Below are 70,459 nucleotides of genomic sequence, written 5' to 3' on the forward strand. Positions count from 1 at the left end.
GGCCACTAGTTCAGATAGCGGCTCGGAGCATTATTTGAAGGGTAACATAAAGGTGACATCTGCTCCAGTCAGACAGTGGGCATAAGCAGCTTGCAACAGAAACAGGGGTAAGGGGTTTGTGCATGTGCCAGATCGGCTGCAGAGGACTCAGGTGAGCAGGTCAGTGGGGCGTGTGGCAGAACACTGTCAGGTACACACAATGCAATGTTTAGTATATTGACAGGCCAGCCAGAAATCCTGCAAGTGAAGTCCAGCATCAATTTTGCACAGGGATTAGATGTGTGATGAAAGTCGGAATTTCGGAGATATTGGTCAGGATTCTCCGTCGGCCGAAATCTAAATCAGGAAAGGCGATTGGATGGAGAATCGGGCTTGACACCGAAATCGTGGGCGGAGCTGGGTTTACAGCAAACCCCAATTCTCCAGTCCTGGACAGTGCTGACAATGTTTTCCTCTCTGTATGTACTGCAATCGCAGTTTGCATATCATTAGCGGGCCTGACCCGGTATTCTCCGGGGACGTTCACGTTGCCCCGCCTCTACTGGGGGGAATTTCCAACAGCGAGACTCACTTGTGTATTTGAAAATTGGGAAATAGGTGCTGTGGCTGATGAGGGAGAATTTATTGGTAGGACACACAGAGGCACGACCGTGGGCTGGCGGTCCTGACATTGGGAAGACTGGCTGGGGGTGGGGGTCCTGCCAGGGGCAGAGGTGCGAGTGTGCAGGTAGCGGTGGGTGACCAGGGGATTGGCTGTGGAGCTGGGGTGACCCCCCCACATATGTTTGAACGTCATTGTAGCGGGTCTCCACAGCGGATCACCCCTGTCGCCAAGGAGCCAACCCATCACCAGGCGGTGTGTGCTGAACAACTGTATTAGGGGATGTACGGTAGGACCTGCGCTACAGGTTCGCCGGTAGTCGCTGCCGGCTAGCTCCGCCCACAAGGAGCCGTGTAAATATGCGTGACCTCCTCCTGATCAGCCATTTTGCCAGCTGCAGCAGGAGGCCACGCATCTGACTGTAATAAAGCCACAGTTGTACCAATCTGTGTCTTTCGGGCAACTGATCGTGCATCACGGTGCCCCACGCAGAGGTCAGGAACCATCGGGTGTGCCAGGATGAAGCCATCGTGCACACTGCCCGATTATCGGTCACACACCAGCTGCAGGTTCATCGAGTGGAAACATTTTTGGTTTGTGAAGAATGGTCCATCATGGGCTGGTGCTGATAGGGCGGCATGCATCTCTTCGATCACCCCTTGCACCTGGGGCATCTTGACAATTACAGTGAACCCCACTGCCTGGGCATCCTGGTGGGCCCGGTCCACATTGAATTTGACGTATTGTGCCGACTGGGCAGATAGGGACTCCGTGACGGCACAGATGCAGCTGTGCACCGAGAACCGTGAGATTCTAGACAGGTCCCCACCCATCGCCTAGGACGACTCCATGGCATAAAGTTCAGGGTGACCATCACCTTGGCCACTAGGAGAGGGTATCCTCTCCCATACCCCTGCGGTTCCAGATGCGCTATAATCCGGCGCATATGCCGTACGGTCTCCCTGCACAGCAGGAATCTTTGACAGCATGACCAAGTCTGAGAACACGCATGAACAGACTCAAAAACAGCTTCTTCCCTGCTGTTAACAGACTCCTAAATGACCCTCTTATGGCCTGACCTCAATAACACTACACCCCTGTATGCATCACCCTGGCCTGTGTTATGTAATAACATTGTATACCTTTTGTTGCTCTATTATGTATTTTCTTTTTATTTCCTTTTCTTTTCATGTACTTAATAATCTGTTTTTTTTTTTTATAAATGTTTTTATTCAGTTTTCATATTTTATATTGAACAAATTGCAAATTGTTAGGAGAGAAAAAAAAAACAAACACGCAAAAATTAACATACATATTTACAGGTAAGCATCTTCGTAGTAGTAACTGCCCCCCCCACCCCCCCCCCCCCCCCCCCCCCCCCCCACCTCAACATGTTTATTTAGTTTGGTTTTGGGCCTCAGCTAGCCATCGAACCCCCGTAACGAACCTGTAGCTCCCCCCCCTCCCGCTACCTTCCCCCGACTATTCTTCCTCTTGTACATTGGCCACAAATAGGTCCCGGAACAGTTGCATGAATGGCTCCCACGTTCTGTGGAAGCCGTCGTCCGACCCTCGGATGGCGAATTTGATTTTCTCCATTTGGAGAGATTCCGAGAGGTCGGACAGCCAGTCTGCAGCTCTGGGCGGTGCTGCTGACCGCCAGCCAAACAGGATTCTACGGCGGGCGATCAGGGAGGCAAAGGCAAGGGCGTCCGCCCTCCTCCCCAGGAATAGATCTGGCTGGTCTGAAACCCCGAAGACCGCCACTATCGGGCATGGCTCCACCCTCACTCCCACCACTTTGGACATAACCTCGAAGAAGGCTGTCCAGTACTCTACGAGTCTGGGGCAAGACCAGAACATGTGGGCGTGGTTGGCCGGGCCTCTTTGGCACCGTTCGCATCTGTCCTCCACCTCCGGGAAGAACCTACTCATACGGTTTCTCGTTAAGTGGGCTCTATGTACCACTTTTAGTTGCGTCAGGCTGAGCCTTGCGCACGTGGAGGTGGAGTTGACCCTATGCAGTGCTTCGCTCCAGAGTCCCCACCCTATCTCCATCCCCAGGTCGTCCTCCCATTTCCTCCTTGTTGCGTCCAGTCCGGTGTCGTCCCTTTCTACCAGTCGGCCATACATGTCGCTACAGTTCCCTTTCTCTAGGATACTTGCGTCCAGTAGGTCTTCCAGTAGTGTCTGTCGTGGCGGTTGTGGGTACGTCCTTGTCTCCTTTCGTAGGAAGTTTTTGAGCTGCAGGTACCGTAGCTCGTTCCCCCCAGCTAGCTGAAATTTCTCTGTCAGTTCGTCCAGTGTTGCGATCCTGTCGTCCGTGTATAGGTCCCTGACTGTCAGTGTCCCCCCGTCCTGCCTCCACCTTTTGAAGGTGGCGTCAGTCAGTGCTGGTGTGAACCTATGGTTGTTGCAGATGGGAGCCCTGTTCGACATTTTGGTCAGGCCAAATTGCTGCCGCAGTTGGTTCCAGGATTGGAGGGTGGCTGTCACCACTGGGCTGCTGGAGTGTTTTTTGGGTGGGGATGGGAGTGCTGCCGTGGCGAGGGCCCGGAGGGAGGTTCCCATGCAGGAGGCCTCCTCCGCACGCACCCACTCAGCTTCTGGCTCCTGGATCCATCCCCTTACTCGCTCGGCTGTTGCTGCCCAGTGGTAGAATTGTAGATTCGGGAGGGCTAACCCTCCCCTGGTTTTTGTTTTTTGTAAGACCTTCTTTGGGATCCTAGCATTTTTACCCCCCCATACGAACGCCATGATGAGTTTGTCCAGCGCTTTGAAAAAGGCCTTGGGGATGTAGATCGGAATGGATCTAAACAGGAAGAGGAACCTGGGCAGTACGTTCATTTTGATCGTCTGAACTCTCCCCGCGAGGGAGAGCGGGAGTGTGTTCCATCTTTGCAGGTCCTTTTTAACTTCCTCCGTCAGGCTGGTGAGGTTCCATTTGTGGATCCCTTTCCAGTCATGGGCTATTTGGATCCCCAGGTAGCGGAATTTATGTCGGGCTTGTTTGAACGGCAGCCCCTTTAGTGCTGCCTCCCCCCCCCCCCCCTTGCGGGTGTACTGGGAAGATCTCACTTTTGCTCATGTTGAGTTTGTAGCCCGAGAAGGCTCCAAACTCTTTCAGGAGCGCGATGATTCCGTCCATGCTGCTTTGTGGGTCCGAGATATAGAGGAGCAGATCATCCGCATAGAGTGAGACTCTGTGCTCTCTACCTCCCCTTCGGATCTCCCTCCAATTTTTTGCTGCCCTGAGCGCGATTGCTAGCGGTTCAATTGCTAGTGCGAACAGCAGCGGGGACAGTGGGCATCCTTGTCTGGTGCCCCTGTGCAGCTGGAAGTATTGGGAGTTGGTATTGTTGGTCTGTACACGCGCGATGGGAGCGTTGTACAGGAGCTTTACCCAAGCGGTGAACCCTGTTCCAAGCCCGAACCGCTCCAGTACCTCTATGAGGTATTTCCACTCGACTCTGTCGAAGGCCTTTTCTGCGTCCAGGGAGACGATCACCTCTTGTGTTCTCTCCCCGGAGGGGGTCATTATCACGTTCAGCAGGCGCCTGATGTTCGCGGTAAGCTGTCTACCTTTGACGAAGCCCGTCTGGTCCTCTGTGACCACCTCAGGTACACAGTCTTCCAGCCTTTTGGCTAGGATTTTGGCCAGTATTTTGGCGTCTGCATTCAGCAGAGATATGGGTCTGTATGACCCACATTCCGTTGGGTCTTTGTCTTTCTTAGGTATCAGCGAGATTGAGGCCTGTGCTAACGTGGGTGGCAACGTGCCCCTAGCTAGCGAGTCTGTGAACATCTCCCGCAGGTGCGGGGCGAGCGCTGTCGCAAATTTTTTGTAGAAGTCCGCCGGGAATCCGTCCGGTCCTGGCGCCTTCCCCGCCTGCATGGAGCTAATGCTCTCCATGATCTCTCCCAGTGCTAGTGGTGCTTCCAGATCCCGTTTTCTGCCCTCTCCCACGACTGGTATGTCCAGTCCGTCAAGAAACCGGTTCATCCCAGCCTTCCCCGTTGGGGGCTCTGAGGTGTACAGCTCTTGGTAGAAGGCCTTGAAGGTTTTGTTAATCCTCTCTGGTTCTGTTTCCAACGTGCCTCTGGTATCTCTGATTTGCGCAATTTCTCTGCTGGCTGCCTGCTTTCTCAGCTGGTGGGCCAACAGGCGGCTGGCTTTGTCTCCGTGTTCGTATAGGGCCCCGCGTGCCTGGCGGAGTTGGTGTACTGCTTTCCTGGTGGAGAGCAGGTCAAAGTTCCTTTGTAATTCTTTTCTCTCCGCCAGGAGTTCTACGGTCGGGGCCTCGGAGTATTTATGGTCTACCTCCAGTATGGAGTCGACCAGCTTCTGCCTAGCCACCCTTTCCTCCCTATCTCTTTGCGCTTTGTAGGCTATGATTTCCCCTCTTAGTACGGCCTTAAGCGCTTCCCAGAACGTGGAGGGTGAGACCTCCCCGTTTTGGTTGATCTCCGTGTACTCCGCTATGGCCTGCGCTATCCTTTCGCTGAAGGCCTTGTCAGCTAGTAAGGCACCGTCCAACCTCCATTTGGGGCGCTGGGCCCTTCCCGTCTCTAGCCGCACATCCATGTAGTGTGGAGCGTGGTCTGATATCACAATTGCGGAGTATTCCACCTTGTCTATCTCTGGAAGCACCGTTTTCCCCACCACAAAGAAGTCAATTCTGGTGTACACGTTGTGTACTGGGGAGAAGAAAGAGAATTCTTTCTCCCTGGGTGGGCGAATCTCCAGGGGTCTACTGCTCCCATCTGCTCCATATAGTGACTGAGTTCCCTTGCCATGTTTGAGGTTTTCCCCGTTCTGGGGTTTGATCTGTCCGTCGTTGGGTCCTGTACACAGTTGAAGTCCCCCCCTCATGATTAGTCGGTGCGTCGCTATGTCCGGGATTTCTGCCATGGTCTTTTGGATGAAGCTCGTGTCGTCCCAGTTGGGCGCGTACACGTTAACTAGAACTACCGGCGCCCCATCCAGGGCCCCGCTGACCATGACATACCGTCCCCCTGGGTCTGTAACCGTCTTTGGCGCCCTAAACATTGTCCTCTTGCCAATCAGGATCGCCACCCCCCTGGCCCTTGCCCCATAACAGGAATGATAGGTTTGTCCCACCCAGCCCTTTCTTACCCGCAGTTGGTCCTGCTCCCTCAAGTGCGTCTCTTGGAGGAAGACTATGTCGGCCCTCATGTTTCTAAGGTGGGTGAGGACTCTAGATCTCTTCACTGGGCCGTTAAGTCCCCTTACGTTCCAGGTGACTATTCTGGTGGGGGGCTTCTGCCCCCTTGCTCCTGTGGGGTTAACCATATTTGTCCGGTGGACGCGCCCCTGCCCTCTGGGGTTTCCCTTTGTTAGGGGGCCGTCCAGGATGTCCACTATCACTGCTCTCCCCATGCGGTCGGGTCCCTGCGCTCCGGGGTTCCCCCTTGTCCCGGGGACACCCGCCATGGCCGTCCACTGTGTGTCCGCCACGCGGGTAGTCCCCTGCACTCCGGGGGGCCCCTTCACCCACAGACCGTACTGGGTGGGTGCTTGCAGCGGTTCCCTGTTTCGAGCCCTTGTCTGTGGCACTTTGTGGCCCTATTCCCTTTCTGGCCTCTTTTGTCCCTTCGTCCCTGCATTTCCCCTCCCTGGTCTCTCTCCCCCCGAGTGCCCCCCCCCCCCCCCCCCCCCCCCCCGCTCTATCCCTTTCGGGGATACCCCTGTATACCCCTCCATTGCCCCTCTCTCCCCCATTCCTGTCCCCATTTGCTCTCCCACCTTTGATGGGTGATCCCCCCCTCCCCTGCCTGGCGCCTTCCCCCCTGTTGGGGGTGCGCTGCGGCCCTGCTCTGTTGCGTGCCCCCTTCGCTAGCTTTCCTGCTAGCACGGTGGCTCCCCTTTCGGAGGTTGCTGTCCCGCTTCTCCTCTCCCCTCTCCAGTACTCCCGTTCCCTCGTGCCGGGGCCTGGCCTCCCACCTGGAGCGGGCCCTTGGACATTGGGTTGTTTTTTGTTCTGGGTGTTCCTGCCAGGGAGGAGGGGGCTGGCTTTGCCTCGCCCCTCCCCACCCCCCCGTCGGCATGACGTATCTCCTTGCCATGGGCCCCTCGTCCCTACTTCCCATGGCGTTTTTCCAGCCTGTGCTCCTCGACGAATATATTCGCCTCGGCAGGGGCTGTAAAGAATATTCCTTGTGTTGGTGTGTGACCCAGAGTTTTGCTGGGTACAGCATACCAAAACGTACTTTGTTCTTATAGAGAGCTGCTTTCGCTCTGTTGAACTCCGCCCGTCTCTTAGCAATGTCCGCTCCAAAATCCTCGTAGATTCGGATGGCGTGCCCGTCCCAATTGCAGGCTCTATTCTCCTTGGCCCAGCGCAGGATTGTCTCCCTATCCCGGTACCGGTGCAGTTTGGCTATAACTGCTCTCGGTTTTTCCCCTTCCTTGGGCTTCGGGCGCAGTGACCGATGAGCTCTGTCCATTTCCGGTGGGGTGGGAAAAGTTTCCCGCCCCACTAAGGAGCCCAGCATCGCAGCCACGAATGTTGTGGGATTTCTACCCTCTATCCCCTCTGGCAGGCCCACTATCTTAATATTTTGCCTTCTCGAGCTGTTCTCCTGATCGTCTACCCTGCCCTTCAGGCTCCCCTGTGTTGCACTCAGTTTCACCATTCCCCTCTCCAGGGATATGACCCGGTCGCTCGCGTCAGTCGCTGCCTTCTCCAGCTCTTTAATGGTTGCCCCCTGGGCTTCCAGTATCTTCCCTTGGGCATCCACTTTCTTCTCCAATCTGGTCAGAACCTGCTGCACCCCTGACATGGCCCTGGTCACTGCTGCCTGTGCTGCGGCCTCTGCGTCTGCTTTTAACTCTGCCTTGATTGCCTGCAGCTGCTCCCTCACCACCTCGGCAAAGGCTTCCTTCCAATTCACGCCCCCCTCTAACCCCAGGGGAGAGGTTGCCCGCCCGTCCAGCTCTTCTGGATGCGGCGAAACATCCTTCCCGCTGCTTCGCGTGTTGACTCGTTCGCCCGAGCTGGCTTGCCCTTTGCCCCGTCTACTTCCGGTGCCCCCTTTCTCTTGGCCCCCTTCTGGCATTTTTTTCTCCCCCTTCCCCTTCATCTTTTCTTCTCTCCTTGTTCTTCTTTTCCCCCTTTTCCGCACCCTATTTTTATTTTATTTATTATTATATATCTATATATATATATATATATATATATTTTTTTTTTTTTTTTAATTTATTTCCCCCCTTCTTTCCTTTACCCCTTTTCTCTTTACCAGTTTTCTTTTGGGTTTTTTTTTAAAAAAAAGAACAGAAATACAAGTCTCTTTTTTCTTTTGCCTTCTCTCCCCACTCAACCAGGAGAGAGAGAGAGAGAGTCCCTTTGTCGCTTTGTCCTTGCCACGTGGTGGTCACTGCAGTTGGGGGGGGGGGAGGGGCGAGTGGGCCGGTGGTCGCTGCTGGTTGGGGGGGGGGGTCCCGCTGCTGGTTGGGAGGGGTCCCGCTGCTGGTTGGGAGGGGGGGGTCCCCACTGCTGGTTGGGGGGGGGGGGGTCCCCGCTGCTGGTTGGGGGGGGGGGGGGTCCCCGCTGCTGGTTGGGGGGGGGGTCCCCGCTGCTGGTTGGGGGGGGGTCCCCGCTGCTGGTTTGGGGGGGTCCCGGCTGCTGGTTTTGGGGGGGGGGGGGAGAGAGAAGAGGGCCCGCCGCCGCACTGCTCCTGGCCCGCGTGGGGGGGGGGGGAAGAGAAGAGGGCCCGCCGCCGCCGCACCGCTCCTGGCCCGCGTGGGGGGGGGGGAAGAGAAGAGGGCCCGCCGCCGCCGCACCGCTCCAGGCCCGCGTGGGGGGAGGAGGGAGAGGGGTTGGACCTGCTGCTGCTGGGCCCCCCTTTCGCTGCCTCTCCTCTGCCGCCGCCGTCACCGCTCCTCTGCCGTCGCTGTCGCTCCTCCGCTGCCGCTCCTCCGCTGCCGCTCCGCTGCCGCTCCTCTGCCGGCGCTCCTCCTCCGCTGCCGGCGCTCCTCCTCCGCCGTCCGGCCTGTCGGGGGGGGGGGGGGGTTGTCCTTGTCTGGCGCTTGCGGGAGCCCCTCTCCCTGCGACCTCACTTAATGATCTGTTCAGCTGCTCGCAGAAAAATTATTTTCACTGCACCTCAGTACACGTGACAATAAACAAAATCCAAATCCAAAACCCTTTCCAGCGGGTCCTCGAATGACAGGCGCTGTCAGTACACATGAGGCCTCATGCGGTTCCTCCTTCCCACCTCCTCCTTGGCCTACTGTACGGTGGGCTCTCTGTCCTCACCGGCTGCCTCCTGTTCCTCGAGGACAAGCTCCACTGCTTCAGGGTCCCCCTCGAGCAGCCACCTCAGCCCATCCCCAGGGCTGCAGAGGCCAGGATAAAGGCCACCATTCCGATAGCCATTGTCTGCAGGGGGTGAAAGGCAGGGGATGTTAAGGATCTCCTGTTAGTGCCATTCCCATGGGCAATGATCACAATTGATAAGTTATGTAAGTGTTGACAGATGAAATAAGATTTAAGCATGAAAGCATTAATAGAACACAGGATGAGGCTCTGACGACAGGGAATGACTAGGGGAGGTTCTTTGCACAGATTTCAGGAAGACATAGGGAGAGAAGAGATTCGGCATTGTGCACAAATATTAAACTTTGTTACTCAATAAATTATCTCGAAACCACAGCATCTAATGATTCCTTGTCCAAATGTTATTGAATGCTATTTACAGTGGCTGTCACAGTAGGTGAACAATCTATTCTCTAAAAGATTACAAGTAGGCCAAGCCGCCTCCACAGGGGAGTGACAGTGGCTTTGTGAAGCACAAACCTGCTGCCCACTCTCAAGGTTACAGCATTTGACATCCTACCACTGTCCCACCACCACTGTTGTGTGTCAGCCAGCCCAGGCTGCTGCTGCCCATGCCGAGGTGCTGCAGTCCAAAGCTGGCTTTCTCAGGCAAAGTTTCTCGGGACACCCTCTAAGGCCATCTGAAGTCTCTCCGATTGAACGTCAGCAGCCTTCCACCAACTGGGGTAGCACTGCACAGAACTAATAACGGCCCCGTGAAGAACGGCATCGCGGGCTCAGCGAACGTCGCTAAGCCCGCCCGCCAAGAGTCACGGCGGCTGACACGCACGATGACGTCAGCCGCGCATGTGCGGATTGGACGGCTCCAACACGCGCATGCGCGGATGGCGTCATCGTGCATATGCGTCAAACCCGCGCATGCGCGGTCCGTCATGCCCCTCAGCCGCCCCGCGGACTGTTCCTGCGGGGCGGCAGAGGGACAAAGAGTGCGCGGTTATCGGATCCGCTGCCTGCGATCAGTGCCCACCGATCGCAGGCCCATGCCACCCTTGGCACGGCCGTGCCAATCGGTGCCATGGTTGTTCGGAACGGCACTTTGCGGCCGTTTTCACGAACGGTGAGAGTAGGTGTGTTTGCGTTCGTGAAAACGGCCGTAAAGGCCTGGGAACTCGGCCCATCGGCCAGGGGAGAATCGCTGTTCGCCGTAAAAAACGGCGAGCAGCGATTTGTGTCATGGGGCGGCCGTGGGTGGGGGAGAATAGCGGGAGGTCGGGAAAAATGTCGGGAAGGCCCTCCCGCTATTCTCCGACCCGTCGTGGGCAGCGGAGAATCGCGCCCATAGTCTTTGCATAGGACTTTGGCTGTATGGGTGGCTGTGGCCCTCCTGGCTGGAGCAGCCTCTACCCATCTGGAGAACTTATCCACTATCACAAGGACGTAAGTGTATTTTTGATGGAAAGGTGATGTAATCGACCTGTATGTTCTGGAATAGTCCTGCAGGGGCAGGAGCTTTTAGCTGAGGCATTGATGTTATAGATCCTAAGCTGTTCTTTTGAACAGGTTACACAGCGGTCTGATACCAATTGTGCATGCTTTTTGTATCCTTTGCCACACCAACTTCTCTGGAACCAATCCATCATTTGTTGAGGGATAAATTTCCCCATGAATGGATTTGTTGGGCTAGAAAAGGCATCAGTGCTTATGGTGCTCCTGGTTTATCGGTCTGTTTTTGTCTCCAAATATCATTAGCATACAACTGGATACCTGATTCTAACCATGACCATTTTTCGTCTTTTGGACAGTCGTGTTGCATTTCACGTAGATCTTGTAATAAATTGGTTTCTCCTAATTTGTAGATGTGACTGGGTTCTGCTGAACAATACCATTGAGAGGCAGCTTTCTTTGCTACTTTGTCTGCAAGAGCATTTCCTTGTGTTTCCATAGTGCTTTCTTGAGTCTGGGCCTTACTCTTTAAAATAGATACTTCCTTTGGTAAAGCCATGGCTTCCAGGAGGTCTTGTACTTCCTTCCCATTTCGGATCGGTGTCCCTGCTGTAGTAAGGAATCCTCTTTTGCTCCACAAGTGGCCAAAATCATGTGCTACTCCAAAACCGTGTCTGGAGTCTGTATAGTTGTTGACTGTTTTATCTTTTGCCACACGACATGCTTCTGCTATTGCTCTCAATACGGCCTGTTGAGCTGATGTTGCTGGGGGCAAACTTCCTTCAGCCATTACTTTGTACAGGCTTGTGACTGGCCATCCAGCCTTTCTGATACCATTGTCAATAAAGGGGGAACCGTCTGTAAACAGAACTAGATCTGGATTTTGCAGAGGTTGTTCTTCTACCACGCGTGCCTCTTCCATTTCCTCTGTTATTTTCACACAGTTTTGTTCTTCTACTTCTCCCCCATTTTGCTCCTCGGGAAGCGGGAGCAAAGATGATGGATTTATGGGACTTGCTCGGTCGATGTAAAGATTTGGTGCTTCCAAAACTGCTGTCCATCTGGTCCACCTGGCTGATGGAACTTGTGATACTCTGATCATGGAGAGTAGAGAATGTACTGCATGTGGGCATTTAATGGTTAAATGTTGATCTAGGACAAGACCTGCTGTTGCCATTACGGCTCGACACGTGGCTTCCACGGCTCTTAAACAGCTGCCATATACTAGTGCTACGTTGTCAAGTTTAGTGGAGTAGTATCCTACTGGTCTCAACTTGTTCCCATTTTCTTGGGCTAGTACTGCTGTCATGTAACCCTCTTTTTCATGAATAAACATAGTAAAAGGTTTTCCATTGTTTGGAATACCCAGAGCAGGTGCTGAGCATAGAGTCTGTTTCAGATTTAAAATTGATTGTTTCTGTTCTGTCGTGAGGTCAACCGTGTCTTTTGATTTTCGGTGTCCTTTTAGGAGATCATTTAATGGTTGAGCCATCTGAGTGAAAGAATCAATCCAATTTCTGTTAAAGTTGCACAGTCCCAAAACGGATCTCACCTCCGGGACAGTTGCAGGCTCTCTGGCGGCTCTGACGGCAGACGTTCTGTCCTGAGTAAGTTCCCTTTTGCCTTTGGATATATTCTGACGTAAGTAGACAACTTCATCTTGGGTAATTTGTGCTTTGGCAAGGCTGGCTTTATATCCATTATTACTAAGGTGATCCAGAAATAAACGTGGTAATACTAGGCGGGGCCTATGTTCCCTGCATGTATCTTGGTGATACGTGTCTCTGGGTGGATCCCTATTGGATGAGTCATGGGCGGACCTCGGGACGAATACGTGTAATTGAGTCACAAGGTGGATCTCTGGGAGTGTCTCTGTAGTATGCGTCATTTCTTTGTTCATCTTTTTTTTTATAAATTTAGATTACCCAATTATTTTTTCCAATTAAGGGGCAATTTAGCGTGGCCAATCCACCTACTCTGCACATTTTTGGGTTGTGGGGGCGAAACCCACGCAGACACGGGGAGAATGACTTAGGATGTGTAGGTTGGAGAAGTAGGCTGCAAGGGTTGGGCACACTGGATATGTGGAGCTTGTTCAAGGAACAGCTATTGCATGTTCTTGATAAGTACGTACCAGTCAGGCAGGGAGGAAGGGGTCGAGCGAGGGAACCGTGGTTTACCAAAGAAGTGGAATCTCTTGTTAAGAGGAAGAAGGAGGCCTATGTGAAGATGAGGCGTGACGTTTCAGTTGGGGCGCTTGATAGCTACAAGGAAGCGAGGAAGGATCTAAAGAGAGAGCTGAGACGAGCAAGGAGGGGACATGAGAAGTCTTTGGCAGGTAGGATCAAGGAAAACCCAAAAGCTTTCTATAGGTATGTCAGGAATAAAAGAATGACTAGGGTAAGATTAGGGCCAGTCAAGGACAGTGGTGGGAAGTTGTGTGTGGAGGCTGAGAAGATAAGCGAGATACTAAATGAATACTTTTCGTCAGTATTCACTCAGGAAAAAGATAATATTGTGGAGGAGAATGCTGAGACCCAGGCTATTAGAATAGATGGCATTGAGGTGCGTAGGGAAGAAGTGTTGGCAATTCTGGACAAGATGAAAATAGATAAGTCCCCGGGGCCTGATGGGATTTATCCTAGGATTCTCTGGGAAGCCAGGGAAGAGATTGCTGAGCCTTTGGCTTTGATTTTTAGGTCATCATTGGCTACAGGAATAGTGCCAGAGGACTGGAGGATAGCAAATGTGGTCCCTTTGTTCAAGAAGGGGAGTAGAGATAACCCCGGTAACTATAGGCCGGTGAGCCTAACGTCTGTGGTGGGTAAAGTCTTGGAGAGATTATAAAAGATACGATTTATAATCATCTAGATAGGAATAATATGATTAGGGATAGTCAGCATGGTTTTGTGAAGGGTAGGTCATGCCTCACAAACCTTATCGAGTTCTTTGAGAAGGTGACTGAACAGGTAGACGAGGGTAGAGCAGTTGATGTGGTGTATATGGATTTCAGTAAAGCGTTTGATAAGGTTCCCCACGGTCGGCTATTGCAGAAAATATGGAGGCTGGGGATTGAGGGTGATTTAGAGATGTGGATCAGAAATTGGCTAGTTGAAAGAAGACAGAGAGTGGTGGTTGATGACAAATGTTCAGAATGGAGTTCAGTTACGAGTGGCTGAGAGGTGGCAAATGGAGTTTAATGTGGAGAAGTGTGAGGTGATTCACTTTGGAAAGAATAACAGGAATGCGGAATATTTGGCTAATGGTAAAATTCTTGGTAGTGTGGATGAGCAGAGGGATCTCGGCGTCCATGTACATAGATCCCTGAAAGTTGCCACCCAGGTTGATAGGATTGTGAAGAAGGCCTATGGTGTGTTGGCCTTTATTGGTAGAGGGATTGAGTTCCGGAGCCATGAGGTCATGTTGCAGTTGTACAAAACTCTAGAACAGGCCGCATTTGGAGTATTGTGTACAGTTCTGGTCGCCTCATTATAGGAAGGACGTGGAAGCTTTGGAACGGGTGCAGAGGAGATTTACCAGGATGTTGCCTGGTATGGAGGGAAAATCGTATGAGGAAAGGCTGATGGACTTGAGGTTGTTTTCGTTAGAGAGAAGAAGGTTAAGAGGTGACTTAATAGAGGCATACAAAATTATCAGAGGGTTAGATAGGGTGGACAGCGAGAGCCTTCTCTCCGCGGATGGAGGTGGCTAGCACGAGGGGACATAGCCTTAAATTGAGGGGTAATAGATATAGGACAGAGGTCAGAGGTGGGTTTTTTACGCAAAGAGTGGTGAGGCCGTGGAATGCCCTACCTGCAACAGTAGTGAAATCGCCAACATTGAGGGCATTTAAAAGTTTATTGGATAAGCATATGGATGATAAGGGCATAGTGTAGGTTAGATGGCCTTTAGTTTTTTTTCCATGTCGGTGCAACATTGAGGGCCGAAGGGCCTGTACTGCGCTGTATCGTTCTATGTTCTATGTTCTAATGTGCAAACTCCACACGGACAGTGACCCAGAGCCGGGATCGAACCTGGGACCTCAGCGCCGTGAGGCGGTTGTGCTAACCACTAGGCCACCGTGCTGCCCTTTCTTTGTTCATCTTGATGTCTTAAACAACATGCTCTTGCCCAATATCCATGTTTACCACAAGAATGACATTTTCCAACTTTCTTGGACTCTTTTATTGAAGCCAGAACAGGGTTCTGAGTTTGCGTTTCCGGAAAAGGAGACGCTACATTAACTGCTAGGATCTTTGCGCCATTTGTAGCGACTTGTCCTGGAGCAGCTGCTGCTTGAGGCTGGGTCTGAGGATTGTTATGGTTTTGAGCATTCATGCCACGATCAAATTCAATGCATCGTTCAACTAAGGCTCTGTAGGTGGTACTGGCCTTCACCAAGTGGGATAGAACCAGGTTTATAGCATTCAACAGCTCGGGTTTTAGACCAGCGACAAAGGCGGTTCTGAATGGTCCTCAGGTACGCACATCCCAACTATCCTCACCCGGTTGGAGTTCCATTCCTGAGAGTTCCAACCAAACTGTTCTAAACCTCTCCTCAAAATCTTGCAAATCCTGTGTTCTTTTGGCATACGGATGTAATTTTACCCCAATCAGATTTTGGTGGATTGAATCTTAATAGCCAATTTTTGATTGACACCCACCAAGCTTCTAAATTTTGTAAATCTTCCCCAAGAGAAAGTTGAACTTCAGCCATTCGACTGTCGCATGAACCCACCATCACAGATAGAATCTGTACACCATCTAGTGGATGAAGACGGTAAATATTTTGCAGGCGCTGTAATTGCTCCCACATTATCAGTCCACTCTTTTTCGGGTATGATAGCTCTTTGGACCGTCTATCTATTTTAACTGTTTGAGCGGGACCCTGAACCCAATGTCGGCCATATTGGGGTGTACTGGTTGTTACCTCATTCTCTTTTGTTTGGCTTGTTCCGATTTTAACTCATTTCGTACGTAATGGGGCTAGTTTTATCACTCGTGTAATGTTACCAGGTTCGCCTATCTCATCACTGTCTTTGTCAGAGTCAATTAGTTTGTTTTGTTTAATAATTTTTGGCTTTGACTTTTGAGTTTGAGTTGGAATTGGAATTGGGTTTGATGGGGTGTCTTGGCTGGAGCTGACTATAGTCGAATTGAACTTAACTGATTATTTGTAAAAAGGATTTGGTTGACTACATTCAAATTGGGACTTGTCTGTTCTGAATGATCATTTATGAAAGGGTTTTTCGATTTCTGAGCCGTTAAGGTGTCTGTCAGCACTTTGCAATGTCCTTTCATGTTGCTCATTTCATTCTCCCAAGTACATTTTTCCTCAAGTAATTTGTTGAAATTTGATTTTAACTCATCATTTTGTGATGTTAACTGTTGAACAGTGGATTCCGATTCATTATTTTTTATAGCAATTTGCCATTTTGGAATGATAACTGTTGAACTTTGAAATTTGGGTCTGCCAGTAACGTTTTAGTTTGTTCAGATTTTTGAAGCTTAGATTTTGCATTTTGCAATTTGTCAATGACTGCCACGAGTTTATCTTTGGTAGATTTAAGTTCAGAATCATGTTTTGTGTTTGTCATTGTTTCTTGTTGCTTACGCAGCTCTCCCATTCCTGCCAAAGACCATTTCTTACGCCTTTCATTGATCAATCATGTAGTTTTTCCCAGACTCTTTTTATGTCGTTAATGGATAATTGGCACTTAGGGATGTCATATTTTGATTCAATTTTAGTTGTTATTTTAGACAATCCAAAATGTCGATAAATAGAAGAACTAAGATCTTCCAAAATATCATCTTGAGATACTTCTAGTACAGCTCCGCCTTGTTTTGAGGTTGTAGGAAGCTTTGATGCATCCTTAGAAGAGGTAGGGGCTTTTTTTGGACTTTCGTCCGCCATAACTCTTCTGAAAAACTTCGTATTTTGGCCGCAAACAGGTGGTCGTAACCAGAACTCTGATATTGATGACTCACGCAACCAAATTCAATGCTGATACCATCGTACCCTATTCCAAATCACACCGAGCAACACGTCTGTTGGTTATATGTTGTGCGCCGGTGCACCCGAATTAATAATCCTCTTTTCAAATTATTTTAGGAGGGGGAAGTTTCACGAGCCATTGTAGCTTTAAGACTTTTAATGTGGTAAAAAAGTGGTTTCTTACTGATGAGACCATCAATTCACTAGACACGTGCTTTGAGATATGAACAGTGGTTTTAATCTACTTACTACAGAGCCAGCCTGTACACGTTGAACTCTCGATGAACTGGTCGGCTTGCTCTGGGCATCGATATTTATACAGCAGTCCAGGGGTGGAGCCGTGGGCGGAGCCAAGGGTGGAGCCCTGTACAAACTCCTAAGCATTCCCAGAGCTACTCCCCCTAGTGGTCGGGCAACGCAACTGCGCTTACAATCGTACGGTCTCATATATATATATATATCACAGTGTGAATTACAAGAATCAAGTCCGGCAGGGGTGGTGGTTCATAAAGTGAGTCTGTCTGGTGGTCGAGTCGTCTGCTGCGATCCGCGGAGCATCGGGGTTGCAGCCTCTTGTGGTGGCTGGATGGGTGTTGTGGGTTGCGGTATGATGGTGGACTCCGGGGGTGATTCCGTCTGAGCTCCATACCCATCTGGTTCGACTGGGGACTGGCGACGCAAGGGGTTAGCCGGTGCGGGTGCGCAAAACAAATGTAGCGAGCTACTAGGCTCAGGAGCGCGAGCGGGCGGCTGGGTGGGGTGTAGAGTGAGGGGTACCTCTGCAGTGATAGTGGGGATGCTGGATCCAGCGGGTGCTAGGTCACGGAGGGATACGGTGTCCTGACAGCCGTCAGGGAACTCTACGAAGGCGTACTGGGGGTTTGAGTGAAGCAGGCGCACCTTCTCTACAAGGGGGTCAGTTTTTTGCGTCCTGACGTGCTTCCTCAGGAGTACAGGCCCGGTGTCTTCAGCCATGCCGGGAGTGAGACCCCCATGGTAGTGCCCCTGGAAAGGATAAAGAGCCTCTCGTGAGGGGTCTGGTTGGTCGAGGTGCATAAGAGTGACCTAATAGCGTGGAGCGTGTCTGGGAGGACATTCTGCCAATGGGAGACTGGGAGATTCCTGGACCGGAGGGTCAGTAGGACAGTCTTGCAGACCGTCGCATTCTCCCTCTCCACCTGTCCATTCCCCCTGGAGTTGTAGCTGGTAGTCCTGCTCAAGGCGATGCCCTTGTCGAGCAGGTACTGACGCAGTTCGTCGCTCATGAAGGACGAACCCCGGTCGCTGTGTATGTAGCTGGGGAAACCAAACAGGGTGAAGATACCATGCAGGGCCCTAATGACTGTGTGGGAGGTCATATCGGGGCACGGGATAGCAAAGGGGAAGCGGGTGAACTCATCTATGACGTTTAGGAAGTAAACGTTCCTGTTGGTTGAGGGGAGCGGCCCTTTGAAATCGATCGCGAGGCGTTCAAAGGACCTAGAAGCCTTGACCAGGTGGGCCCTGTCTGGTCTATAGAAGTGTGGTTTACACGCCGCGCAGATCGGGCAGTCTCTGGTGACAGCTTTTGCCTCCTCAGTGGAGAAAGGCAGATTTCGGGCTTTGATGTAGTGGGCGAGCCGGGTGACCCCCGGGTGACAGAGGTCATTGTGGATGACTTTCAGGCAGTCGTTCTGCGTGCTGGCGCATGTCCCGCGGGATAGGGCATCTGGGGGCTCGTTAAGCTTCCCCGTTCGATTCTTAATATCGTAGCTATAGGTGGTGAGTTCGATCCTCCACCGCAGAATTGTATCGTTTTTAATTTTGCCCCTTTGCGAGTTGTCAGACATGAAGGCAACCGATCTTTGGTCGGTGATGAGGGTGAACCTCCTACCTGCGAGGTAGTGCCTCCAATGATGAATAGCCTCCACAATGGCTTGTGCTTCTTTTTCGACTGCCGAATGTCGGAGTTCCGAAGCGGAGAGGGTACGGGAGAAGAATGCGACTGGTTTCCCTGCCTGATTTAAAGTGGCTGCAAGAGCTACCTCTGAGGCGTCGCTCTCAACCTGAAAGGGGGTGGATTCATCCACCGCCCGCATGGCCGCTTTGGCGATGTTCTCCTTGATGCGGTTGAAGGCCTGGCGCGCCTCAGCCGACAGGGGAAATAGTGTGGCCTTAAAGAGTGGGCGGGCTTTGTCCGCATATTGAGGGACCCACTGGGCGTAATACGAAAAGAATCCCAAGCACCGTTTGAGGGCCTTGGGACAATGAGGGAGAGGGAGTTCTACGGTCCGGGTCGGGACCCAGGACTCCGTTTTCCACGGCATAGCCGAGGATGGCTAGTCTGGTAGTGCGGAAAACGCATTTCTCCTTGTTATAGGTGAGGTTTCGTTTCTGAGCCGTCTGGAGAAAACGGTAGAGGTTGGTGCCGTGGTCCTGCTGGTCATAGCCACAGATGGTAAAGAGAGGAAGGGGGAGATTCACAGCGTGGCTAGGCTGCAGATAGTGAGTGAGGGTAGGGGCCCGCCGAAACTGAGGGTGAGACTCTTGAGGTTACACTGAAAGTATAGGACAAATAAGAGTGGGGCGCAGAGTTCGGGCAGGACGTAGAGCTGGAATTTGGCATAGCTAGCGCCTTGGATTGTGAGCGTCGCGGCGGTGCGCCCTTGGATCTGGACAGAGTGGGAGCCCGAAGCGAGGGAGATAGTTTGCTGCGTGGGGAAAACGGGGAGCGAACAGCGTCTTACCAGATCTGGGTGTCTGCAGCTCTCAGTGCTCCCGGAGTCGAAAAGGCACGGTGTGCTGTACCCGTTAATTTGGACCATCACCATCGAGTTTCGCAGATGCTTCGGGCGTGATTGGTCCAGAGAGACTGCGCTGAGTTGCGGGTAGTCGGCGGCTCGATCAGCTGTGCTGGAGTGGCCCCCAGATGACTGCCCTCTGAGTTCGTAGTCGTCGAGGTGAGTTTCAGAGTTTGAAGGGGATGGATCCCATCGACCCATGACGGGGTCGCGGGGTCCGCGGGGAATGAGGTGAGGCTGCGGAAGGAGACCTCCATAGTGGTAGCAAGTTCAACAGTCGCTTCACGATTTAGGGCCCCCTTTTCCAGCAGTCGCTGGCGCACGTAATTTGACCTAAGGCCTGCAACAAAGGCATCGCGTACAGCAAGTTCTCTATGTTCTGCCGCGGTAACCGCCTGGTAATTACAGTCACTAGATAAAGTTTTAAGCTCTCTCAGGAATTCTGCGAGCGATTCCGTAGGCCTCTGGCGGCGAGTAGTGAACACGTATCGTGCATAGACTTCATTAACAGGCCTTACATACATTTTGTCGAGTAGCGCTAGGGCTTCAGTATATGAACCGGCACAGTTTAGTTGAGTAGAGATTCTGTGGCTCACCCTCGCGTGCAGTAGGCTCAGTTTCTGCTCCTCCGTTGTTTCGGCTGTGCTTGCTTCTGCCAGGTAGGCTTTAAAACATCGGAGCCAATGAGAAAAAAATGATTTTGCCTCTGCATCCTGTGGGTCGAGTTCCAGTCGCTCAGGCTTGAGGGCTGATTCCATGATTGATCCTGACTGTTTCTTAAGTACATTAAATTGATGAGACCATCAATTCACTAGACACGTGCTTTGAGATATGAACAGTGGTTTTAATCTACTTACTATTGAGCCAGCCTGTTACACGTTGAACTCTCGATGAACTGGTCGGCTGGCTCTGGGCATCGATATTTATACAGCAGTCTAGGGGGAGGAGCCGTGGGTGGAGCCAAGGGTGGAGCCCTGTACAAACTCCTAAGCATTCCCAGAGTTACTCCCCCTAGTGGTCGGGCAACGCAACTGCGCTTACAATCGTACGGTCTCATATATATATATATATCACAGTGTGAATTACAGAGTTACATTCACCACACTTACCCCAGTCTAGCCTATGTTCGGTCTTCTGATTTCTTCCTCTGTTCTTCTCTGTTCTTCTCTGATCGTCTCCGACTCTGCTTCTCCGGTCGCCTCCGATCGCCCCCGATCATCTCCGATCGTCTCCGATAGTCTCCGACTCTGCTTCTCCGGTCATCACCGATCGTCTCCAATCGTCTCCAATCATCTCCGATCGTCTCCGATCGTCTCCGACTCTGCTTTCTCCTCCCCTGCAACCTGCATCTCCTGTATAAGCCTCCATCTGGTGGTCAAAGGGGAGAATTACACCAACCTGCATCTTCTGTAAAATCACTTCCCCAGCGGATTGCAGTTGAGGAAGACCGGCACCCACATAGACCACAACCTCAGCAGGAACTGTTCATCCCAAACTTTTTCCTTCAGTTCCCGTTATTCAAATCCTTTACCTACCACTGTATATTTGTCTTCTGTGGATTTGGGTGAAGCGTGGATGGGGTTTTGGGAATTGCTTCTCGGAGACCGCTGTTCCGCTATTTCCATTAAATGTTCATCCTTTACTCTTGTTATAAATAAACAGTTTGTTAATGTTGTACTTATAAATCTGATGCTGTTAACTCATTGCAGCAGTCAAGGGTTAAAGATATCAGGGAAACATACACAGTATTGCTTAATTCACATATGTTGGCTGTGGAGCTGGCCGTGTGCATGCCGAGGGTGTCATAACAACACCGCGGTGTGAGTATCTGGACTGGTGGAGGATGCAGACGACATGGTGATGTCAGAGAATTCCCCCTCTGAGCTGCTCGGGTCAGAGGTCACAGAAAATGGCCTGGCTGCTCGATTGATTCCCCTGCAGGGGAAGGGAGGTGTCATTAGTACAACATGGGGGATAAATGATGCAAGATGTTTGCTCACATGAGGTGTGAGGAGTGGCTGTGTGTCCTGCGGGTTCCCAAATTCGCTCACTGCCCCCACTTTGCCCTCAGCACTGATGCTGTCTTGCTCCTCCCCAGCCAGCTCAATGGCTCATTCATCATATGGGGTGAGGGTGCGGACCTCGCACATCACTCCGGGTGGCCCTCTCACATCTGCTGTACCTGATTGCGTCATGCCGAGAGACAGAGGGGAGAGTGTACGAGGAAATCCTGCCCGTCCAGATGGTTAAGCAGAGCCTCAGTTATACAGGGCCTTGGTGAGACCACATCAGGAGTATTGTGTACAGCATTGATCTCCTTGATTGAAACATATAAGATCCTGTGGGTACTTGACAGGGAGGAATGTGGAAAGGTTGTTTCCTCTTGCGGGAGAATCAAGATCTGGGAATCACTGTTTAAAAATAAGAGGTCGGCAATTTAATACAAAAGATGAGGAAATTATATTTTCTCTCAGATGGTTTGAGTCTTTGGAACTTTCTTCCTGAAAAGGCAGTGGAAACAGAGGCTTTGAATATCTTTAAGGCAGAAGTAGATCGATTCTTGGTAAGCAAGGTGGCGGGGGGGGGGGGGGGGGGGGGGGGGCGTGAAAGGTTATTGGGTGGAGGCGGGAATGGGGAGTTCAGGTTGAGATTAGATTTTTTTTAAAGTATTTTTTTGGAGTTGTAACAAAATATCAAACTTAACACAAGACATAACAAGCAGAGAAAAGAAAAAAAACAATTGAAATAGCACATTATTCATTTCGTGTCACAATGTCTGTGACCCTCGTTCCTGCCATCGCGTATCCTTATTTACAATGGAATTTATAAAGAAATGTTGTATTTACATTTATAGATACAGGGAGAGTTATGTTGCACCCTTCCTTTTCCAGAGTGGGTCGGATGTACCGCTTCCCCAGTTTCTTACATGTGAGGGGGGTCTGTGTCTCTCCCGGAGTGGGGGCTTCCTCCCCGTTTCCCCCATGTGTTGAGTACGTATTCCCCTATTTCTCAATTGCTCTCCCCCTCCCCATGGCCCCCCTTCCCTCCCCTCCTGTCTGCCCCATCCCCTCCCATTTAGTTGCTGGCTACAAACAGATCCTCGAAGATGTTGTCAAGCTTTCTGCACATGTCCTGGAATCTCTCCTCGGAGCCCCAATTGAGAATTTTACCTTTTTAAGTTTTCGGAATTCAGCCAGGTCTGAGAGCCACTCTGAGGCTCTGGGAGGTGCTGCCGACTTCCACCGCAACAGGAGTTTCCACCGGGCGACCAAAAAGGCAAAGGCGACGGCATCTATCCTCTTCCCTGTGAAGAGCTTTGGATGCTCTGACATCCAGAAGACCATCACAAATGGGCATGGCTCCATCATGGCCTCGAAGAAGGCAGTCAAAATGTTGGTCGTTCTGGGTGAGTGTGCTTAACACTCAATTTTGCTCTGTTTCTTTACTTAGCTCTGGAGTCGCCAGGTATCGTTAAGATACCGCCACAAGTTCAAGGTGAAGTTCAAAGCAATAAAACCATACACCAATTAGTAAGTTCAAACAACTGAGTTTATTATAATACAATTATAATAACTACCCATGCACACACTAAAAGGATTAAGCTATTCCTACCGCTAAATAAACTAATACTTACCTTGAAGGAACTGCCGGGCCAGGGAACAAGGCCTCTTGCTCTGCTCTGGTCTGCAGACTTCAGGTTGGTATAAGTTAAAAGGAGTCAGGAGTGTCTATCTCTGATAGCGATCGTTGTGAGACACTTACTTGCTGGCGGCTGCCGACCGAACCTCTCTCTCTCTCTCCTTCAGGGTCTTCTTGGCAAAAGCTGGTCGAGGTGCTGGTCCACAGAGGAGTGCTGGTCAAAGAGAGAGGACGGCTGGACAAGAAGACTGAAACATGTGTGGGACCTGTCTTTTATACGTCCCAGGGATCCGCGCCCCTTTGGGCGGACTCCCTTACCTGGTTGGAATCGATTGGGTCTTTTCCCAATCGATATGTTTGAATCCCCCCAATACTGAGGCTGTTCCTTAGCTACTGGGCGGGCTCTCAGGCTCTTTGTTTTCGAACCCTGTTGGTGCCTGAGTGTCTGGTATCCTTTACAATGTTGCAGTTGCTTCCCCATTTGTGTCCATTGTATCTGGAATCGTTCCAGTAACATGCTAATTATCCCAGTGATTGCCTCATTAGTATGCGGAATGTTCGTTTCGGTGCTGTCTGCTTTCTTAGCAGACAGAATCCACACCTGCTAGGTGCAGCCTGCTGGCGCTGCAAACATTGTCCATATAATCCTATATGCTTTGCGTTCCTCCATTTTGTATTCAGGGAAATGGCCAACTTCGGTTGCTACACTCCCTCCTTGTGAACCTCATGAGAAATCATGAAGGATCACCTAACTACGGTGTCTTTGGGTCCCCTGACCTCAGCGAGTTCCATGGCTTTATTCTTTCCTCAACTATGGGAAAAAAAATGTTAACTAACAGTTTCTGATTGGCGCTATGTCAAAGGGGACACACATTACCAATTCGAATCGGGAACCTTTAACTATCTTAATAAACTATTCTCATCTCACATTTAAAACATCCTATAACATTCTAAACCCTTACTCATTCATACAACAGCATCTTTACATTTCGTTTTCTGACTCGGCAGTCGAGTGCAGAACATTATAATACATCTGCAATAATCTTTATTTACAGATCGTATCAAAATTAAATCCTTTTATTATACATCAAGGGGTTGGGGGGATTGGTGGAATCCAAAAATGGGGGATTGTACTCTGTACACTGTTGACGCCCGCGAGTGGTGGGCTCTCCTTCTCCATTTCCTCATCCTGAGGGTCTGGACTATGATACATAGGACTGCAATCACCAAAAGTGATTCTATTACATATGACAAGGAGTACCATGTCAGAAATCTGGTACACCAGGTCGGGGTACTGTTACCATTGACTGGGCTGGGGGTGGTCTGGGTTTGGGAGAAGTTAGCAAACGTTGTACTGTGGGAAAGGGGGCCCGCGTCCACGCGCAACCACACAGATGCCACAATAGCTAAAACCATAGCAATTCGAGTGCTCTTCTTCTTCTCTTCTCTTCCCTTCTCGTCTCTTCTCTTTTCTTCTGGGATCTTGCTGTGTTGTTGCCTCGGTTCCTTTTCTGAACGTCCGAAAGCTAATGGGATCAAGCAAATTATCTGTTTGTGTTCAGCTTAATATCTTGACTTTAAGTATATCTGTCCTCTTGTTCCAATTTTCCCTTTATGATGGTCATCTCCATGTGACTCCCTCATTTTGTTTTTCAAAAACGGATTTAGGACCAGACATATACTTATCTTAAACCAGTGCGAGCCGTCTCGCAGAGTGTTGAAATTTACCATCCCAAATGTTCTTGGATGTAAATAGCATATGGAGTGGCGGCCGAAGGACTACCTTAAACAAAAATGAAACCAAGGTTTGGAAATAAAAGGTCTAATGAGTTGCGTATGGGCCGCAACGGGTAAGAGTTGTATGGGATCCCCGGGTAGGGCGTGCTGTGCTGTACCCGAGCTCAGCTTACCAAAGGGGGGTCCTCAGACAGGGCAGGTCCTCAATGCCATCTCTCCACTGCCTGAGCAACCTGAAATGAACGGGCAAGAATGTAGTCGTAGTGGAATTGCAGCCTCTATTCCCAGAATAGAGGGGCACCTAAAAAAAAGGGAGGAGCCAAGATGCTCCAACATCTGTAAACAGAAGACAAGTCGTGAACATTGTCGGTTCTGCAGAGGACATTTCAATTGAGTGAAGTTCTCAGAAATATCTGCGGACAAACTAACGTGCATGTGAGGTGGTCACAAGCTTTTCAGCTGAAAAGTAAGTGGCCAATCTCCAAATCAAACATTTAACAGACAAACAAACAAACATGCGTGCAGGTTCCATCAGAAAGGACAGCGCTTCTCTCAAGTGGTTCCTCTTTTTACATCATCTGGACACCTCATTTCTCTTCATTCTCTGTGAACAGGGTCGCAAAGGGGTTGCCGTGTCAGGAGTCAGACATGAAGTCACCCTCTTCTCCCGGATCCCATACCCTTGTATGGATCAGTCACGCAATCGTTGCATTGTGTGACCGGGGGTCACTCTCGTAATTGCGGACAAGTCGCCAAGAATTGTCCCTGTGCCAAATCGTGGGGTCTAAAATTGAAGGAGCGTTGTCGGGGTCATCAGTGTTGGGTGGTGGGTGTGGGTGTGGGTCTGGATTTTTAATGTAGGTGATCTCCATGGGGTCACTGGAGTCAGTGGGCGGAGTCGCTGAAGTGGGGGCTGTAGGGTGGAGTGCTGTGGCTGTCCTCAGTCTCACAGTCACTGTCACTGTCTCTGCTGTGGCAGCTTGTGGGCGTTTCGGTGCGTGGTCTGGAGTCAGTGGGCGGAGTCGAGGTCGAGTCCGATGAGGAACTGGTCTGTGAGGGGGAGGGTGGAAATGTGTCTCTTGTGGGCGGAGCGAGGTGTTCTGCTGCATCCAGCAGGACATGGTGCGAGTGGTTTGACTGTGTTCCATAAGCCTTTAGCTGGTTAATATGAAACAACGCAGTCTTACCGTTTGGGTATTTTATTCTGTATACTGAGGGGCTGATTTTGTCCGAAATTGAGTACGGGCCGGAAAATTTAGGAGCCAGAAACGTGCTGGGGTTATAAACAGATAGCATAACCTGTTGCCCAACCTGAAATTCTGTGGGGTGTACATTCTTGTTGAAACAGGCCCTGCTCTGTTTCCGTCTTTTTCCCAATTTTGCTGCGGCTGCTAACTGTGCAGACCTCACAGTCTCAACTAATTCTTTGACTGCTTTCTCGTGTGTGAGGGCCGTCACTTCTGAATTCTGTTTCTTTCATAGGGCGTCCGGTCATGAGTGTGTGTGGGGTGAAACCTGTAGATGATGAAACCGTATTCCTAATGAACATTAGAGCGAATGGGAGCACTGAATCCCAAGTCGAATTGTTCTCCTGTACCATCTTCCTAAGGGTCGATTCTAGGGTCCGATTCATGCGTTCTACTCTCCCGCTTGACTGGGGGTGATACGCAATGTGAAAATTCTGTTTTATTCCGAATATGGTCAGGACGTTCTTCATGACCCGTCCTGTAAAGTGAGGTCCCTGATCTGACTCTATACTTCTGAGGAGACCCCATCTCGTAAAGATGTGGTGGGTCAGGATCTTTGCAGCTGTCTTTGCTGTGTTGGTGCGTGACGGGAATGCCTCTAACCATTTGGTAAAGGTATCTATGACCACCAGAACATATTTATAGCCATTCCTGCAAGGGGACAATGGTCCTATAAATTCGATCTGGAGGTTTGTCCAGGGGCCATTAACGGGGCGAGCGTGGCTGAGTTGTGCCTTCTTAGAATACCTCTCCGGGTTATTCTGCGCACAAATCAAACAATTCTCTGTAGAACATAGAACAGTACAGCACAGAACAGGCCCTTCAGCCCTCGATGTTGTGCCGAGCAATGATCACCCTACTCAAACCCACGTATCCACCCTATACCCGTAACCCAACAACTCCCCCCCCCCCCCCACTTTAACCCTACTTTTTTTTTAGGACACTACGGGCAATTTAGCATGGCCAATCCACCTAACCCGCACATCTTTGGACTGTGGGAGGAAACCGGAGCACCCGGAGGAAACCCACGCACACACGGGGAGGACGTGCAGACTCCGCACAGACAGTGACCCAGCCGGGAACCGAACCTGGGACCCTGGAGCTGTGAAGCATTTATGCTAACCACCATGCTACCGTGCTGCCCCACATCTTGTCTTAAGTTGGGCCACCAACAGAGTTGTCTAAGGTGTGTTGTGGTAGGGTCGATCCCTTGGTGTCCATGACTATCATGGAATAAGGCAATCATTTGATTCCTGTCCTGTTCAGGAACCACATACAATTTATCTTTTGTGATCACACCCTCATGTGTGGTCAAAGCGTGTTTGAATCTATCGTACTGAGCCACAAAGTTTCCTTTAAAAATCTCCCGGAGATTTTCGTCCTGCTTCTGTGCCTGTACTAATTCTTTGATTTCTGTCTGTGAGACCTGAACTGCACTCACAGGGGCGCTAGCTGGTGCGCTAGCTGGGGGTGTTCAAAAATGACCTCGCCTGGAACCTGCTTTGGCCAGTGCGTCGGCTTTACATTTCCAGGGAGGGATGACCTATGGTGACTTCTAACTTTGATGATGCTATACATCCTATCCTTTGCCTTCTCTAGGATATGGCGGAGTAATGGGGCTGATGGAAGGGGCTTCCCGTCTGTGGAGACAAAACCTCTTGTCCTCCACAGGGGTAGAAAGTCTGTTCAACTGTTACAGACATATAAACTGTCCGAATATATGTCTACTGGGCTGGGGAACGAATCTGGGTGGTCCACTATATAAGCAATGGCCGCGAGCTCTGCTGCCTGCGCGCCTAAGTGACCTGGTAATTTTAATGCAATCTCTTCTAGTGCGCGACCCTGCGCATCCTCAACATAGATCCCGCATCCAGTGATGCGTTCTCCATCTAAAACTGTGGATGAACCAGCCACATATATTTTCAATGGGGCACACGTGTCTGTGTGCTGGGGGCTCTGGCTTGAATTCCCTATCTTCCTAGGGGGATGTTTTGGCAATGAATGGTCCTGTGTTGTGTAGGGGTGCTACTATTTCACATTCATGGGGTTGTCCTGGATATTGTAGATTGTCCGCTAAAAATGTGTGTGTTTTGGTCCGTTTAACTGTTATGTCCCGTCCTTGTAACAGTAGTGTCCACCTAGCTGCTCTTATCTGGCTCACTGAACCGTCCTTCAGTCGACCGTCTGTGTGGGGGTGTGCTCGGTCAAAATGGTAATGGGATTGAGTCCGGTAATGTATGAGAAGTACTGAACTGCCCAAAATACTGCTAGTAGGTGCCTCTCTCAGGCTGAAAATCCTTGTACTATGGGGCCTAAAAGTCGTGAGGCATAAGCCACTGGTCGTAGCTGCTCGTGCCGTTCTTGAAGGAGCACGGCCGAGAGGGTCAGATCGGTGCTAGCTACCTCTATTGTATAGGGGGAGAGCTGGTCTGAAACTTGTAGCGCGGGTGTTGCGCTAAGGGCTTTCTTTAACTCTTCCACAGCCTCTGTATGCTGCGGAAGCCATTCCCAATGGGGCTCCTTTCTTAAGGAGGTCTGAAAGTGGGGCTGCCTTTGTCGAAAACCATCGATATGGTTCCGACAGTACCCAACCAGTCCTAAAAATGACCGGAGGGCTGAAACATTCTGGGGAAAGGGGAATTTGACAATCGATTCAATTCTTTTGAGCTCGATCTCGCGTTTGCCGTGCGTGATGACTGTACCCAAATACATCACTTGATTCTCCAATATTTGGGCCTTTCTGGGGTTTACTTTACATCCGATTGTTTTCAGAAGTTCCAGGAGTTCAGACAGAAGCGTGATGTGCTCTACCTTGGTGTCTGTCTGCAGTAATAGGTCGTCCACATACTGTACCAGACATTCGGGTCGGGAAAATTTTGCTAATCCATTTGCCAGCTGCCGGTGGAAAATGGAGGGGGAATTGTGGAATCCTTGTGGGAGGCATGTCCACGTATACTGCTGTCCTTTAAATGAGAAGGCAAATTTGTACTGGCACGCTTTTGCCAATGGGATTGACCAGAAGCCATTGCTAATGTCCAATACCGTGAAATATTTGGAGTGGAGTCCCTGCTTGAGCATGGTCTCGGGACTTGTTGCTACCGTGGGGACTACTGCTGGGGTTACTTTGTTGAGTTCCCGATAATCAATGGTCAGACGCCATGATCCATCGGGCTTCCTCACTGGCCAAATAGGTGCATTATTAGTTGAGGCTACTGTCCTAAGTAAACCCTGCTCTAATAAGCTCTCTATAACCTTTCCAATTTCTCCCTCTGCTTCTAGGGGAAATCGGTACTGTCTCTGTGGTCTCGGGTCAGGTCCAGTAACTTGAACTTGTCCAGTCATTCTGCCGCAGTCGTGCCAGTGACTGGCAAATGCTGTCCTGTGTTTATTCAAAACTGCCCTAACCTGTTTGTCCATGCTAAGCGTGGTCGGGTCAAAACAATAGTCGCATACTGCGCTAATCCTGTTTGCCTACTCTCCTACTGTGAGAGTTGCGGGTGCTCTGTCCGATTTTGCCATTCTCCAGACACACTGATTGACTGGATCGAACGACAGGCTGTGGGCATTCATGAAATCAATACCGAGTATGTGTTCTGCTGTGCGGGGCAGATTAACTAAAACAATGGGGTGTCTGGTGGAGATGTTCCCTAGCTGAATTGATACCGGGGCTGTAATGTGTCCCTGTTGTGAGTGACCTGTAAATCCGCTGAGTGTAATTGTGGATGTGGTGGGCCACGTGTCTGCCTGTGCCGTGGTGGTGGAATTAATGGTTGTGCGGGACCCTCCTGTGTCCCAAAGTAATTCTATGGGCTTCCCTCTAATCTTTGCTGTGACCACCGGCCTTCCGGATCGGTCCCAGAGGGTGTCACAGACCCAAGTGGGGGAGCCCGAACACCGTCAGTCCGTTCCGTCCACATTGGTCTGTCCTGACTGCGTCGCTGTACTGTGTATTGGTTTTGCTTTGTTCCTGTTCAGAGTGCCTGTCTGCTGGCCTCTCTGAGATCTCTGTGGGCCGTTGCATTCCCTTGCAAAATGCCCTAGCTGTCCGTAGTTGTAACATTCCTGCGACTTCTGTGGGGGGTTGTTCTTTCCTTCATTTACCCATGCGGGGTTTTGGTGCGCTCTTACTGCCTGTATATCTGCTGCAGCCTGAGCTTCTTCTGGGGTCTTCACTTTAACCTTGCCTTGGACAGATTGCTCCCAAGCGCGGGACAATCTTTTCAAAACCCATTTTTCATTACGGGCCTCTTCTGAAGGGTCATAACTGCTGCAGACATTCTGTCCTGCATCTGTGGTGTGGGAGATTATGGTGCGGGTCCATTTAACCATATTGTCGCGGGTTAAGTGTGCTCGGTCTAAATCGCCAAAAACGGCAGTGAAATGAATCCACAGCCTTCCTGCGAATGCTGTGGGATGCTCTGTCCTCTTCTGCCTACACTTATTTAGGCCTTCGACTGGGTCTCCTCTGTTGTACCCTATCGCGTCTAAAATAGATGTATGCATTTCCTCTAGTGTGCCTCCTCCAACGTTCTGTGGGTCGGGGAGGGCTGCTACAACCGATGAGTCTAAACTCAACACTGTGAGCTTTCCCTTGCTCTCGCTCATCCAGGCCGTACATGGTAGCCTGTTGCTTAACTTTCGGGAAAAATTGGTGGGGGTCTGCGGTGGGGAGGAACGGGGTGATTTTCTCACACGCGTCCCTGAGTTGTGTTACGGTTAAGGGGGTGGTGTAGGTGATGTCGGGTGTGCCTTCTGTGGTTGCCTTTCTTTGGGTGGTGACTGGGTTCATAGGTGCGGGTGCGATCTGATCTGTGGGGTGTTGGGGCGCTTTCCTTTTCTGTTGCGCTGCTGGTGCACATGTTCCCTGAACATAGCGCTGCGCTGTCTCGCTCAATTCCTGCCAATCTGGGGCATTTTCCTCATCTAACTGGGTTCCAAATGTCTCTTGGAACTCATTCTGTACGGAAAGCAGAGATTGCAGCTGCGCAATCTGCTTCGTACACTTCGCGTGATCCACTGTGCTTTGCCTTTGCTCAGTGGTGGCAGCATGGAGTGCTCTTCAAGCTGCCTTTAGGTCAGAGCATTGCCTTTGCAGTGCCTCTACCTGCTTCTCTGAATTTTCCCTTATCAGAACTGCTCGCTGCACATCCTGATAGACATTCTCATACTGGGTTTGGGAACTGCTCAGATGGACTAGACAAGACTGATGTGCCGTCTTGGCATCATCCACCTCTCTATCCTTCTCTGCCAGTCTTTGTCTCAAACCTAGGTTTTCCTTTTCGATGTCCCTGACATCCACTTTACTCATCCTATTTCTCTCTTCTAATTCTGCTCGGAGCGTCCGAACGTCCTCCTCTGTGCCTCGCAATTGTGCCAAGCAGGACACAATTGCCATCGGCTTGTGTGCTTTACTTAAACTTTTCTTATGAACTTGACAAAGGTTCTCCCACCAAGTATGTCCTATACTCCCGGGACCTATCTCCTCATTCAAACAAAACTCACTCCAAAGGGGCCATCCTTTCCCTTTGAGGTATTTCCTGAGTTCCAGCTCCCATACGGGACACTGGCCTACTCTGCTACTGCTGGTCGCTTTGACCACGAACTGCTCTGGGTTCATGAGGCGTTCCATTGCCTGCATGGCCATTTCCTCTTTCTCTCTTTAATTTGGAACAAGGGATGATAAGGTAATGCTTTTAAGTGCGGGTACGGCTTTCGCTACATTCCGATTATAAAACTCCCGACAGTTTGACGCAACAAAAGTCTCTCGGTTTAACCTTACAACCCTGTTCGTTACGCATGCAAAAACACACTTCCGAATTATGATTATTGATTTGAACTCCTTGAATACTTGTGGTTTTCCTTTTCCCAATTGGATTTCCAATTCAAATTTCTGGGTTCTCTCGGAGTGGCGGGGGGAGAGTGGGGGGGGGGGCACTTCTAATCGAGTCCCGGCAGAGTCTACCACTAAATGTTGGTCATTCTGGGTGAGTGTGCTTATCACTCAATTTGGCTCTGTTTCTTTACATAGCTCAGGAGTCGCCAGGTATCGTTAAGATACCGCCACAAGTTCAAGGTGAAGTTCAAAGCAATAAAACCATACACCAATTAGTAAGTTCAAACAACTGAGTTTATTATAATACAATTATAATAACTACCCATGCACACGCTAAAAGGATTAAGCTATTCCTACAGCTAAATAAACTAATACTGAAGTTGAAGGATCTTAGGATTGCGAAGTTTATTCAATTCAGGGTTACCGGTTGTTCTTGTACATTGCTGAAACTCAGTAGAAATTCAAGTTAATACTTGTCAGGTGCAAATAAGAATTGTTTTATTTGGAGTTCATTGGTTACAACTTGAATATCATTTAAAAGGTAGTTTCTAGACAATTTGATTTTCTTCAAAGAATCACAGGAATTATCTTCTGAGACAATAGCCCGAACACAACTTTAAAAGTCAAAGTCTGAAGTCAAAGTCTGAAAATGAAATATGAATACAGAACTCTTTTCTAATTCTCTTCCTTTACTTTCTGTCTCTCTTTCTTTCTCTCTCTGTCTTTCTCTCCTGCTTTTCCTTTCTCTCCCGCTTTTCCTTTCTCTCCTGCTTTTCCTTTCTCTCCAAAATGGTGGCCAAATCGTCCATGGATATACTATTTCATATCTGTCTTAAGAGATCCGATCACACCCCAATATAATCCTAATTGGTTTGGGTTAGACTCAAACACATTTGATTTGATAGCAAGCTGTCCATCTTCACTATGTAAAGAATGTGATATTGTGTTTTATCAAAACCAGCAAAAACTGGTCTAATGCTGACCTACCTATTGCCACAATGGAGACCTCATGCTGACCTCACAGCTGCAACAATGGAGACCTTATGTTATCTCATCATACCATGCTAGGCATAATTCCAAAAATATAATTCAAACTGTCTTTTATAAGATTGTTTCAATGAGAATGTTGGAATCAAATATATATTTGATTCGATGTTTTAACTGTTCATTTATTAAAAACAAGGCAACACAGTCTAAAATGTTTCAGCTAGTATAATCGTGGGATGTAATTCACCCTAATCTCAAACGGCGTGAGAATCATGCAATTGTTCATTCTTATTCCTCGTTGCCATGGATTCAACCCTTGTCCTTGGAAAAATGTAATGTTCTTATCAGGCTTCTGTGTTTTGCAAACTCATGACTGAGTTTGGAAATTATATAGTTTCTTTCATTTTAAATCTGGGAATTAATATTTATGCTTTAAGCAGCTTTTTACCTATATTAAGTGTATTTAAAATACCTGGCTTCTACAAATACTTATCTCGAAGGAACTGCCGGGTCAGGGAACAAGGCCTCTTGCTCTGCTCTGGTCTGCAGACTTCAGGTTGGTATAAGTTAAAAGGGGTCAGGAGTGTCTATCTCTGGTAGCGATCGTTGTGAGACACTTACTTGCTGGTGGCTGCTGTCCCAAAACCTCTCTCTCTCTCGTTCAGGGTCTTCTTGGCAAAAGCTGGTCGAGGTGCTGGTCCACGGAGGAGTGCTGGTCAAGGAGAGAGTAGGGCTGGACGAGAAGACTGAACCATGTGTGGGACCTGTCTTTCATAGGTCCCAGGGATCCACGCCCTTTGGGCAGACTCCCTTACCTGGTTGGAATCGATTGGGTCTCTTCCCAATCGATATGTTTGAATCCCCCCAATACTGAGGCTGTTCCTTAGCTACTGGGCAGGCTCTCAGGCTCTTTGTTTTCGAACCCTGCTGGTGCCTTGTTGTCTGGTATCCTTCACAATGTTGCAGTTACTTCCCCATGTGTATCCATTGTCTCTGGAATCGTTCCATTAACATGCTAATTATCCTGGAGATTGCCTCATTAGTATGCGGAATGTTCGTTTCGGTGCTGTCTGCTTTCTTAGCAGACAGAATCCACACCTGCTAGGTGCAGTCTGCTGGTGCTGCAAACATTGTCCATTTTATCCTATATGCTTTGCGTTCCTCCATTTTGTATTTAAGGAATGGCCAACTTCGGTGGCTACAGGTTGACATGGTGATGTCCGGGAATTCTCCTTTCAAGATGTTCAGGTCAGTGCTATCCAGGGGATGCAAAGATTGTCTGGGCTGCTCCTTGAATGCCCCGCAAGGGAAGTGAGATGGCATTTTTAGGGGAATAAATGATGCAGGATGTTTACTCATATGAGGCGTGAGGAACGACTGTATATCTTGAGGGTTCCCACATTTGCTTACTGCCCCTAATTTGCCCTCTGTACAGACACAGTCTTGGCCCTCCCCGGCCAGCTGAATGGCCCTTTCATCATATGGTGTGAGAGTGTGGACCTCACGCATCACGATGGGTATTGTGGAGATCTAATTTGCGGCTCAAGTGCAGTCTCGCATACACTTTAAAACTCGGTAGAAATTTGAGTTACACTTCTCCGATGCAAAGTAAGAATCTTTTATTGCCTCTACTGATTACAACTGAGATAAACTTAAATCTATTCTCAATAAAGCCTTGCCAGCAGAAGACTTCAAAAGAAGTAATTTTCAAAACAATTTTAACTTTCAAAAATAATACAGAAATGGTTTTTTGCTTCAGGCACATGCAGCTTGTGCAGACTTCAAGAGTTTCAGAAGGGAAAATATGAAAATAAGGATAGCGAATATTCAAGTAAAAGAATAGATTGATCTGGATTGAAAATGGCTGTCCGAACTCTCATGTTTAAGGAAAATGTTATCAGTCTGAGGCCATCTGTCCCTACCTCTATATCGTCCTGATTGGTTTGGGTGAGTTTCAAATACATTTGATTGAATAGTTAATTGTCATTCCTAAATGTGCAACATGAGTTTTAAGTGTTTCATGTTTGAATTTTTGTGTGTACTCTGGAATGTGATTTTGCGCTATAATCTAGTCAAGTTCTTACTGGTTTTCTGCTGACTCACATTTTATCCATATTCTGAACAATGGTGGATTCATTTTGTTCATTCCGACCTTGATCTGATTACTGGTTCAGCTCATTTTTAATATGAAACCAATTTTGAATTCTGTTCATTCGAACAATAGTCAGTTCATATTGTCAATAAAAATGTTGCATTTATCTCCAGCTAGTTTGTGGATGTGTCAAATTCTGTACCTCTGTTCATGTTATGTGTTTTGTCATGATCTAAGGTTATGAATACTGAAATCCTTTTTAAAATGGGTTCGAAAGTCTGGGCTTTAATATTTACATTAAAATGGCCTTTTACCTATCAGAAATAGCTGATTTCCTTCAGGTAGCAATGCCCTCTCAAGTCTGTTTGCTCCATTTCCCCTCTGCGGAAAGACAGAGGGGAAAGTGTAGACGGAGGTCCTGCCAGTTTGGGCGGTTGAGGAGAGCCACAGTTGTACAGGGTCTTGGTGAGACCACATCTGGAGTATTGTGATGTGGAGATGCTGGCGTTGGACTGGGGTGAGCAGAGTAAGAAGTCTTACAACACCAGGTTAAAGTCCAACAGGTTTGTTTCAAACACAAGCTTTCGGAATTGAGGAAGGAGCTGCGTTTTGAAAGCTCGTGTTTGAAACAAACCTGTTGGACTTTAACCTGGTGTTGTAAGACTTCTTACTGGAGTATTGTGTACAGTATTGGTCTCCTTGTGTAAGGGAAGATACACGCATTGGAAACAGTTCAGAGAATGTTTACCAGGCTAACACTTGGAATTGGCAGGCTGTCTGATGAGGAAAGGTTTGACAGGCTGGACGTATATCCACTGGAGTTCAGAAGAGTAAGAGGCACCTTGATTGAAACATATAAGATCCTGTGGGTCCTTGACAGGGGATGTGGAAAGGTTGTTTCCTCTTGTGGGAGAATCTAGTTCTGAGAATCATTGCTTAACAAACAAGAGGTCGGTAATTTAATACAAAGGTATGGAAACTATTTTTCTCTCAGGGGTTTATGCGACTTTGGAACTTTCTTCCTGAAAAGGCAATGGAACCGGAGTCTTTGAATATCTTTAAGGCGCAAGGGGGGTGAAAGGTTAGCGGTTGTAGGCGGCAATGTGGAATTGAGGTTACAATTGGGTTAACCATGAGCTTATTGAATAGCGGAGCTGGCTGCTGGAACCAAGAGATCCACTCCTGCTCCTAAATCGTATCTTCATGTGTTTTGATTCCCTTTAACTCGAGATCACTCTCTTTGGTCTGATATAATGCGTAAGAGCCTGCGTGGGACCTGGAGGGAGGGAGCTGGTCACACCAGGAGTTCGGATGGTCGCTGACATCAGACAGAATTCCTTTAGGAGTATCTGAGCTTAGAAACCTTCTGTACCAAGATAAATGAAGACCAAGTATTGAAACTTCTTACTATAAAAATACATACTGAATGAATCAGAAGTGGAGTTACTGTGGCTGGACGGGTAACCTTTGTTGTTGTGTCTGCTAAAGAAAGAGAAATTTAACTCTCTACCTGTGAATATTGTGAAAAACTATTATAAATTTCGAAAGGAGAGAAGATTGGACTGATCAAAAACAGCAGCTGAAACCTAATTCCAATGTCCCAAAGTGAATTCTAGATTGATTTGATTTTTTGTTTAATTTAGAGGACCCAATTATTTTTTCAGTTAAGGTGCAATTTTAGCATGGCCAATCCACCTACCTGCACAACATCGGTTGTGGGGTGAAACCCACGCAGACACTGGGAGAAAGTGTAAACTCCACACAGACAGTAACCCAAGGCCGGGATTGGAGCCGGGTCCTCAGCACTGTAAGCAGCAGTGCTAACCACTGCGCTACCATGCAACACGCGTTTTGGCTTAATTTTTAAACAACCCTTCAATCAGTATCCAGGGATATTTCAACACCTTCTTCAACTCTTCCCTGAATATCCTCTGGGTGGCTGCATAAATAAATGTGTTTATGCAGGAATTCAAAAGTTTTATCATAGCTCCAGTTTCAGTGGCGATATACGCAGGAGCTGTGTGGTCGCCGTGATATTTATTTGTGTTTGTCAGTCTTGTCATTACCAAACTCACACTGTCTGTCAGCCAGAACAGTATAAAACTGCCCGAGATGGTGAAGAGTAAAATGATGGAATTCCTTCGGTTCTCCATCTCTGAATCACTCTGATTCTCACTGCTGTGACCCCGGAGTCTCCTACGGGCTCTGCTGGCCATTAAAACACGTCTGATTGTCAAAGAATTAAACAGGAGAATTAAAGTAAATGGGAGCCAGACACGCCAGGTGCTGTAAAACCAGATGTACATCGCACCAAAAGGTGAGGAAAAAAATGCCAGACTTGCTCGGCAGCCCCACCACAATTTGTTAATCACCTGTTGAGGTTCATAGGCAGAAAATATGGGGATGTTCTTTATAAAGATCAGGATCGAGACCATTGTTATAACCAGAGCCGCAGTCCTCTCGGTGCAGTATTTTCTTTTAAATATCTGGCAGCAGATAATTATAAAACGGTCAAATGTGAAGGTAACAGTGAACCAAACAGCCAAATCGAGGCTGACTGCAGTCAGGTATAGAATGAACTTACACACGGGAGTGTGAGACAGGAATGAATGTGGAAAATGATAACTGAAAATACGATACACCATGATATTGATGATAATAACTAGGAGATCTCCTGTTGCCATGGCCACCATGTAGATGGAGATACATTTGGAAAGGCCGCAGTTTCCTCGGGAGAGTGTCACAATCGTCATTAAGTTTGCTGTGAGAGAGAGAAGAAAAGTTGAGTGCCACTCCAAGAAATTGTTACGCCACCCTGGGAAAGTGCACAGTCAATTCCAGCTCCACGTGCCCCGGAGTCACAACACAAGCGAGTTAACCAATAACTCTCATAGAAATTTCAATCGTGAAACTAAAATGGAACATTGCGGCCCTGAAAAACAATCCAGAGGGATAATAGCCAATCACCACCTGTTACCTGCACAGCCTTCACGGCCAAATCAATGGCCACCAGATACATCAATCAACCGAGTCATCGCTGAGGCCATCCAATCTCCAATAACCAGTCTGCGTAGCACAGCCTTCTGGATCCTGCAGTTTGAATTAAAGGAACAGGCCCTCCCTTGCTTCTGCTTGAATTAAAATGGAACGCTGCCTTCAAGACAAATGTCCAGAAATCACCCATGTATCAAAAGTGTAAAAGCAAAAACAAAAGTAAAGGAAACAGAAGTGACTCGGCAGAGAATGAAGAATAAAGTCTGGAAGGACCCTTACCAAATAATCACTGGGAAACATTGAAAACAAACAACTCAAAATGTTCACAAAATATACATTCCAGGGACTTCCGGTGACATTATGTCAAGATGTATGAAAAGTGCCTCGCGGCAGGAACTTTATTCCTGATCCCTTTAAGCCGTTTCTTCGCGTGGGAGGGTGAGGGAGCGCGGTTTGATGCTCAAACACCCTCAGTGGGTTTAGGGAATTGTTTCCCCGTGGGCGCAGGTTAAAATCATCACTGAAAGAGCTCAGTTCGTGAGTAGCTCATCAAAAGAAGTTGAAGAAGGGAAAATGGACCAGGCGCCCATTAAACTAGACCATTGACAGTGGCATTGCTGCAGGAACTGGAGAGATTTGATGAACAGATGGATCGGCAGTTTAAGCGGCAGGGAAGGAGATACCGCAATCCTTTAAAACCACTGTTGAGGAGACCTTATGGGGAAAGAGAGGGAGGAAGACAAGGAAAGGCACACATAACAGAAAGGGGCAGAGGGAGGGAGTGCAGGGAAGGGAACAAAGGGAAACACAAAATTAAGCACGGGGACAAGGGAAGGAGGGGACACAGCCAACCCCCCTCCCCCGCCAACAAGAAAAACTAAAAGCCCCAACAGAACGAAGCGAGCTCAGTACATGGTACCCAGGGCAGATGGCAACACAAAGAGGGGGACTAAACTACCAAAGAGGGAGGGGGGGGGGGGGTGGGTGGAAAACCTCATGTAAAAACCATTGCAAATGAGAAACCAACTTTTTTGTAACTACCAGATACACTTGAGCCGATACTCTGTAAAAACTGGAAAATACCAATAAAAATATTTTTCGAAAAAGACGGGGCTTTGGGCCCGATTCATGTTGAACAGTTGAGGACCTCGAATGTGGTAAAAGCTCAGGGTGAGACGTTAACAGGAATGGAAGAAGCCTTGAATTGCAGATGTGCGTGGAAAGTTTTTTTCGCAGAGGGTGGTGGGTGCCTGGAACGCTTTACCAGCGGTGGTGGTAGAGGCGGGCACGATAGCATCATTTAAGAGGCATCTAGACAGGTATATGAATGGGCGGGAACAGAGGGAAGTAGACCTTGGAAAATAGGAGACAGGTCTAGATAAAGGATCTGGATCGGCGCAGGCTGGGAACGCCGAAGGGCCTGTTCCTGTGCTGTAATTTTCTTTGTTCTTTGTTCTTTGTCACAGCACGAGAATCGGCTTCCCTCATTGGAGCAGAGTGGCTGATGGAGGGTGGTGGAGGGCAACAAATTCCTCAGGTTGAAAGTGGAGGATCTGGAGAACAGGTCAAGGCATTTAGACCCCAGGGTAGTGGGGCTGCCGAAGGATATGGAGGGCTAGAAACTGAAGCAGTATTTTCCAGAGACATTTTATCGGCTGGTCGGAGGAGAGGAGGTGTTTGCACCTCTGGAGTTAGAGAGAGTTCATCAGGCGCTCAGGTAAAGGCCAAGGCCAAATGAGCCACCGCGGGCGGTGATTCTCCACTTCCAAAATTATCAACAGAAGAAGCGGGTCTTGGAGTGGGCGAAGAGGATCCAGATTATTGACTGGGATGGGATCATGGTGCAGATATACCAGGACATTGGGGCTGAGCTGGCGAAGAGATGAACGCCCATTCAACAGGGCGAAGGCGGTGTTTTACAGTAAGGGCGTGCAGCTTGGAGAGGTGTACCCAGCAAGGCTGCAGCTCTTCAAGGACTCAATAGATTATTATTTTGACAGGCCTGAGCAGGCAGAGGCATTTGTCAGAGATAGGAAGTTGGGGCCAGTGTGAAGAGGACAGTTTGGGGCCATATGAAGGGGGGGGGGGGGGGGGGGCGGTGGGGGCGGTGCGGTGTTGTGCAATCTACTTATGCCTTTGTGTGTTATTTATCTTTGGCTCTGTTGGGGGATAATAATAATAATAATCGCTTGTTGTCACAAGTAGGCTTCAGTAATGTTACTGCGAAAAGCCCCTCGTCGCCACATTCCACAGCCTGTTCGGGGAGGCCGGTACGGGATGGGGGAACTGAAAATAAAAATAAGGGGATTGTTGTGTTTCGCGTAGAGTGGAAAGAGACCTATTAATGTAGTGGGGCTTGGGGCATGTTGGAGGGGAGTGTCAGCCAGGAGAGATGGGATAGTAGTTGTTCTTGAGGTGTTATTTGCTGGGGGGGGGGCTTCTGGGGCCATCGCTGGCGACAAGGAATGGGGTGGGGAGTGAATGGGAGTGGAGTGGGGGGAGAGGCTGTTCCCTATTGGGCTGGCTGGGGTGGAGTGCAATGGGCCTAGTATTTGGGGGTAGGCCCCAAGGGGTGAGCTGTTTTGGGGCGGCTGCCGTTTCGCCTCGCTGGGAATGGTTTCCACCACCTGAAGGTCCAGGTGGCACGGGAATGGGCACAGCTTCACTAATTGAATTTCACTAGCCTGGCCAGTAGTGTCCGGGTGGATTTACAGAGGTTGGACAGCCTCCCATTGTCACTGGCGGGCCGGGTACAAGCTTTAAGGATGGATATCTTGACAAGATTTGTGTTTTTGTTTCAATGCCTCCCAGTCTTTCTGCCTGAAACATTTTTTGAGAGTTGGAGCGACTCATAATGGGATTAATATCATGCAAGGGGCGCTGATGACAGCATCTCTGCCGTTTGCCCCAGCAAAATATTCTTTGAATCCAATGGTCACCTCCACATTAAAGTTATGTCAACAACTCCGCCAGTATTTTAACCTGCTGGCAATATCAAGGTGGGCTCCTATCTGTTGGCACCAACTGTTCATGCCGGAAAAATTGGCTGCCACATTTGGAGGCGGAAAGGCAAGGGGATGGAGAGGGTGAGGGACTTGGAGGGTTCCCAGGCCCAAAACACTCATTCCAGGTTAAGCAGCGTTTCACTTGCACCTCTTCCAATTTGGTCTATTGCATTCGCTACTCCCAATGTGGTCTCGTCTTTATCGGAGAGACCAAACGCAGACTGTGTGATCACTTTGCTGAGCACCTTCCGTCTGCTCATTCAGGATCCTGACCTTCCCTTGTTTGCCATTTCAATACAAGACCCTGCTCCCATGCCCAGTGAAGTTCCAGTGAAGGTCACGCAAACTGGAGGAACAACACCTCATCTTCCGGTTAGGCACGCTACAGCCTTCCGGTCTCAACATCAAATTCAACAACTTCAGATGATTAGCTCGACCCCACCTCGACCCCTTTGTTTTCATCCCATTTTATTTTAACTATCTTTTACCATTTCTTTCTTTCTTGTCTTTCTTTATATATATTTAACCCCCTCCCCCTTCTTTTCCTGCTTCCCTTCCCTTTCCTCCCCTTTGCTTCCCCCTTCATGTTTCCCAACATCCACATCTGTCACAAATTACCCTTTAATGTTAGTTTCTCTGCTGTTTGGACTTTCACAACGTTTGTTCTCTCTGGGGACTGCCATTAGCACTCTTTCCCTGTGGTTTCTGTGGCTATTCACACCCTGTTCCCGTGGTTTCTGTGGCTATCACTCATCTTTCATTCTCTCAGTCCACAGCATAAATATTTCCCACTTTCTCACTCTTTTAGCTTTGACAAAGGGTCATCTGGACTCGAAACATCAGGGGCAGGATTCTCCCGTACCCAGTGGAGTGGCGGGTCCCGGCGGGATGTCGTGGCGTGAACCACTCCGGCGTCGGGCCGCCCCAAACACCACACTTCATCAAACAGGCAGGAAGGACAAGGAGTGCATTAATACAGATTAACATCAAACAGATTACAATAACTCACCGGGAACACCAACAGCTGCGAGAATCGGGTAGTAAATCTCCTTTATCAGCAGAATAGTCGGCTGTCCCATTTTCTGTGACAGTGGATGAATTCTGTCCAAGCTGAAAGTCTTTGACTCGTACACGGCAGAGGCACAGGAAGGGAGCTTTATATTTACCACACATCAATCATCCGGGGAGTCAGTCACATTACATCATTAGTAGCATTAGTGACAGTCACTGAACAAATCGAATCAATTAAATTGTTTTTCTGATTTCTGATACTTCAAAACAAAAGATAGTTGAGCTTGTTATTGTGCAGTTTGATAAAAACACCTGAAACAATTCAATAGAATCATACAGTAGAGAAGAGGCCAGTGAAGACAGCACCAATGAAAAACTACTCTAAATCTGCACTAACCCCACTTCCCAGTACTTGACCCATATCCTTGAATGTTATGACATTTCAAGTGCACATTTTAGAGTTTATGAGGTTTATTGCCTCAGCTACCCTCCCAGGCAGAGCACTCCAGATTTCTGCCACCCTCTGGGTGAAAAGATTTTTCTTCAAATCCCCTCTAAACCTCCTGCCTTTCACCTTAGACTCTGCTTCAGCTGCTGTATTTCCCGACTGGAACCCTCCAGCACCGCTCTGCCTCCTCCTCAAAGTATCTGGTGCTCTGGCTCCCCTGCACAGCTCCACTTCCGTTAATTATACCTCCTGTCGTTTCTAACATTTCTAACGGTCGAGCGGCGATTCTCCTGCCCAATCCGTCCAGGTCACGCCGGCGCGAACCACACCTGGTTGCTGCCAGCATGAACAGCGCACGAACGCTGCGTGTGCGGCCTGTGGGGGGGGGGGGTCGCGAGTGAGGATCGAGCACCAGTGGGGCGCTCAGGAGGGGTCTAGCCTGCGATCGGTACCCACCGATCGGTGGGCCGGCGTCTCTAAAGGACGCACTCTTTTTCCTCCGCCGCCCCGCAAGATCAATCCTCCGTGTCTTGCGGGGCGCCCGCGGGTAGGACGGCAACCGCGCATGCTCAGGTGACGTCATTTAAGCGCTGCCAGCCACGTTGTTTATGCGGCGCCGCTTTGACTTGGGCGCCAAGGCCCGGCGCGCAAAATTGACGTAGCGCCACACCTAGCCCCCTGGGGGTGGGAAAGTAGGGGCCGAGGAGCGGCCTCCAACGCCAGAGTGAAACACTCCGGTTTTCACTCTGGCATCGGCACTTAGTCTCCCGTTGGGAGAATTGCACCCTGGGTTTCAGCTGAGCAAGATGATGTAACTAATGGGAGGAGCATGATTACCAGATATTTTGCGGAAAATCAGTTTCATTTTAGATTGGGATGTGAACCGATGTAAAGGGCGGAATTCTCCGCTCCCCACGCGGCCTGGGAGAATTGTGGGAGGGCCCACCGACATTTTTTACGCCCCCTTGGCGCCCCCCGCGATTCTCCCCCACCCCGCCCCGCTCTGCGGAATCGCCGCTCGCCGTTTTTTATGGCGAACGGCGATTCTCTGATCCCGATGGGACAAGCGGCCGGCGATTCATGACCATTTCATGACAGCGGCAAACACACCTGGTCGCTGCCATCATGAAACGGGCGGCAGATGCCTGTTTGTGGCTTCTAGACGGCTGATCTGGGCAAGAGCATCACGACTGGGCTCAGGAGGGGACAGGCCCGCGATCGGTGCCCACCGATCGTCGGGCAAGCGTCCAAATCGGACGCACTATTTCACCTCCGCCGCCCCGCAAGATCAAGCCGCCACGTCTTGCCGGGCGACTGAAGGGAAAGATGGCCACCGCGCATGCTGGACATGTGCCGTCTGCACGATGACGTCATCCGCGCATGCGCGGGTTGGAGCCGGCCAACCTGTGCATACGTGGCTGACGTCATATAGGCACCGGCCGTGCGTCATTCTTGGCACGCCGCCTAGTACTCCGGAGCCCCGCTCCTAGCCCCGCCAGTGGGGGTGAATCCGGTGCCGGGAGCGGGCTCCGAGGCCGTCGTGAAAGACGGCCGCTTTCACGACGGCTTTGCGATTCTCCACTCCCGCGGAGAATCGCGCCAAAGTGTCTGCTCTCAATACAGTTCAGTTGAAGATCTGTCTGTAGACAGATGAGCAGTTTCTTTACAACACTTCAGTGAGTTGGTTGTTTTAGACCTGGAAGTCAAAATATGAAAGCTGTTTCTGATGATTTTAGCTGAAGTACCTACATTGTTCTGACAGGACCAGATCTCTTTCTTTAAAGCAGTGAAAAGATCTCTCTTTCTCAAAGTGGAGTATCCAGACATCTCTGCACAGCAAATATCTGTGCTTGCTAACTGTATTTAAAAGTGGATTGAGATCTGAGATGGTTATGTTGTTTGAGTGGAAGTAAAGATAGCAGTTAAGGGTTATTGTATCACTGTATTGATTAGCATTGTTTAGGGCTAATTATATGCAATTTTCATGTGTGATGTTAAAGATAATTTAACACTGTGTTAGTAATCATGTTTGCTTTAATAACGATATCCTTATTTTGTGTCGCATTTACACCTGTATCGAGGTGTCCTTTCCTCACAGTCTCACTAAAGTACAATAAAATATTGGAGTTTCTGTCCAGTATCATAGCCATTGATGGGGTCCAGGATCGTAATAGGCACCATAAGTCAGAAATTATGCAGGAAAAAAATACTAATGATGTCCTGTTTATCATAGAATAACGCCATTCGGCCCATCAAGTCTGTACCAGCCATTGGAACAAGCACCGTACTTAAGGCCGCGCCTCCACCCCATCCCCATACTCCAATAACCCGACTTAACCTTTTGGACACTAAGGGGCAATTTAGCATGGCCAATCCACCTAACCTGCATATCTTTGGACTGTGGGAGGAAATCAGAGCACCCGGAGGAAACCCTGCAGACACGGGGAGAAAGTGCAAACTCCACACAGACAGTGTCCCGAGGGCAATATTCAACCTGGGACCTTAACCACTCTGCCAACTGTAACGTTCCTTGTATTGTTCCAAGATAGCCAAAGTCGTAATGTTTACAAAGAACATTGAGCTATATATTTAAACCAAAGCTAGTTTATTTTACACTCCTTGAAATGGTTTGCACACTCTAAGTAACCGTTAACAAAATAATAGGATTGAATCGATGTTACAGTAATTAATTATCACTCTCTGATATAACCAACTCTCTAACTCAACCTCAAACTATCCTTCTCCATCAGCTTCTCCCAGAATGCTCAGAGACGTAGCATTTTATAAGACTGCTCAGTGTTGATATACATGAACATCATCTTGTTAACCCTTTAGTCTCCTTACATTATACATGTCATTTCACCACCGTGCCACCCAAGATTTCTGTAACCGACAGGTTTCCACTCTCCATTCAGCCAAGCAAATGCCAGGCAAATTGCTGTTCCTTCAGCTCCATTTCCCATGGCTCAAGGCATGGTCATTATTAGATTTTTAATTCCAGATTTTGTTTGCATTCAATTTCCACCACTTGCCATGGTGGGATTCTCTGACTCACAGTGAAAACCAGAACAGTCACTCAAGGAGAAGCATCCAGTTAAAATGAGAAGACTTGGATGTGAGGAAGGGAAATGTTCAGGCAGGATTTTTGAATTGGATAAATTCTGGTTCCATGGGGATAGTCAACCAGTGGGAACCTCAGGGACCTTGGGAATAAGGACGGGATATAAACATTGGGGAAAGTTCTGGTTCCATGGGGATAGTCAACCAGTGGGAACCTCAGGGACCTTGGGAATAAGGACGGGATATAAACATTGGGGAAAGTTCTGGTTCCACGGGGATAGTCAACCAGTGGGAACCTCAGGGACCTTGGGAATAAGGATGGGATATAAACATTGGGGAAAATTTGAAGCAAGCCCAAGAACTTTGGGATTCTGAGACACAAGCCTCTCTGGTGGGTCTGACATTTTGGTCTATCCTTCCAATCCTATCTTTCACCTGTCACTTGTACCAGTTCAAATTTACGAACGATGTGATTTGGTGTTTGAGGGGCTGTGGGAGTCTGAGGGGCCTTGGGTGATGCAGAAGATTCAGGGAGGGCTGTGGTGATCCACCACTGTCATATATGTGTGTGCCTGTATTAGGGGATGTACAGCAGTACCTGTATTACAGGTTTGTCGGTAAGCCCCTGCCGGCCCACAGGGAGCAGTATAAATATTCATGAGTTCTCCTGAGCAGCCATTCTACCAGCTGTAGTCGAAGGATAACATCTCACGGTAATAAAGCCTCTCTTGTACCGGTTCGAGTCTTTGTGTGCAATTGTTAGCACATCAAGGGCCAATCTGCTAATATCCAAAATGTGGCAGGAAAAATAGTTTGTGCCGGGGGAGAGATGGTGGAACAGAAATTATGTTATTTAGTTGGGACCCACGACCCCAACTCCAGAAAAGAGCGAGGTGACTGCTCACTTCAGCCCTGTCTTCAACAAGGCTGCAGAACCTATTGGCTGCTTCTGTGGTACACTGGTTATCACGTCCACTGCACATTGTGGAAGTTACCCAGTTTGATCCCACATGATTCACAGGTGTTGCAGTGCTTCCATCCTCTGTGTCCAAGGCTGGGGGTATGTCACTCAGAAGGAGGTGGGTGTCAGATGACCTGGCCACTCCCAGGGTCCTTGGGTGCAGCGGCCCCAGGCTGCACTCCTGCCGATCCTCTTCCCATCGGGTGCCCGGGGGCCCTGGGCCCCTCTGTGGGATAGACAACAACTGGAGTGAGATCCAGGAGCCGCACCATCCTCTGGCGCTGACCCTTCTGGATCCCCACAAGTGCCTGCACAGTGCAGTTTGAAGTCCTGCACCATGGAACTCATGGCATCAGCCATGGAGATCATGAGTTGAGCCATGGAGTGGACTTTCCCACCATTAATGCAGATCCTGCATCAAGGTCTCCACTGTGGACGCCATCCTTGCTGTGTTGGCGTTGTTGCGTTGATGTAAAGGCACCATCTCCTCCGACAAACAGACGATGGGCCTCCTCCAGTCAGACTTGCAGTCCAAGGAGACTATAATAATAATAATAATCTTTATTGTCACAAGTAGGCTTACATTAACAATGAAGTTACTGTGAAAATCCCCCAGTCGTCACTTCCGGCCCCTGTTCGGGTACACGGAGGGAGAATTCAGAATGTCCAAATTATCTAACAAGCCCGTCTTTCGGGATTTGTGCGAGGAAACCGGAGCACCCGGAGGAAACCCACCTAGACATGGGGAGAATGTGGCGAAGATGGCGGCACCCACGGAGCACACATGGCGGGCGGCGTTAAAGATGGCAGCGCCCAAAGGCCGCACGTGGTCTGCAGAGAAGAAGATGGCGGCACCCACGGGGCGCACTTGGTCTGCGGGGATGAAAATGGTGGCGCCCACAGGTTTCACATGGAGGGTGTAGGAACGCTGGGCCTAGAAACAGCAGCGATCGACCGGGCCTGGCACACAGCAGCAAAATGTCCCTTCTTTCCGCAGGTCTTGCAGGTTGCGCTCCGCGCCGGTCAGCGCTGCCGGGGGTGTTTGGGCTGCCCGCAGAAGTAGCAATTGGGCCCCCCCGGGGTTGTCCGGCTGCCGCGCGGCTCAGGCTTGGGGTGGGCTGGGGGTGGTAGCTGGTGGGGCCCATCATGTCCATGAGGGTGCCGTGCGGTCGGGGGCGTACGGCTGTACTTTACGGGAGACAACTTGCGAACTACCTGGTTGCTGCGAGGTCAAGTGTACCCGATTCCAATCGGCGCTGGCCGATGTACGCCAAACCCATGCCTGTAACATGATTAAATGTTCTGTATGCACGACTGCCGAAACTTCCTGGCAGTCACAGTTCCTCACCAGGGTGTGCAGGGCACGGCAGAAATCGTCTAAGAACTCACAGGGGAGTTGCTGTCTCTTGGACAGGAGGTGCCTGGTGTAGAGTTTGTTAACCGGCCGAACGTAATGTCCTTTCAGGAGCTCCATTGCTTCAGTGTAAGTGGGCACATCCCGGTTAAGGTGAAAACTATTAGAGCTCACCCGTGAATAAAGGACCTGGAGCTTCTGTGCATCCAAGGGTGGTTCAGCCGATGATCTGAGGTAACTTTCGAAGCAGGCGAGCCAGTGGTCGAAGGCCGACGTGGTGTTGGCTGCTTGAGAGTGCAGCTGTCGGCGATCAGGCTTGATACGAAGTTCCATCGTTGTAAAATCTCTGCTCATTAAATTGATGCACTATCATTTACTACAAGACGAGAGTAGAGAATAATCGAGGCTTTATTAAGCAGAGATGTGTGGATCCAGCAGCTCCGGTGTGCACACACATTTATACACCGCCTAGAGGGTGGAGCCAGCAGTCAGGGATTTACCCCCGTACCTCTAGTACAGGAGCCTTACCGTACTACATCTAATATACAATTAGTGGTGACGACCACAGGTTTCCTCCGGGTGCTCCAGTTTCCTCCCACAAGTCCCGAAAGACGTGCTATTAGGTGAATTGGACATTCTGAATTCTCCCCTTGTGTATCCGAACGGCCGCCGGAGTGTGGCAAGGAGGGTATTTTCACAGTAACTTTATTGCAGTGCTAATGTAAGCCTACTTGTGACACTAATAAAGATTATGTGTGTTATGGAGCCTCATTCAATTGTGAACCATCTGTATTCCCTGAACTTGATCTGGGTTATCTTAAACGGTAACTCCTCCAGCTTCTCTCCTCTGTCTCGAAGGTTCACCAGGGAGAATGCTCTCTTCCCCAGGTTGAGTTTGTAACCTGAGAAGGCACCAAACCCTTCAGGAGTTCCGTTATCTTTCCCATGCTGGCCAGGGTTGCAACACATAAAGGAGCAGGTCATCTGCGGAGTGACACTCTGTGCTCCCTGCCCCCTCTCCTTCCACCACTTTGCCAATCTAAGAGCTGTGGCTCATTTGCCGGTGGGAACAGGAGCAGGGACAACAGGCAACTCTGCCTCGTTCCCCTATGCACCCGTAGATGGTGCCTCCGTCTGTATGCTCAGCATGGGTACGCTGTACAGGGGATTCACCCACGTAGTGAACCCTGATCCAAGCCCATAGCTTTCCAGCACCTGGTGCCTGCATCCTACTCGATCAAAGGATTTCTCAGTATCCAGGAAGACGAGCACATCAGGTGTCTCCTCCCAGGTGGAGTCATTATTACATTCAGCAGGTGTCGGATGTTCACTATTAGCTGTCTGCCCTGACAAACCCAGTCTGACCTTCTGCGATGACTTCTGGCAGGCAACTCTCCAGGCGCATCGCCAGTGCTTTTGCTGGGACTTTTGCATCAGTATTTGAGACCAGAGTATGGTCCACACTCTGTCAGGTCTTTGTCCCTTTTGGGGATCAGTGAGATAGAGGCCTGTGCCAGTCTGGGCAGGAGGGCCCCCTTCCATGGTGAATTGTTGAACATTATCCGCAAATGCTGGGCCAATGCTGTTGTGCAAATTATTTGTAAAATTATTACGGGGAATCCACTGATCCCGGCGCCCTCCCTGACTGCGTGAAACTAATGCATTCCATGATCTTCTGCAGCCCCAACAGTGCTTCCAGCCCTTGTCTCTTTTCCTCCCCCATCACCAGAATTTACTTTCTGTTGAGGAACTGTTTCATCTCTGAGTCCCCCTCCGGGGGCTGGTAGGTGTACAGACCCCGGTACAGATTTCCAAAGGCCTTGTTAACATTATTCGGGGCTTCCACCACCCTCCCATTCCTGCCCCGAACTTGCACTATGTTGTTTGCAGCAGCTGCTTTCTTAGCTAAAGTGCCAGCACACAGCTGGCATGGTCTCCATGTTTGTAGAAGACCCCCCGTGACTGGTGGAGCTGGTGGATTACTTTCCCCATGGAGAGCAGATCAAATTCCATCTGCAGCTTTTTCCTCTCCAGCAGCAATTCCACAGTTGGGGCCGAGGAATATCGACGATCCAGCTCCAATATGTAGTTGATTAGCTCCTGCCTGGTTACTCTATCTGTCCCTCAGGGCCCTGTCAGCTGTTATTTCCCCACTGATCACCACCTTGAGTGCCTCGCAGATCATGGCGGGTGAGACCTCCCCGTTCTGTTGCGAGTTACGTAACTGTTGTTGGCTTGGGATATTTTGTACAGAATTCCCTATAGACGCGACATTTTCCAACATTGCATGCATATAATGAGCCATGTGATCGAAGGTTGCGATCGCGATGTATTCAGTCCTCATTACCATTGATAGCACCGTTTGTCCGACAATGAAAATGTCTATACATGTGTAGGCCTTTTGCACATGGGAGAAGAAGGAGAACACTTTTTCCCTTGGGAGGTTGAATCTCCATGGATCTACTCACATCATCTGCTCCATAAAGGAGTTTATCTCTCGAGCCATTCCTGTTCTGGCTCTCTCCCTTGGGTGGGATCTGTCCATTTTAGGTTACAATTAGATGCACCATGAGCTTATTGAATGGCGGAGCTGGCTGCTGGAACCAAGTGGTCCAGCCCTGGTCCTAATTCAGGTCTTCATGTGTTTTGATTCCCTTTAACTTGAGATCACTCTCTTTGGTCTGGAGTAATGCGAAAGAGCCTGCGGGGGACCTGGAGGGAGGGAGCTGGTCACACCAGGACTTGGGATGCTCGCTGACATCAGACACAATTCTTGGAGGAGTGTCTGAGCTTCAGAACCTTCTGTATCAAGATAATGAAGACCAAATATTGAAACTTCTTACTATAAAAATACATACTGCATGAGTCATAAGTGGAGTTGTGGCTGGATGAGCAACCTTTGTTGTGGTGTCCCCTAAAGAAAGAGAAATTTAACTCTATACCTGTGAATATTTTGAAAAACCATCATAAATTTCCAAATGAGAGATCAGTCTGATCAAAAACGAACTGAAACCTAATTTGCATGTTCCAAAGTGAATTCTAGATTGGTTTGGCTTCATTTTTAAACAATCCCTCAATCAGTGTCCAGGGATATTTCAAAACCTTCTTCAACTCTTCCCTGAATTTCCTTTGCGTGGCTGCATAAATAAACGTGTTTATGCAGGAATTCAAATACTTCATCATAGCTCCAGTTTCAGTGGCGATATACGCAGGCGCTGTGCGGTCACCTCGATAGTAAGTTGTGTTTGTCAGTCTTGTCGTTACAAAACTCACACTGTCTGTCAGCCACAACAGTATAAAACTGCCCGAGATAGTGAAGAGTAAAATGATGGATTTCCTTCGGCTCTCCATCTCTGAATCACTCTGATTCTCACTGCTGTGACCCCGGAGTCTCCTACGGGCTCTGCTGGCCTTCAAAATATGTCTGACTGTCAAAGAATTAAACAGGACTAATAAAGTAAACGGGAGCCAGACACGCCAGATGCTGTGAAACCAGACGGACACCGCGCCAAAAGGTGAAAAAAAATTTTTTGGCTTTGTCCGGCAGCCCCACCACAATTTGTTAATGATCTGTTCAGGTTCATATGCGAACAACACAGTGATGTTCTTGATAAAGATCAGGATAGAGACCATTGTTATAACCAGAGCCGCAGTCCTCTCGGTGCAGTATTTTGTTTTAAATGTCTGGCAGCAGATAATTATAAAACGGTCAAATGTGAAGCAAACAATGAACCAAACAGCCAAATCGAGGCTGACAGTAGCCAGGTATAGAATGAACTTACACACGGGAGTGTGAGACAGGAATGAATGTGGAAAATGGTAACTGAAAATATAATACATCATGATATTGATGATCATAACTAGTAGATCTCCTGTTGCCATGGCCACCATGTAGATGGAGATACATTTGGAGAGGCCGCAGTTTCCTCGGGAGAGTGTCACAATCGTCACTAAGTTTGCTGTGAGAGAGAGAAGATAATTTGAGTGCCACTATCTAAAAGCTGCGGAAAAGAAATTATCAGTGGGAAACATTTATAGAAACAACTCAAAATGTTCACCAGAAATGCATTCTATTGAAAGAGAAGAATTCAGCAAGAAATAGCCATCTGTGACTTACTCACAAATACTATGAATAGTATAGAGATAGAGCTGGCAAGGCTGGTTGCGACACAGGGGAATCTAAAAGGGAAAATCGACAGCAAGATACCCGGTCGAGGCAGCAAAACGTACAGATCATGGGCCTTTCAGAGGGGATCAAAGGTAGGAATCCACGGACTATGTGGCCCAAATGCTGGGCAACCTGGTAAGAAGAGATCGCTTCCCCAACCCACCAGAAAATGATGCAGCACATCGGTCAATTCCCCACCCGCCCAGAGCCAGGGAACAGCTGAGGGCGATAATCGCTAAAATGCACCAGTACCAAGCCTGGTAACGAATCCTGCGCTGGCAAACTAAGAACTGTAACTGGGAAGATCACCGGGTTCGGATCTACCAGGACATTGGGGTTGACTATATCATAGAATTTACAGTGCAGAGGGAGGCCGTTCGGTCCATTGAGTCTGCACCGGCCTTGGAAAGAGCACATCACTGAAGCCCACACCTCTACCCCATCCCTGGACCCCCACCCAACCGTTTTGGACACGAAGGGCAATTTAGCATGGCCAATCCACCTAACCTGCACATCTTTGGACTGTGGGAGGAGACTGCAGCATTCGGAGGAAACTCATAACACCAAGCAAAAAGCTTCTTCCTGAGGCTCCCTCCATCGCTCCCGTTGATGCGTCTTTAATGATGTAATGTCACCAATATTGTGACTAAATTTGAAACTAATCTTCCTTCATAACCGACTCTGCCGAGGAAGGATTCGAACTCACTTACATTCTTGGGTGCTGGACAGCCCTGACCTTCTCCTTGAGTGGGTGTAAACCTGTTGCATCCACACAAAACCCTATATAATTAGCTTCTGAAACCTGCAATGTATATTTTTCACGTTTGAGACAGACCCCCGTTTCCTGAAACCTTCTTAACACCTCTTCCAGGCCAGACATGTGCTCCACAGGGATGGTGCTGGTTACATGTCGTCGAGGTAGACCATCGCCATGGGAATTTCTTGGACGAGGTTTTTCATTTTACGAAGGAAAATAGTGTAGGCTGACGCGATATCAAATGGCAATCTTGGGTTCTGATAAAGGTCATTGTACGTTTTTATGGTGGCAAACATCTGGGATTCTTCATCCATTCCAGTTGTAGGTATGTATGGCTGTGATCAAATATAGAGTAGATGACCTGGCCAAGCGCCAGACAGAATTCAATAGTGTTATGGGCCAGGGTTTAGAGAACTCCAAAGTGTATCATGGAGTTCACCTGACCCACAACTTTTACTAGATTGTGGTATGGGGAGCACACGGTCCACTCTACAGGTGTGGTGCAGCAGATATGGAAACGTATTTTTTTAAAGCAAAACAATATTTATTCTATGAACTCAAGTCAACCTTTTTAAAACATACAGTGAACACCTTAGCAACTATCAATTCAAATACAACCCCCAAGGAATACAACACTAAGTAATCCTTTAAGCTTTCCTTTTAACATCCATAAGACTCAAAACACCTTTTACCAGAAGCACATCAGGTTAAAGTCACTACTGTTATTAGTTTTAAATCACCAGGATCGATTTACAGTCTTTAGATTACAGAGAGAGATGCATACTCCTTCTGGATGTGACTGCAGCTATCCAGCTCTGAAAACAAAACTAAAACACACCCTGCAGCAAACAGCCTAAAACAAAAGTAAAAAGCTGACAGACAGCCCAGCTCCACCCACACTATGACATCACTGACAAACACCCATTTCTTAAAGGTACATTTCTTCAACGCCTATTTGTTAAAGGTACACTCACATGACAATAGGGCGAAGGCTGCACTGTACATTTTTCACAAAAGCGGGGTAAAGTTTGGGATGTTGTACCCAGCCAAGCTCTGGGTCACATTCCAGGGCAGGGAGCACTTTTTCACAGGCCCTGCAGATGCGGACAGGTTTGCCTCAGAGAACGGACTAGGGGAAAGGCAGCAGGGACAGTGATGAAGAGCTCATAGAAAGAGACTTTTACTTTCTGAATTACTAACTGTGAACCACCATGGTGAACACTTTGCAAGGGATTGCACTGCCTCATTCTGGGGACAAGGGAGGCAGGAGCGAGGTCAGCAAAGTTCAGGAGAAGGTGAGGGGAATGGCAAATAAAAAGCTCAGGGAACGGGCAACAGGAGGATGCACATATAGCCCCCGGGAGGGGGGAGGGGCACCACACTAGCGGGGAAGTTAGCACCGGGAAGCCTACAGGAGAAAGAGGCCACGGTGCATCTCCCATAAGGGAGAAAGCACCTGGCGAGGGGGGGGGGGGGGAAGCAGGCATCAGTAACAGGGTGGTGACGGAGAACGAATCAGAGGGAAGGGGGTGAACAGTTACAGGGAGGAGGGCTGGAAGGAAGACAGGGCAGGGTCAGAAAACTCCACAAGGGCAACACTGGGAAAGAGGGAGTGGGGGCATTAGGCTGGCTACATTAGGCCGCATATGGCGACTTGGAACAAAATGGCACAGCAAGCAGCCACAGGGAGGGTCGCTGAACAAAGGGAAACCCCTGAGTGCAGGGGCGCATCCACATGGCGGACTCACAGTCGGTGGCCATTTTGGGTTGTTTCTGGACAAAGGGAAACCCCGGAGCGGAGAGACCCAGCCTCATGGGGAGAACGGTGACCGCAGCCATCCTGGACGTCTCCTGAACAAAGGAAAACTCCGAAGAGCAGGGGCGCATCCACCAGGTAAGTAAGGGTGATCCGCAGGTGCAGAGGGACAAAAACCCCCCATCATGATAGTAACCTGAAACGTCAGGGGACTTAACGGTCCAGTGAAAAGATCTAGAGTCTTGGCTCACCTGTAAAGTATGAAAGCTGACACACTCTTCCTCCAAGAGATGCGCCTGAGGGAGAAGGACTGACTGTGGGTAAGAAAGGGCTGGGTGCGACAGGCTTATCATTTCTGCTGCAGGACAAGAGTCAGGGGGGCAGCCAGACTGCTAAATATGTTGGTGGTGATTACGGCGGCAAAGGTGGTTACGGACCCAGGAGACGGTACGTTATGGATGGGGCACCGGTAGTTCTGGTGAACGTGTACACTCCCAACTGGGATGACACAGATTTTATAAAGAAGATCATGGCAAAGATCCAACTAACCATGGGGGGTACAGGACCCACGGACAAACAGGTCAGATCCCAAAACAGGAAAGACCTCCAAGATGGCAAAAGAACTCGGCACATTCACGGAGCAGATGGGGGTAGTGGGCCCATGGCAATTCACCCAACCAGAGAAGAATGAGTTCTCCTTCTCCCAAGTACACAATGTATATTCACAGATCGTCTTCTTTGTCGTGGGGAAATCAGTGCTTCCGGAACAAGTAAGAGCAGAATTTTCTGGGATTGTAATCTCCGACCAGGCTCCACATTATCTGGATATGAGATTGGAGACGGGCTGTGCCCAATGCCCCCAAAGGAGGTTGGACACTGCCCTCCTGGTCGATAATGCCTTCTGCGAGAAAATATCACAGACCATAGGCGAGTGTATTACTAATAACCAGAATGGGGAGGTGTCACCCTCCGCTGAAGACTGTGATCAGGGGTAAAATTATTGCTTATGAAGCATGGAGAGATTAGGAAGTGAGGGTGGCTCGGCAACAGCTAGTCGACTCCATACTGGAATTAGACCTGAGATACTCCGAGGCCCAGCCCATAGAGCTACTGGCGGAGAGGAAAACGCTACAAATGGGCTTTGACCTGCTCTCCATGAGGAAAGCAGTGCACCAACTCCGACAGTAATGTGGGATCCTGTACAACACAGAGACAAAGCCAGCTGCCTGCTGGCACACCAGCGGAGAAACAAGGCAGCCACGAGGGAAATAGCTCAGTTTACAGACAAAAGAGGCAAACTAGAAGCGGAGCCGGAAAAGGTTAACAAAGCATTCAAGACCTTCCATCGGGGCTGTACCCCTCTGAGCCCCCAGCAGGGAACTTGAGGATGAATCATGTCGATGGACTGGACATGGCAGCAATGGGGGAGGATAGGAGACGGGGCCTGGAAGCACCACTAGAACTGGGAAACGTCATGGAGAGTATTAGTCTATGCAGGCAGGGAAAGCACTGGGACTGGATGGTTTCCCGGCAGACTTCGACAAAAGTTTTGCAACGGCACTTGCCCCGCACCAGCGGGAGATATTCATAGATTCAATGGCGCCCACATTAGCACAAGCCTCAATCTCAATGATACCCAAGAAAGACAAAGACCCAACAGAATTCAGGTCCAAAAGACCCAACTCACTGCTAAACGCAGGCGTGAAAATACTGGCCAAGATCCTAGCCAAGAGGCTGGAGGACTGCGCATCAGAGATGCTGGCAGAAACCGGGCTTTGTCAAGGGTAGACAGCTAACATGAAACATCAGGCGCCTCCTCAATGTGATCATGACCCCATCCGGGGAGAGAATATCTGAGGTGATCGTCTCCTTGGACGCAGAAAAGGCCTTCGACCGAGCTGAATGGAAGTACCTCATAGAGGCACTGGAGAGATTCAGGCTTGAAATAGGGTTCACCGCCTGGGTGAAACTCCTGTACAATGCTGCCACAGTGAGGATATGGATAAGTACCATCAGCTCTTAGTACTTCAAGCTGCTCAGTGGCACAAGGCAGGGATGCTCTTTAACTCCGCTGCTATTTGCCCGAGCAATCAAACCACTGGCGATCTCACTTAGGGTGGCAAGGAACTGGAAGGGGATCTGGAGAGGAGAAAGAGAGCTCACAGACCTACACCTCTACATCTTGGACCAGCAAAGCAGCATGGAAGGAATCATGGCACCCTTGAAAGTGTTTGGAGCCTTCTCGGGCGACAAAATTAACCTGAGCAAAAGTGAGATCTTCCCGGTGAGCAAGGAGGAGGAGCAGATCTGGAGTGAATGCCATTTAAACAGGCCTGACACAAATTCCGCTCACTGTGGATCCAAATTGCTCATGACTGGACCTAGATTCTCCAATGGAACCTGACCTGCCTGATGGAGGAAGTAAAAAAGGACCTGCAGAGATGGAACACTCCCACTCTCTCTCTCTGGCAGGGAGGGTGCAGACAATCAAGATTAACATACTGCCCAGGTTCCTCTTCCTGTTCAGATCCAGCCCGATCTACATCCCCAAGGCCTTTTTTAACTCACTGGACAAAACGATTATGGCATTTGTATGGGGTGGAAGAATGCAAGGATCCCAAAAAGATTACTGGAGAGAGCGAGAACCATGGGAAGTCCAGCCCTCCCAAAGCTGCAACATTACCACTGGGGAGCAAGGCGGACAGGGTAAAGGGATGGATAAATGAGCCAGAAGCTGAGTGGGTGCTTATGGGGAAGGGCTCCTCTAGAGTGACCTCCCTCTGGGCCCGAGCCACGACGGCACTCCCATCTCCACCGAATATATATTCAACGAGCCCGGTGGTGGAACCAACTACGACAGTACTTTGGGCTAAACAAAACATCCGGCAAAGCTTCGATTTGCGGCAATCACAGGTTGACTCCAGCGGCAATGGCGCCACCTTCAAAAGATGGAGGACAGGACAGGAGGGACACTGACAGTTAGGGACTTTTACACTGACAACAGACTAACAACGCTCGAGGAACTGACAGAAAAGTTCCAGCTGATGTGAGGGTGACGTACTGAGGTACATGCCTTAGTTCAAAAATGTCTTGGACAGGGAAATGGAGACATACCCACAACCACCACAACAATCACTGCTGGAGGACCTACTGCACGTGGACTTCCTAGCGAAAGGGAACTATGGCGATATCTGTGAGCGACAAGTAAGGAGGACTAACACCCAACTGGATGAGATGAGTGAGAAGGGCAAGGAGGACTTGGGGTTTGAAATAGGGTGGGGATTCTGGGGTGAAGCACTGCACAGGGTCAACTCCACCTCCACATGCACAGGACTAAGCCTATTGCAGCTAAAATAATAATTATAATCTTTATTATTAGTGTCACAAGTAGGATTACATTAACAGTGCAATGAAGTTACTATGAAAAGCCCCAGCATGGTAGCACAGTGGATAGCATTGTTGCTTCACAGCTCCAGGGCCCCAGGTTCGATTCCCAGCTTGGTGACCTGACTGTGCGGAGTCTGCACGTTCTCCCCGTGTCTGCGTGGGTTTCCTCCGGGTGCTCCGGATTCCTCCCACAAGTCCCGAAAGATGGGCTGTTAAGTGAATTGCACATTCTGAATTCATCCTCTGTGTACCAAACAGGTGCTGGAATGTGGTGATGAGGGGCTTTTCACAGTAACTTCATTGCAGTGTTAATGTAAGCCTACTTGTGAAAATAAAGATTATTATGATTAAAACTAGTACATAGAGCCCACTTAACCAGAACCGAATATGCAGCTTCTTCCTGGAGGTGGAGGAGAAATGCCCAGTCAACCATGCCCACATGTTCTGGTCTTGCCCCAGACTTGCTGGGTTTTGGGCAGCCTTCTTTGAGGCAATGTCCAAGGTGGTGGGAATGAGAATGGAGCCATGCCCAACAATGGCAGTCTTCGGGGTCTCTGAACAGCCAGATCTATTCATGGTGGGGTAAGGCCAGTGCCCTTGCCTTTCCCTCCCGAATCACCCGCCAGACGATCTTGCTTGGTTGGCAGTCAGCAGCACCATCCAAAGCTGGCGACTGGCTGGCTGATCTATCAGAATTTCGCCAAATGGAGAAATTTAAATTCGCCATCTCGAGGGTTGGAAGAAGACTTCCGCAAAACGTGGGAGCCATTCACTCAGTTGTTCCAAGACCTGTTCGTAGCCAAAGAAAAAGAGAGGATTGTCACGATGCAGCAAGGAGAGTGGCGGGAGGAGAGGGGGAACAAAGAGGCACAGAACCTAACCAGGCCCAACAAATAGAATGAGATGCGACACCACACCGATGCTACTGGAGCAGGGCACAAGGACAGACGAGGGAAGAAGGCACACTACACAGGCACGAGGTGGGGGGTCGGAGGGGTCAGGGAGAAAAGGGGGCGTGGGGATCAGGGAACCCAGCCAGAATCAAAAGCCTGCTGGAAAAGGAAAAACAGGAAACTGGAACCATTGTAAATAATGAAGACGCCTGATGTAAATAACAGAAGTCAACCGATGTGTATATATTTCTCTTTATTCTTTTTTATTTTGTCTGCAAATGTATGTCCATGCTTATCCTTGCTCTGTATATTTAAAAACCTCAATAAAAGCATATTTTAAATAAGAATTTGATTAAAAGGAGATTATAATACTATAAGAATACTAGCAAACCTGGGGATCGAGAATGTTTTAGAAACCATAAAGGCCCACCAAAATGCTGATAGAAACAGAAAAAAGATAAAATACTTGAGGAAAGTAGCCAGTAATCTAAAACAGATAATATCAGCTTTTACAAGGAGATTAAAGGAAGAGTACAGTGAATATGAACATTGGTCCCTTGGAAGCAGAGACAGGAGAAATTATTATTGAGAATGAGGAAATAAGAAAGACATTGAAGAAATATTTTGTATTTGTCTTCACAGTAGAAGGCATAAGTTTCATTCCAGAAGAAGAGAGCAACCTAGGAACTTAAAAGAATAAAGAAATTAAGGTAGTTAATATCAACAGAAAAAAAGTATCAGAGAAAATGAATGATGAAAATCTGACAAACCCTGGTGACCTAATGGTCTATTCCTCGATCTATATCCTAGGTTCTAAAAGAGGTAGCTGCAGAGACAGTGGGCGCACTGCTTATAATCTTCCAAAATTCCCTCAATTCTGGAACAGTCACAAAATAACGCAAATTAATAATGTTATACCATTGTTCAAGAAAGGAGAGAGGGAGAAAACGGGGAACTGCAGGGAAGTTAGCTTGACATAAGTTGTCAGGAAATTGCTGGAATCTGTTATTATTAAGTCTTAACCGTGCACTTAGAAAATCATTGCAAGATCGGAAAAAGTCAACATTTTTTTCCAAAATGCAAATCGTGTTTGATAAATTTATTATACTTTTCTCAGGATGTAATGAGTAGGGAAGATAAAGAGGAACCAGTAGATGTAGTATACCTAGATTTTCCAAAGGCATTCAATAATAAAAGTTTAATATACAAAAGCTCATGGAGTTGGGGATATGGTATTAGGTAAGATAAATGGTAGCATAATGGACAGGAAGGAAAATGTAAGCCTAAAGGAATCACTTTGACCTTGGCAGGATGTGACTCAATGATCAGTATTTTGGCCTCAGCTATTTACAAGGGATACAGGGGATGGGTGGGAAATTGGAGTTGGAGCCGAAGATCAGCCATTATCATTCTGAAAGGTAGAGCAATCTCAATGGGTTGTATGATCTACTCCTGCTCCCTTCCCACCTTGTTGTGTACCTAATTTAAATATATATGAATATAGAGATTGAGAGCATTTTCCTCTGTTGCAGGTAATTCACAACACAGAGCCGAGTGAGACATAATTAGTATGGACCCATTTTTCTGCGAAACGTACCTACACAGTTTGATACACTGTTGCAGTTCGAAGTCTTCATGAGATGACAAGTTGGTGCAAAAGTTCTTTCAAATCCGAGTGTCCAAACATTAAGAATTCAGTAAAGTTCAGTAAAGTCGGATTACAGGAACATTGGAATTGTAGGTAAACGGTTCATGAATTTGTTCTAGAAACTACTGATTCTGTGGCACTGTGATCCAGGAAACACCACACTTCATCAAACAGGCAGGAAGGACAAGGAATGCATTCATGCAGATTAACCACAAACAGATTAGAATAACTCACCGGGAACACCAACAACTGCGAGAATCGGGTAGTAAATCTCCTTTATCAGCAGAATAGTCAGCTGCCCCATTTTCTGTGACAGTGGATGAATTCTGTCCAAGCTGAAAGTCTTTGACTCGTACACGGCAGAGGCACAGGAAGGGAGCTTTATATTTACCACACATCAATCATCCGGGGAGTCAGTCACATTACATCATTAGTAGCATTAGCGACAGTCACTGAACAAATAGAATCAATTAAATTGTTTTTCTGTTTTCTGATATTTCAGAACAAAAAAATGAGCTTGTTATTGTGCAGTCTGAGAAAAATACCTAAATTGAAACAATTAGATAGAATCATAGAATCAAACTGTACAGAAGAAACCCCTCAGCCCATCAGGCCTGCACCAACAAAAAAAGACTCTAAATCTACACTAACCCCACTTTTCCAGTGCTCGTCCAAGCACTTTTTAAAGATTTTGAGATTTGCTGCCTGAACTGTACACTGTACTCCAGCTGTGGCCTAACTAAAGTCCTGTACAGCTGCAACATAACCTCCTGTTCTTACAATCAATACCACGGCTGGTAAAATTTTGTGTCCCGTTTGCTTTCTTAACCACTTTCAGCGAGCTGTGAACAAGCATCCCAAGATCCTTCTGTTCCTCTGAGCTACCCAATGTCCTGCCATTCAGTGAATATTCCCTTGTCATGTCCTCCTTCCAAAGTGCATCACCTCACAATTTTAAGTGTTCAATTCCATCTGGTACTGATCTATCCATCTGACCAAACTGTCTGTATCCTCCTGTAACCTAAGACTTTCTTCTTCACTGCCAAACACCCAGCCAATCTTCATGACTTCTGTAAACTTATTTAACATCTCTCCCACATTCTCATCTGTATCGTTTCGATATATATCAGAAACAAGGAGGGACCCAGCACCGGACACCGGCCTCCTGTCACACAAACAACCTCAATCACCACCCTCTGTCTCCTATCACTAAGACAATTTTGCATACAACATGTCAAGTTACCCAGAATCCCATGTTCCTTTGCCTTCTTTATCAGTCTCCTGTTTTTGGCTTTGTTTAAATCTATAACAACTACTTCAACTGCATGACCCTCATCTACATACCTGGTCACATCCTCAAAAAGTTCAATCAAGTTTGTGAGGCATTATGTCCCTCTGTCAAAGCCATGCTGACTGTCCCTTCAGGATTCTCGCCAATATTTTCCCAACCACTGATGTGAGACTCATTGGTCTGGAATTCTCTGGTTTATCTCAAAAACCCTTTTTGGAAAGTGGAACCTTATCAGCTGTCCTTCTTCACAAATAGAGAGTGGGATCCCCCAGTACTGGTGCTGTCTCTATTCATCCAGCTCGACTTGAGATATTCTGAGATAATCATCATCCTGACCCTGCCCTTGACCCCGAGTGCCCCAACGTCTCCAGATTAAGCGGTGAACCTATTCCTGCAGCATTGGTGATGACAACAGGATTTTAGTCCAGCAGCTCAATATGTTCCATCATTCTAGTGGTACACTGCACTTACCTTAGAGCCAGCCATGTTGCGGCAGTGTGAGCGGTGCTCTTCACTAGAGTTAACTGTACTGCTCTGGTACTATTAGTACTTTAGATTTACACTACATTAGCTGTGTTACACAAGTACAAGTGTTACTCTACAGTTACACTGGTTCAACATGTTACTCTGGTAATCAATAGGCTGTCCATTAAATATCATTTTTCATTGTGTTAAGAACCACATTGATGTTAAGTGCGAGGGTATCCCAAAACCCAGAAGGGTAACTTGGAACACTGGTTCTTAGTGATGTATATTTTCAAGTTGGTATGCTGTGTGAAAAGAGATGCAAACTAGGGAGAAAAGTCCAGTTGTTTTGTGATGGAAGAAAAACACACAATTGGCCTTGTTCAGGTCAAGTAGGTTTTTGTTTTCATTTTGTTTGTTCTCTCCCCACCTGTTGCTGGCTTAGTGTCCTTCAGGACTCAATCATCTTGGCCATTCCTGGTGTTGACAAGACACTCATGGTAAAGGACATTGATATGAACAACCCAGAGCATATTTCCCTCCTTTGCTGCTCTCCGCCTTCCAAGGACTTTCAACATGGAGGAGAGCTTACTGATCAGCTGAGTGAAGTGCAGTAAGATCCTTGTCCATACTTGACCTGATCTCATGAGACTTCAAAGAAGAAAGAACTTTCATTTGTATAGCACCCTTTATGACCTCAGAACATTCAAATTTACTGAACAAAAATTAAGCTATTTTAATATACTGATACTTTGGCAGTTTGGAATCGACAGCACTGCCCCACAAACAGCAATAAGATAATGTCTAAATGATCTGTTTAAATGATGTCAGTTGACAGATATAAATGGGAGAATTCTCCTGACCCCCTTCAAATTGGCACTGTAGGATTATTCATATTCATCTGAACCTTTTAACCTCTCAAACATGTTCTGTCAATGAAGGAGTTCATAGCTGATCCATGGCATAACTTCATATACTTGCCATCGTCACATATCCCTTAGATGCTCCAGATTTAAAATTAACAATTGATCAAGTATGTATTGCCAGATGTGGGAGAGGGCTCCAAACCTCCTTCACCCTTTCTGTGGAAAAGTGTTTCCTAATTCCAATCCTGAAAAGTCTGGCTGTAATCTCTATACTCTTGTTATCAACGGTTCTCTGGAATGTTTGCCCCAATTTGTTATAATTCCAGACAAGAACCCCCAGATTTTATGTTCCCGGGTTAAGAGGGATGAACTGGCTCCCCTTCTTTATTTAACACCGTTGTTTGGTTGCTGCAAGGTTAATTTAAAAGTATCCTACCCCCGTGGATACATTTTCCTAGTCCATGTGCATTGATGGTTTTTTTTAATTTCGAGTATGCAATTATTTTTTTTTTTCAATTAAGGGCCAATTTAGTGTGGCCAATCCACCTACCTGAACATCTTTTGGGTTGTGGAGGTGAGACCCAAGGAGAGCCGAGGAGAATGTCCAAATTCCACATAGAACATGGAACATAGAACAGTTCAGCACAGAATGCACAGCTTCGGCCCTCGATGTTGTGCCGAGCATTGTCCGAAACCAAGATCAAGCTATCCCACTCCCTGTCATTCTGGTGTGCTCCATGTGCCTATCCAATAACCGCTTGAAAGTTCCTAAAGTGCCCGACTCCACTATCACAGCAGGCAGTCCATTCTACACCCTAACCACTCTCTGAGTAAAGAACCTACTCGGACATCCTTCCTGTAACTCCCACCCTGAACCTTATAGTTATGCCCCCTTGTAACAGCTACATCCACCCGAGGAAATAGTCTCTGAACGTCCACTCTATCTATCCCCTCATCATCGTATAAACCTCTATTAAGTCGCCTCTCATCCTCCTCCACTCCAAAGAGAAAAGCCACAGCTCCCTCAACCTTTCCTCATAAGACCTATCCTGCAAACCAGGCAGCATCCTGGTAAATCTCCTTTGCACCCTTTCCAATGCTTCCACATCCTTCCTATAGTGAGGTGACCAGAACTGCACACAATACTCGAAATGTGGTCTCACCGGGGTCATGTACAGTTGCAGCATAACCCAACGGCTCTTAAACTCAAGCCCCCTCTTAATAAATGCTAACACACTAGAGGACTTCTTCACGGCTCTATTCACTTGAGTGGCAACTTTCAGAGATCTATGGGCATGAATCCCAAGATCTCTGTTCCTCCACATTCCTCAGAATCCTGCCGTTGACCCTGTAATCCGCATTCAAATTTGCCCGACCAAAATGAATCACCTCGCACTTATCAGGGTTAAACTCCATCTGCCATTTTTCGGCCCAGCTCTGCATCCTATCACTGTCTCTTTGCAGCCTACAACAGCCCTCCACCTCATCATCTACTCCACCAATCTTGGTGTCATCAGCAAATTTACTGACCCACCCTTCAGCCCCCTCCTCCAAGTCATTGAGAAAAATCACAAATAGCAGAGGACCCAGCACTGATCCCTGTGGTACACCACTGGTAACTGGTCTCCAGTCTGAAAATTGTCCATTCACCACCACCCCCTGTCTTCTATGTGATAGCCAGTTACTTATCCAATTGGTCAAATTTCCCTCTATCCCACACCTCCTTACTTTCTTCATCAGCTGACCATGGGGAACCTTATCAAACGCCTTCGTAATATCCATGTATACGACATCAACTGCTCTAACTTCATCTACACACTTAGTTAACTCCTCAAAGAATTCAATCAAATTTGTGAGGCAAGGCTTACCCTTCACAAATCCATGTTGACTATCCCGGATTAAGCTGCATCTTTCCAAAAGGTCATCAATCCTATCCTTCAGCACCTTTTACATTGACTTACTGACCACCTAAGTAAGACAAACTGGCCTATAATACCAGGGTTATTCCTATTCCCTTTCTTGAACAGAGGAACAACATTCGCCACTCTCCAGTCCTCTGGCACTATTCCCATGGACAGTGAGGACCCAAAGATCAAAGCCAAAGGCTCTGCAATCTCATCCCTTGCCTCCCAAAGAATTCTTGGATGAATCCCATCTGGCCCAGGGGACTTGTCGACCCTAAGGCTTTTCAAAATTGCTGATACATCCTTTCTCAGAACAACTACCTCCGCCAGCCTACCAGCCTGTGTCACACTCTCATCCTCAAAAACATGGCCCCTCTCCTTGGTGAACACTGAAGAATAGTATTCATTCAACACCTCTCCAATCTCTTCTGACTCCATGCACAAGTTCCCACAACTGTTGTTGACCGGCCCGAACCTCACCCTGGTCATTCTTTTTATTTCTCACATAAGAGGAAAAAGCCTTGGGGTTTCCTTGATCTGACTCGCCAAGGACTTCTCATGCCCTCTCCTGGCTCTCCGAAGCCCTTTTTTTAGCTCATTCCTTGCTACCTTGTAACCCTCAAGTGACCCAACTGAACCTTGTTTTCTCATCCTTACATACTCTTCCTTTTTCCTCTTGAAAAGAGACAGTGACCCGGGGCCAGGATCCTTGGCGCTTTGAGGCAGCAGTGCTAACCACTGCACCACCGTGCTGCCCTCAATGTGCACTTGTGTTTAAATGAAGCTAATTTAGTTGGACCTTCTGAAGTTTAAGAAAGAGCTAGTTTATTAGTTACTAAAACATGAGAAAAAAATGTTGAAACAAAACACAGCTATGTTCAGATCAGAAATGAGAATTGAGTCCAAAAATCAAAGTTAAAAAGACTACGCAAATGAGTGTTTGGCTTGTTTGTGAGGAGTAGATGGTGAATAGTTGCAGACATTAAGTTGGGAGATTCTTCATTCGGCAAGTTAACTGAAAGAGGGTGTCCTGTTCACTTTCCGGCTGTGGTTTGCTTCCAGCAATCAGAGAGAGACCTTTTTTTTCTGCTAGATGTTCTTCAGCACAATAGAACGCGCACAGCATACTAGCGATCAGAGTCAAGGGTTGTAGTTATGTTTTTTTAACCCTTTTTTGTATATTCCTGAGTCTTCCACTCAGTCCTGCTTTCTTTCATGTCCACTGTTATGGGCCAGGGTTTAGAAAACCCCAAAGTAAATCTATCTATCTTTGCCTTAAAAACATTCAACGAGGTTGCCTCAACTGCTTCACTGCAGGAAATTCCACAGATTCATCCCCCTTTGGATGAAGAAGTTCCTCCCCAACTCAGTCCTAAATCTGATCCCCCTCATTTTGAGGCTATACCCGCTAGTTCTAGTTCCCCCTGCCAGTGGAAACAACCTTCTGCTTCTATCCTATCTATTCGCTTCATAATTTTATATGATTCCATAAGATCCTCCCTAATTCTTCTAAATTCCAATGAGTATAGTCCCAGTCTACTTAGTCTCTACTCATAAACTAATCCTCTAGTTTCCCACTCATTCCATAGTCCATCGAATTCTGGTGAATTACCACGAGCGCATTTACTATTTCCCACGCCATCTCTTTTCGTGCCCTGGGATGCATTCCATCAGGGGTGGGAGATTTGTCTACCTTTAGCCCCATTAGCTTGCTCAACTCCTGAGTGATAATGATAGTTTCTAAGTCCTCGCCTGCCATAGCCTCCTTGCCAACAATCATTGGCATGTTATGTATGCCTTCCACTGTGAAGACCCACACAAAATGTCTGTTCAATGCCTCAGCCATTTCCTCATTTCCCATTATTATATCCCCTTCTCATCCTCTGAAGGACCAATTTTTACCTTAGCTACTCTTTTTCATCTTATATATTTGTTTAAACATTCTCTATCTGTTTTTATATTCTGAGCTAGTTTACTCTCATAATCTATCTTAATTTTCTTGACAGCTTTTCTCGTGGATTTCAGTTGACCTTTAAAGATTTCCCAATCCTCTGGTTTCCCACTAATCTTTGCGATTTTGTGTGCCTTTTCTTTCAAATTGATACCCTCTTTTAATTCCTTAGATAACAACAGCTGAGGACAGTAGTGGGAACATGTGCATGGAGCCTGAAGATATAGGAGCGGCCCTAAATGAATACTTTTCTTCAGTGTTCAGAATGGAGAGGGGCCATGTTGTTGAGGAGGCTAGTGGGATACAAGCTGGTAGGCTGGAGGAAGTAGATATTCGGAAGGAAGATGTATTCGAAATTTTGAGAACCCTGAGGATAGGTAAGTACCCTGGGCCTGATGGGATATATCCTAGATTTCTTTGGGAGGCGAGGGATGAGATTGCAGAGCCTTTGGCTTTGATGTTTATGTCCTCACTGTCGACAGGAATAGCACCAGAAGACTGGAGAGAGGCGAATGTTGTCCCCCTCATTCAAGAAAGGGAATGGGTATAACCCTGGGAATTATAGGCCGGTTAGTCTCACTCGGTCATAGGTAAATTATTGGAAAGGGTCCTGAGGGATAGGATTTATGATCATTTGGAAAGATACAGATTCATCCAGGATAGTCAGCACAGATTTGTGAGGGATAAGTCTTGTCTCACAAGTTTGATTGTATTCTTTGAGAAGGTAACTAAGTACATAGGTGAAGATAGAGCACTTGATGTCGTATACATGGATTTTAGTAAGGCGTTTGATAAGGTGCCCCATGGTCGGCTTGAGGAAATGAACAGAAAGGCATAATGGGTAGTTAGGTCAAGTTAGAGTAACATCTTACTGCAGCAGAATAAGGAGTTAGCCTGGGGACTTTTAACCATCAACTGGGATTCAAGGGAGGAAGAGGGGCTTGGGCAGTCACTAAGACCATTTCTTTGTTGCCAAGGATATTGGGAAAAGGGGCCTCAGGCCAGGTTGAGGAATGTGGGGAAAGCCTATGGGACCTTTGCATTTGTACTGTTGCCTTATTCGGTCGTGTGTATGTGAAACTTGATGCTGAATCCATGTGTGTGAAACCAGATGCTGTGTTCCCTTTGTGCCACTCGCTCTGGAAGTTTAAAGAGACATGAAGTCTCCTGCCTTTTTATCAGAGCGAATCAAGCTTGCAAGTTGTTTGAAATAAACAATAATTGATACCTGCAAATCTGTCTCAAATTTTATTGAGCCCAGACTGGCAGTAAAAGAATCAGGATTAACAGGCTCATGCAGAAAGTAAGGAAGCATGGCATAGAGGGAAGACAGAAGGTGGTGGTAGATGGGAAATTTTCATTCTGGAGCCCAGTCACCAGCGGTGTACCAAAGGAATCAGTGCTGGGTCCTCTGCTATTTGTGATTTTTATCAATGACTTGGATGATGGAGTTGTAGGTTGGGTTAGTAAATTTGCTGATGACACCAAGATTGGTGGAGTAATGGATAATGTGGAGGGCTGTTATAGGCTGCAAAGAGAAATTGATAGGATGCAGAGTGGGCTGAAAAGTGACAGATGGAGTTTAACCCTGAAAAGTGCGAGGTGATTCATTTTGGTCGGACAAATTTGAATGCGGATTACAGGGACAACGGCAGGGTTCTGAGGAATGTGGATGAACAGAGAGATCTTGGGGTTCATGTCCACAGATCTCTCAAGGTTGCCACTCAAGTGAATAGAGCCGTGAAGAAGGCCTATAGTTTATTACCGTTTATTAACAGGGGGCTTGAGTTTAAGAGCCGTAGTGTTATGCTGCAACTGTACAAGACCTTGGTTAGACCACATTTGGACTATTGTGTGCAGTTCTGGTCACTCAATTATAGGAAGGATGTGGAAGCATTGGAAACGGTGCAAAGGAGATTTACCAGGTTGCTGCCTGGATTGGAGGCTATGTCTTACGAGAAAAGGTTGAGGGAGGTAGGGATTTTCTCATTGGAGCGAAGGAGGATGAGAGGTGACTTAATTGAGGTGTATCAGATGATGAGAGGGATAGATAGAGTGGACATTGAGCGACTTTTTCCTCGGGTGGATGTAGCTGTTACAGTGCGGCATAACTATAAAGTTCATGGTGGAAGATATAGGAGGGATGTCAGAGGTAGGTTCTTTACTCAGAGAGTGGTTGGGTGTGGTATATACTTTTTTTGTGTTCTGTGAAAAATCTCTTTGAAAGTCCTCCACTGTTCCTGAATTGTTCCACCACAAAGGCGTTGCTGCCAATCTACCCTCGCCATCTCCTTCCTCATCCCATTGTAGTCTCTTTTGTTTAAGCACAAGACACTGATATAGGATTTCACAATGCATCTGTATTTTAAATTCAGCCATATTATGGCCGCTCCTTCCGGGAGGATTGCTAACTATCAGATCATTAGGGCAGCACGGTGGCCTAGTGGTTAGCACAACCGCCTCACGGCGCTGAGGTCCCAGGTTCGATCCCGGCTCTGGGTCACTGTCCGTGTGGAGTTTGCACATTCTCCCCGTGTCTGCGTGGGTTTCGCCCCCACAACCCAAAAAATGTGCAGAGAAGGTGGATTGGCCACGCTAAATTTCCCCTTAATAGAAAAAATAATTGGATACTCTAAATTTATAAAAAAAAACTATCAGATCATTAATTATTCCTGTCTCATTACACAGGACCACATCTAGGAGAGCTTGCTCCCTTAGAGGTTCCATTACATACTGTTCGAGGAAACTATTGCGGATACATTCTGTGAACTCCTCCTCAAGGCTTCTCTGACAGATTTGGTTTGACCAATCAACATGTAGATTAAAATACCCCATGATAATTGCCGTATCACTTTTACATGCATCAGTTATTTCTTTGTTTATTGTCCATCCCACCGTGATGTTATTATTTGGTGTTGCTACCCACCTCACTATCGAAAACGAACGGAGTAAATATTTCTATCGCTTGTCGACCTGCTACAGCGAGCAGCAACGCTATGTACCTCTCATCAGGCTGTGCCCGCAGACCAATGGCTGCAACATAGAGTGTGAATTTCTGTTTTAATACATGGCAATTCTCATCTACATTACCAGTGACTCGAAGCTGGCGTGGTGCCTTCAGACCTTTCATCCTGAACTTCGAAGTCTTACCGTCCGTTGCGTACTTGTTGCCAGTAGTTAATGAGGTTAGTAGAAGATTTTTATTTTTTGCCTTCTTCTTCTTCGGAGTTATCTTTAGCTGTTTGGATATTAGAAGAATCTTGTTTTCTTAGTAGAGCTTCAGTCACCGCTCCACCCTCTGAGACTGCTCCCTGGAAACAAGGCCGCGACACTCCAAGGGAAGTTATTTTGTACTCACAGCTCTACCCTCTGAGACTGCTCCCTGGAAACAAGGCCGCAAATCCCCGAGATAAGTTCGTTTATACTCACCGTTGCGCCCTCTGAGACAGCTCCTTGAAAACAAGGCCCAGTTAAGTCCAGTTAAAGCTACAATCTGCCCTGTTCTATTTTCCACTTTTGTTCCCTTTTCAGAATCCTCCTTATGAACTCCAACAAGTGCCTTGGGCTTTTCTCGCAACTTCGAACATGCTGAACGAACGTGTCTCCCCTTATAACAATGATAAAACCTACACTTTTGAATCTCACTGTCACCGCAAGTGCCTTCCTTTCTGGTCTGAGGAGGAGATCTCAGAGTATTCACAACTATCCATTCTTTACCTTGACTAGCTGCCTTCCTTTCACTCTCCCATTTCCTATCCTTCTCAAAATTGTGGGGGTGATGGTACACAGACTTACATTGATGCATTTGCTCATAATCATCAGCCATCTTTGCTGTTTGTCGAGCATCATCACCCTTTGGTCTTCAACATGGGTTCTATCATAGAAG

General features: G+C 48.1%; 1 protein-coding gene across 1 annotated transcript; it reads right to left on the minus strand.

Annotated features, from left to right (window-relative positions):
• Positions 1–36,510: 36,510 nt before the first annotated feature.
• On the minus strand, positions 36,511–60,604 carry LOC119967960 (probable G-protein coupled receptor 139). The gene is made up of 2 exons (XM_038801060.1): positions 60,331–60,604; positions 36,511–37,415 (listed from the first exon to the last, which is right to left on the minus strand). The coding sequence occupies exons 1-2, from the start codon at positions 60,398–60,400 to the stop codon at positions 36,511–36,513; spliced, it is 975 nt and encodes a 324-aa protein (XP_038656988.1). The 5' UTR covers positions 60,401–60,604.
• Positions 60,605–70,459: the final 9,855 nt, after the last annotated feature.

The sequence above is a fragment of the Scyliorhinus canicula genome, chromosome 6 (assembly GCF_902713615.1).
Source record: "Scyliorhinus canicula chromosome 6, sScyCan1.1, whole genome shotgun sequence".
NCBI classification, from domain to species: Eukaryota; Metazoa; Chordata; class Chondrichthyes; order Carcharhiniformes; family Scyliorhinidae; genus Scyliorhinus; species Scyliorhinus canicula.

What these genes read in the sequence shown, in the direction of transcription:
- LOC119967960 (XM_038801060.1), bottom strand. Translation starts at nt 60,400, where the DNA reads ATGGGGCAGCTGACTATTCTGCTGATAAAGGAGATTTACTACCCGATT. An exon ending in CGCAGTTGTTGGTGTTCCCG is followed by an intron (nt 37,416 to 60,330) that starts GTGAGTTATTCT and finishes TCTCTCTCACAG; the next exon opens with CAAACTTAATGACGATTGTG.